This window comes from Mesoplodon densirostris, chromosome 4, assembly GCF_025265405.1.
Source record: "Mesoplodon densirostris isolate mMesDen1 chromosome 4, mMesDen1 primary haplotype, whole genome shotgun sequence".
Lineage (NCBI taxonomy): Eukaryota > Metazoa > Chordata > Mammalia > Artiodactyla > Ziphiidae > Mesoplodon > Mesoplodon densirostris.
The window spans coordinates 183,492,576-183,553,523 of NC_082664.1; the positions used below are offsets into that span (position 1 = coordinate 183,492,576).

At 47.4% G+C, this 60,948-nt stretch overlaps 1 protein-coding gene across 2 annotated transcripts; it reads right to left on the reverse strand.

The window, feature by feature from the left end:
- Positions 1 to 30,278: 30,278 nt before the first annotated feature.
- BAMBI (BMP and activin membrane bound inhibitor) lies at positions 30,279 to 36,321 on the reverse strand. Of its 2 annotated transcripts, XM_060095512.1 has the most exons (4): positions 36,152 to 36,228; positions 33,067 to 33,167; positions 32,684 to 32,971; positions 30,279 to 32,256 (listed from the first exon to the last, which is right to left on the reverse strand). In XM_060095512.1, exons 3-4 carry the CDS (start codon positions 32,919 to 32,921, stop codon positions 31,838 to 31,840), a joined length of 657 nt encoding a protein of 218 aa, XP_059951495.1. In that variant the 5' UTR covers positions 32,922 to 32,971; positions 33,067 to 33,167; positions 36,152 to 36,228; the 3' UTR covers positions 30,279 to 31,837. The 2 variants fall into 2 exon arrangements, with proteins under 2 accessions (XP_059951495.1, XP_059951494.1); XM_060095511.1 differs by lacking the exon at positions 33,067 to 33,167 and having other exon boundaries at positions 36,152 to 36,321.
- Between the last annotated feature and the right edge of the window lie 24,627 nt (positions 36,322 to 60,948).

Consider the following 60,948-nt stretch of genomic DNA (forward strand, 5'->3'; position numbering starts at 1 on the left):
ACTCAGAATGAAGCGAACCCATTAACTGAAAACACAGCCCCGAGCTGCTGCCGGCCTCCGGCGCCGGCAGACGCAGCCTGGCCCTGGGAAGCCCGGCCGGCTCCGGGGTGCTGGGCCCGTTTCGGGGGCTTGTCTGCACAGCTCCCAGCAGCGGCTCTCGTTACAGGGAGAGACCCACGCAGACAGACAACCCTTTCCCTTACACACGGCAATTTGGGAGCATCTGTTGCTCTCTGCTCCTTGTTTTAATCATTTGGACTGTAAAGTAATTAGAGGGAGAGACATTCCAAAAAGAAAAAGATCTGCAGCCGAGCTTTCTAATTCTAACGTAAGCACACATCTCATTTCAGGCTCTCCCAAGAACCCTGGGCAGGTACGATTTCAATCATCAAAGCGCTTTGCAGACCTTCTCTGAGGCTCACTCCGGCCCCCGGATTGTTGTTTTTGAACTTCAGAGCTCACCGGGGCCACAGAAGGTGGGCTCCATCCCCCTGCCACCTCCAGGCTGCTTCTCTTCTCGCTCACAGCCCTGGTGTGCTCTGACCCACCCCGTCCCATCCCCCAAAGCACTGCATGAGCAAAGAAAAACAGTGTTTTCGGGGGAAGAGTAAGGAGTGGTAATTATATTCCTAATCACATGTAATTTAGGAGAAAATGAGTAGCTGTGAGGGGCCTCAGTGTAATCCCACAGTCTGGGACCACAGGCACCCCACTGTCACTTGGGTCTTTCAAAGCCACCCTCAGCTCAGCAGCCAAACGGTTAATTACCAGAGAGGCGCTGCTCCCCAGCGTCTGCAGGCCTGACTGGGGAAACTGTCACTAGACAAGAAGGGTGACCTTTCCCCAGACCCCAGCCTTCCTCCCCAAGTGCGGAAGCCACCAGGGACGGAGGGAAGCACAAGAGTAACAAACACAGACGCAGCCCCCCGTTGGGCTAAGGGCCTGTTCTAAGGACTTAGCTGTGGAACACGAGTGGTTGGCACCATCCAGTCAATGAACAAATGGATAATGCACCAAGCACCTACTCACCCGGCAACATCCTACAGAGAAGTCATCTATGTTAGTTCACCTGGGAAGCAAGTGGAGTCCCTCGGCGGGGCTGCTGGAAGACCAGATGGGATGATGCAGGAAACCTGGACCACCGCCCACTCCTAAGAGCCCTAGTAAGCGTTCCATGTTAACACTTCAGGGTCAGTGAGTCTAGGTTGTGTGTCCAGTGTCTTCTACTTAGTATTTACAACAATATTATGAAGAAGATTCTATTCTTGTTCACATTTTACAGAAAAGAAAAGTGAGATTTAGAGAGATTTGAAAAGGTGCCAAGGTCCACTTAGAAGTGGGATTGGAACTCAGGAAGCTTGGCTCAGCGGCCTATTATGAAATCAAAACATTATTGCAAACTATTACATATAGGATGGATAAACAACAAGGTCCTCGTGTACAGCACAGGGGCTATATTCAATACCCTGGGATAAACCATAATGGAAAAGAATATGAAAAAGAATATATATATATATAAAACAATTACTTTGCTGTACAGCAGAAATTCACACAACTTTGTAAACAACTATACCTGAATAAAATAAATTTTTTTAGGGACTTCCCTGGTGGCGCAGTGGTTAAGAATCCACCTGCCGATGCAGGGGACACGGGTTTGAGCCCTGGTCCGGGAAGATCCCACATGCCGCGGAGCAACGAAGCCCGTGCGCCACAACTACTGAGCCTGCGCTCTAGAGCCCACGAGCCACAACGAGAGAAAGGCCGCGCGCAGCAACGAAGACCCAACGCAGCCAAAAATAAATAAATAAAATTTAAAAAATAAAATAAATGTTTTGAAAAATCAAAACATTACTTTCTTTCTCTCCCTCCCTGATCCTGCCTCTTTCTTATCTTCTACGTATAAATATACGTATAGGGCCTCCCTGGTGACGCAGTGGTTGAGAGTCCGCCTGCCGATGCAAGGGATACGGGTTCATGCCCTGGTCCGGGAGGATCCCATATGCCGCGGAACGGCTGGGCCCGTGAGCCATGGCCGCTGAGCCTGCGCATCCGGAGCCTGTGCTCCGCAACGGGAGAGGCCACAACAGTGAGAGGCCCGCGTACCGCAAAAAAAAATAAAAAAAATAAAAAAAAAAATATACGTATAATGTCAAACATCTTTAAATGAGAAACCTCACACAAAGAACCTTGTTGTCATTGGAACCTAAGGATGATTACTTTCCCTCAAAGAAATTCTCTTTTCTGAACTCACGGAGCATTTACTGTCTCTCACATTACGTATATATACGTGTGTGTGCGCGCGTATACATAGAGGTTTCTACAGCTACAAATCACCCATAGACGTTTGTGTTACGAATCACGGTTTATTTGTGTCTGAATCTCCAAGATCGGGTCTGACCCCAGGAGCAGTGGCATGTCTGTCCCTCTGGGTACACAGCCCCACACCTGGTGCTTCATGTGCAGCAGGCGTGTGCGTTCATTAAATTCAAAACAAATTGATAAATACACATTGAATGCCAGTGGAAGGCACGCTCACCATTTTCTTTTCATCCGAGGAATTGTAACAGACCCAGAAATAAAAAATAAAGAGAACCTCCTGGCATTTTTCGCACTTGGAACCAATGCCAGATGCCCTTAAATAAATATCATTCTTTACTTAAATGATGATAATCTTTTAGATATGGGGGGACATGTGATACGGAGGGGATCCAATAACTTCAGTCACAAGTATTTACCAAAACGTGCACCCATGGCCGTGCACTCTAAGCGAAATGCTAATAATCCATTGACTTCCATGGATAAAAAAGCAGAAAGAGGTGAAAGTGGAGAGCAGTAGGCATTTGCTGTTGCCCTTGTATTTTATGGTGATTGAAAATACAGGGAAACTATAAGGGTAAAAGGAAGGACCTATTTATTCAATATGGAAGTATCGATCATCAACTACATCTTCCACATCGAAGGGGAAGCAAAGACATTTAAGCCATGATTCTAGTGTTTGCAAAGCCCTTTCACATTTTATTATCTGACTTCAGTACCGGAGAGTAAGCTGACATTTCCATGGGCAGAATGAACATGGCAGCTTCCAGGGCTTTTCCTTCTTTCAATTCCAAGGAAGCTGTGAATCTGACCATGACAGTGGGGCTTTGCTCCTTGGCCATCTTCCGGCACAGAAGGCAAAACAGAGGCTGTGTGTTATTACTAGAGGCCAGTGGTCTGGAATCCTCCGCTTGAGCCCATAGATTGAAGGAAGCCTCATTCAATTAATCCTCCACGCATTAATTAAACAAACATTTCTTGAGCATCCACTAAGGCAGCTATGATATCAGAAGATGGGCACATACCATGAATAAGACACCATCCTCTGCTCAAGGAACTCAAAGTCCAATGGCAGAGACGAACAATGACGACACAAGTTAGTTGGTTGACAGAGACCGAACAGAAGGCCCTGAAAGTACAGGAGAGGGTCCCCTCTGCACCAAGAAGCTTGGCAGAGGAGGGGAAATTTTAATAGGGTCTTGAAGGCTCTATAAGAGCTGGCCTGGTAGAGCAGGAGAGAAGAGCATTCCAAACGGAGGCCACAGCATGAACACACAGGGGGAATCACACTGACGAAGCACTCTCACATTCGTCATTTCATTGGGCAACTGCCGCAGTCAGAAGGACAAACATTATTATGCCCCATTTTACAAAGTTGGAAGTTGAAGGCCATAGCACTTCACTTCCCTAAAAATTAGTAGTAGCAGCCATTGAACAGCAATGCAGTGTTCCTTTCTCTAAGATAGACATGAGCCTCTGATAAAAAGGAGGAAACGTTGTTCCTGAGAGGACCATCTTAAATGTTTTAAAGTTGGAATCTGTCAGTGCTGGAAGGGACAGAGAATGTTCATAATTTAATGGGGCTTAATCATGTTATGGCTGCAGGTAGCAGGGGCAGGGTCTCTGGCTGGATGTGACAGCTGCCTAACTCTATACCCAGGTGTCAGAAAGGAAGGGAGGACCCCTTCATCCGCTGTGCTTTCAGGATTCCCCAGAAGGGTCTACACTCTGAAACAAAAGGTGGTACTAAGTCCGTGCCTTTCTTGGTTTGGGCCTCAGTCCAGCCAATAACAAGGTGACGTTACCCATCCCTCGCTTCCTCCTCAGCATCTGCAGGCGCTTCTCCATTTCTTCATTAATCATCCTCATCCAATGCCTTCAAGAGCTGGATAGATAGATACAGTGCACATTTTTTATCAGTCAATGCAAAAATGAATTAAGTCCTTTATCACACGCCAGTGACACCGGAGTGGGTTTGATCTGGATTCCACTAAATCAAAAGTAACCTGATAAGATGATCCTTTGGCCGTCAAACAGTGATTCCTCATTCCAAAAAAAAAAACTAGCTCAAAAAAATGTTGTTCTTCTCAGTTGATACCTCAGGAGGAAAATTCCATCGCTCTTCCCCAAATCCCAAGACTTTTTGCTTAAAATTTTACTTTCTGGGCATCAGAAAATTATAGCAAGGGTTTCTTTCATTTTAGCTTTACTGAACTGTGAAACTTGCTCCAAAGCTAAGTTTTGCCATTAAAAGATGCCATTGTTGCTTTATGACTACCTAGAGGGGTGGGATAGGGAGGGTGGGAGGGAGGGAGACGCAAGAGGGAGGAGATATGGGGACATATGTATATGTATAACTGATTCATTTTGTTACAAAGCAGAAACTAACACACCATTGTAAAGCAATTAGACTCCAATAAAGATGTAAAAAAAAAAAAAAAAGAAGATGCCATTGTCACCTGCACACAGAGTAAACAGACCCTCCCGCATTGCTGGGAGGGAACCTGTCGTACAGATTTTACCTCTGTTCCAAACGTCTCCAGACGGGGTCTAAGAACTTGCTCCCAAGATTAGAGAATGAGTTGAAATAAAATTTTTAAATTGCTCATCCACCAGTGAACCCATTTTGCGATAGGCAAGGCCAATCCGCTTTTTTTCAGACGTAGAAAACCAGTATTGTGGTCCGCGTGCTTCCGAGTTGTACTTCCTGTCTTCGAATTAAAAAAAGCAATTCTTGTGTTCTTCTAGAGGAGGGTAACATCAACTTCATACAGCAGCTAGAAACGTGATAAATCCACCAGGGCCACAGCGATTCCTTCCTAAACTAACAATTCATTGCATTGCTACAGTTCGCTGCTGTTGTCATCACTTTCATGCCTCTAATTACCTTCCATCTGTTTCACGTTTGAAGTTTACAACACTTGCCCACTTTGGCTGTGCTAGTTTACCTCTAACGCCAAACACATGTTTATGTTTACCACATACCAGTTTTGCCTTCTTGGACTTAAAATTATGTCAAGTTATAATCCCATTAATGGAAAACTTATGAGAAGGATTCGGCTCCTTTAATAAAACTAGAAAGAACAACCATTTGGATGCTGTTAAGTACAAGTCCATACCAAAGGCCAAATGCTTCAATTAGATGTGCCCTGCTCAGATAAGTGGGCTTCTAGAAACACTATCTTGGCTGCTGTGTCCAGAGTCAGGCTGGAGAAGCCTGACGATCTTCCGTTTGCCGGGACTCCACGCTCAAGCCCCCGTCTTCTATGGCAAGATAAAGAATGATCAAAGTGAACCTGGGTGTGCTTTGTTCAAAATAGATCCCATGTGAGTTGGCATCCTTGACCTTGGCATTTGTAAGGTCAAGTTTGTGAACAAAAAAAGGTTTTCAACTTGGAGAATGAAAGGGGAGCCAGAGGAGTGGTGGGTGTTACCAGCTGGCAACAGCTTCCCCATATATGGCTCCCTAACATGGGGGGCGTACATGTCTGGACATCTATATCTACTGCTGAATGGTTTCCAAAGAAAACTACAGATAAGAACGTTATTTGGATCTCGGACCAGTTCTAAAGGGTTTCAGCTCTAATAAAAAATTTTGAAAAAAAAAAAACTTTGGGAACTCTAAGGGATTAAATTCTGCTTCCTTCCATTTAAAGGAGAAACTACACTTTCCCTTCAACCTACTTTGTGAATTTCAATCCTTTTGGTGAGGACCTGGCATCCTGCTGTCTTTTAAAGCCCCACATCTAGTAACAGGAAACCTGATCTTCAAAATCAGTAAATAAACAAGAGGTCTGATGACCTTTTGATGATCTTTCTGAAAAGCATTCCTTTAAAACAAAAAATAGCCTTCTGTCTAGAATAAACAAGTGGGTGACTGCTGGTCTAGAAGTCTGGATGATAAGAGCAGTAGAATCTTGAGGGAAATGCACTTTGCAGTCTTCTTCAGCCTGCAAAGAGGAATAAGTATTGCATCTTCTGTCACTGCCTCTCCTGGATGGGCAATGGGCCCCAGGGGCATAAGAATCTTACAATGAAAATCACAAACATCGAATGAGATCAGAGTTTGTCCACTCATATTATTCTAAGAAAGTACTGGCCGAAAAGCCACTCTGGGTCTGTTGGAATTTTATGGTCAAAAGCGTTTTCCTCTCGCCTCATGGCCCACTCCACCGACACAGAATCTGAGTAGCATCTCCACCCTGGGATGGAGGGTGGGCCTGCCCATCTCCCCGCTCCGAGAGGACTCTGCCATTCCTCTTATGTGGGAAGCACGCTTCTCTGGGTCCTGTTCACCTTGCCTACCTATGTAGAGCCAGCTCCCAGTCAGTCCCAAATAAAGACGTCCTGGGCAGCACAGTGCAAAAGACTGGAGGGGCGAGATGGAGGGGACAGGTCCCTCTTCATTGCACTTGGCGGCTTGGGCCATGGGAAGCGCACCCAGGCTCGTAATTCATGCTTGCAAAGCAGTATCATTTCCTTTCATCTGGGCTCCTTTCCTTACACCTTGGGGTTTTAAGTGGGAACCAGAAGATCCTTCAGGAGCCTGTAGCCCTCTTAGAAATTCTGCTTAGACCTGAGAGACTCTCTTGGGCTGTGGACTACTCAGCAGAATTCCAGTCCAGTGCAAGTTTGAGCCTCACAATACTTTATGAGACACCGTATAGCACTGGAACACCCTATAGCACCTCGAAAGCACCTTCTCCACCTTTCACTCTTAGTGAAGGTGCATTCACACACACACACACACACACACACACACACACACACACACATCATTCTTTAGAACCAGATCTCCCACCCAGCTACCTGCAGACTCCTGCCAGGGGGTGTAAACGGGTGAAGCTAGCCCTACGTCGCACTCCTCTCTTAGAATGGAAAGCTACGCCTCAGCTCCAGAGAACAGGGCCTTGCAAAATGGACCCAGAGATGGCAGGTCTTACACATTTCAAAGAAATGCTGGAAATATGAATTTGTACATGAAATCTCCTGAGTTTAAATGTTGGCTGAAAAATACCAAGCACTGTGCAAGGCAAACAAAAGGTATCAGTAAGCTGCCTCGGCTGGGCCTTGGCCTGTCAGTTTTTCACTTTTGCTTTCAAACCTGGAGGCATTTTCTGGGAGAATCACACCTTTCAATCTCTCTCGCTTTCTTAATAATAACTATTGCTGTTTATAACCTACTGATGTTGGATGTGATGCTTTCACACGTGTAATTTCATTTGAACCTGACAACAACCCTACAAGTCAGTTGTTTTCTTTATTATTGTCATTTTCAGATTAGAAAACTGTGGCCCTACAGGCACAGGACATAGTGGTGGCCCACAGCCTCAGCTGGGCCTCGGGCAGACTTACCAGTTACTAACTGGGTGACGGTGGCCAGTGTCCTCTGTGTCCTGATTTCTAACATGGGGCTATCATACAAACTAGGGATCATGTAAAAAAGAACTTAGCCAGGGGCCCAGCACAGCATGGTTCATAAATGATAATGAATGGTGGCTCTGATGATAGGGACCAACCCCAAGGTCACAGAGCGGGGTCTGGTGGACCTGGGACTCAGGACTAGGTCTTCTAGCATCAAAGCCTTACCCTTCAAACGCGGACCCACTGGCAGAGGCTGGAGAGGTGAGTAGCAACATTGCATTCTGCCAGGGCTGGTGCCAGCAGCTAACAAAATTCCTTAAGAGTGAAGAGTTGCCCACTACCTTACTGTCTTAGTCTATTCTGGCTGCTATAAGAAAAGACCATAAACTAGGTGGCTTAGAAACAACCAACATTTACCTCTCACGGTTCTAGAAGCTGAGAAGTCCGAGATCATGGTGTCAGCAGATTTGGTGTCTGCGGAGAGCTCACTTCCCAGACTCCAGCGGTCTTTTTGCTGTAACCTCATGTGGCAGAAAGGGGCAGGGGAGCTTTCTCGGGCCTCTTTTATGAGGGTATGAATTATGTCTGTGAGGACCGTGCCCTCATGACCTAATCACTTCCCAAAGGGCCCCCCCTCCTAATCACCTTGAAGGTTAGGATTTCAACATATGAATTGGGGGAGCACAAATCTCCTTTCCACATAATTACCAACTGTGTAAATTGAAATTTGTATCGATTTCTTCTAGATCTATTATATTTTACATAGAAAGATATGTATCATAACACACTGATCACTGAAAAACAGCTTTCCAAACAGCTTATACAACATGTAACCATGTTGCTTTTTTTAAGTGTGTGTGTGTGTACCAGTGTGTACATAAAAAAGATCTGGAAGGGGCTTCCCTGGTGGCGCAGTGGTTGAGAGTCTGCCTGCCGATGCAGGGGACGCAGGTTCGTGCCCCGGTCCGGGAAGATCCCACATGCCGCAGAGCGGCTAGGCCCGTGAGCCATGGCCGCTGGACCTGCGTGTCCGGAGCCTGCGCTCCGCAACGGGGAGGCCACAACAGTGAGAGGCCCGCGTACCGCAAAAAAAAAAAAAAAAAAGATCTGGAAGGACAAATATCAAAGCGTTAACAGCATTTGTCTCTAGGTATTGAGATTACAGTGTTTTTTTTTTCTAATTTTCTTCTTTTTATATATCTGTAATTCCTAATTTTGCTCAAATGCTCATGTAATACTTTTGTAGCAAGAAAAATGTTATTTTATCTATTGAGAAATGTCTCTAGCATGGAATTTCTGCCCAGCGAAATGCCTCAGGTTGGAGGTGTTTACAGGCACCGTGAAATTTTTAGAGTTTGCAAAAACTTCACTGTTGGTGCCCACCAAATCCCTACCCCATGACACTTAAAAGGAAGTGGAACACGGCACCCACTAGGCAGACTTAAAAATCCTCATTTGAGACTCCCCAAAAGATCCACTTCTAGAAACAGATTTTGTAATGGAGGGAGCTTCTCATAGAGAAGATCTGCCGCGAGCATCTTCGTGATCGCATCAAGCATGAAAGCAACCTGTCCACAAGACACGGCGGCCGCTCCCTTCCACGTCTGTCTCCGTGTCCCAAATGACAAAAACAGCCCCCGGAATCAGGGATCCGGTATGGAGCTTGGCTTCTTCTGTAAGGATTCACTCACTGGGGGCTCTGAGATTGCCTTCAGGGTGTCTTTCAATAAAAAGAACGTGTGACAACATTAGCGAAGACGTGTCCTGAGCCCCCAGCTCTAAGGTGATGGGCTTGGGGTCCCTTTGGGGAAGGAACCAAGCTTCTCTGAAGGTCTCCAGCTCAAGCTTGTTGCTCAGAGATTCCCACCCTCAGGGTAGCTCCTCCTGCTGGATAAAGGTCTCCAGAAAGAGGACCAAGTTCACCCGCTTTGCTCATCTGTCCACACGTCCAGCAAACCTCGTCACCTCTGGACACCTTCTGTCACTGCCGCCGGAGCCTTGACACCATCTCTGCCCTCCCCTCCCCGCTCTGCACACCCTAGATCTAGGGCTTCTTCTTGCCTTTTCTGAACGCCCCTGGGTCTCTTTGCCCTCATCAGAATTCCAGCCCTCAGCTGACTTTCAAAGAAGAAAGTAATGAACATGTGCATTCTGAAACCGCCAATGACCAATGCGGGTTTACTTGTTCTCGGGAAATTTGCTCTTAGAGGGAGAAAAAAATGGGAAACTAGAGAGAGCCAGGACTAACCCTAAGAAAGAGGGGCTGAGGTCGTGCCTGTGGGCATCTCGGGTGGGAGGAGGAAGCTTTTGCCCACCTGCATGGTCCAGGACCCCTGAACGCAAGCCACAGCGGGTGCTCGAGGTGCCCTGCCCTGGACCCGGCCACTTCACGCTCGTGCTGCAAAGCCAGCTGCCAAGAGGACGCTGAGGACCCTTCTCACTGCTAGGAGCTACAGCACACTTAGCAAGGCCTTTGCCGTCCACTCCGGGGGAGAGCACGATGCAGGAAAAGCCACCAGGCTGGAAGCAGAAGGCTGCCGCTGACCCGCCTCTGCACCAAGTCAGCGACCCCGCGGAAGCGCAGTGGTCTTGACCCTAGACCTCCACCGCAAGACGGAGGGATGACGCTAAAGGGTCCCCAGACTCTTGGCTTCTGTAGCAAAATTTTAAAAAGAAAGCTTTTTGGGAAAACTTTTGTGTCGAAAAAGATACTTAAAAAAAAATCATCTAGGGCTTCCCTGGTGGCGCAGTGGTTGAGAGTCCGCCTGCCGATGCAGGGGACACAGGTTCATGCCCCGGTCCGGGAAGATCCCACGTGCTGTGGAGTGGCTGGGCCCGTGAGCCATGGCCGCTGAGCCTGCGCGTCCGGAGCCTGTGCTCCGCAACGGGAGACGCCACAGCAGTGAGAGGCCCACGTACTGCAAAAAAAAAAAAAAATCATCTAATAAAAGAAGGTAGTTTACACCAAAAAGAGGGAAGAACAAAATCTCAGAGTCCAGATTGGTTCTTTGAATTGAATAAATGTAGTTGCTTGGGAAAACCCACTACGGCCTGAATTTTGCTCTTTAGTTGGGAAAGGTAGACACTGGCCCGGAAGGACCCCCGAGGGCCCTTCCAGCTTTGTACCCAAGAGAAAGGAAAATGAAAAAGAAAAAAGAGAACCTTTAGGGCAGAGTCAGAGCAGTGCCTTCAAAGCCCAGGAGGATGCTTTAGAGCTCGGGCAAATTTCAGGCTCTCCGTTTCAGCAAAGGCTCTGCAATCCAGTAAGACTTTGAGAGGAAGGATTTAAACATCCATCTGTTTGCCTTTGGGGGCTCAGAGCCAGAGCACAGTTTCAAGCTGATGGGCCCATGATATTATACCGTATTCATTAGGCAATAAAGGATAAGCTAGATGACTATATGTTTGAGGGTTACTCCAGCCTCTCATTTATACAGCTTCTAGGAAACTCACTTTATATGCCCTCAGCTGGAATGGCTCCTCCAAAGCCATCCCCCAGATTGAATAATTGTTTATTAAATGTCCGCAGGAAGGCTTCCATCTGTAGTCACGAATCACCCGCACATCTGTGGGAAAATAATCTCTGCTTTCATTACATCTAAAATGTGATCACCCGATATGAAAACACAAAGAATGGTTACATTTTAAAGGTGAACGACAAAAATAAATGGAGAGTTGACTTAATCCCATTTTTATGGGCTGATTAATGTCCCGAGTAACCAGGCTGGGGAAGAAAGTTAATGCCTATTTCCTTTCATGGAATGCACCAGGCTCCTTGGCTTTTATCATGACAGCACGTCGCTGCCACTGTGAATTTGATACAAACAAGATTCAAAGCCATTGTCAGAAATTTCCTTGTGCCAAATGGAGCCCGAATGAATCACTCACTAAAATTCCTACCCATCAAAGCTTCAATCCTTAAGGGAAAATAAAAAGTAAAATAAATCAGAGATTGGGACATCTTCGCAAGAGGCTGAAGAAGTATGTTGGCTAATGTGTATCTTTGTGAGAGCTTGAAATCTGAATTAACGGTGAAAAGACGAAGAAATTCTGCCTCCGTAGTAACAATAATAATTGCTTGTCCAGTAGCTATTCTGTTCAAGGAACTGGGCCAAGCGCTTTGTGCTTTTCCTCGTTCAACCTCCTGAGGTAGTGGGTACGAGCCCTGAGGAGGGTAAGCAACTTGTCCAGGGAGCACAGCTAAGCCTGCCAGGTGCACAAGGCCACGCGGGTCCCCTCCTGCTGGCCCCTGGGCTGTGTTGTCTCCACCTACCTGGGCCAGCTTAGCTTACCTGCCCTTGAGCAGCGGTTCAAAGAAGACATCCTTTCACTCCTTCATTGATTCGTCAGCCAAGAAGTAGAATTCTTCAGAGCTCCTTCCAGAGGCAACATGGCCAACAGCAACCTTCCTCTACACCCTTGTCCCCTGCCCCCAAAACTTGAAACATGGGGCTTTTTATTCCACCTTGAGGAAGCACGTCCACAACCAGCAGGCCACACTCATGCCCATTTTGAAAAGTATCAGGTATCACCGTGGTGTCACCAAAACTTCTTTATAGTCCTCTACATGTGGAAGAACTCTTTCTCATAAACTATTTCATTTGATAAATTCCCTTGAGCAGAGAGAGGGTGGAAGCAAGGCGATAAATTATTCGGGTGGGGATTGGTTTGGCTGAGTGGCCCTTATACAGAGTACCCAGGCACAGAGGGCATAGGAATGGCTCAGCCGGGTTGTTACGGAATTCAGTATGGTCACAGGTTACTGTCACTTGTATAGCATTTTGGTTTCCAGGAGCTCCTACATTAGGCTAAATTGGGAAGGAGGTACCTACCATCTTCCAACACACCAGCCTTTGAACTCTGACCTTGTTTCTCCCCAGGTCAGTATCTCCAATATCTATCCCACCCCAACTCCTTCCTCTACCTTCCAGTCCCCTTAAAACTCACTTTCAAGAAAGAAGAGAACCTATTTGCGCTAAAGTATAATAACTGGCAATAGACCAAAATGTTAGCTCTTGCCCCAGAATTTTTAATACGAGTTCAATGTCTTAATCTAGAGGAATAATTTCTAAAGATCAACAGCCCGTAGGGTAGGGGAACAGAGCGGAGAGAGCAGTAGAGCTTCTGCAATTACCAGACACACAGCTGCTGACAGCACGTCGCAGTACCAGCCGGCAATCTGCCTAGGGAAGCACACCTGGAGCCATGCAGAACCTCCAGGAGAGACCTAGCCAGGAGCCAGTCCACAGGCTCTGTCCACGTCTCCACCTGCCCTGGAACTGAAGGGACCAGAGAGCAGGGCTGCTTCAGGCTCACAGTGATCCAGCATCCCTGTTGACCAGGACTTGGGACAAAAAGGGACACAGACCAGTGATGCTACCTGCCATTTCCACCCCAATTGGTTGTTTTACAACAGTGGCAAATGAGAAGAGGTTACATCAACCTTTTTAAAATGAATGGTACCCTTAAAAAGAATAATAGTCCATAATGTCTAGCATGTAGTTAACATTTACTATGTGCCAGGCATTGTTCTAAGCATGTGTAATTCATTTAATCCTCTCAACAGCCCTTTGGTGTAGGTGTTATTATTGTCCACATTTTATAGATGATAAAATGGAAGCTCAGAGAGGTTAGGTGACTCTCCCAAAGACACACAGAAAGTGACAGCTGAGATTCAAAGGAAATGTAACTGAGTTCCAGTCCTAGCAATTCCACTAAGTAGCTGTGCAACCCTAGGCCAGTCACTCAACCTCTCTGGGCCTATGAGAAAAGGGCATTGGACTGGTTTACCTCTCGCCTTACTTAGCTCTACAATTTGATGAATCTAAGATCCTTTGAGAAGTCCCTCACACCACCCCTGAGAGCTGGAAGGTGATTCATTCTCTTGGTAGGAGGTGTGAACCAGATCCTCCTGTTTTAAAGCCCAGTGGAATCCCAGGCATGAAATGCATTCTATAAATGTCCAGTTGTTATCGCTATTACTACTGCTTTAATGGGAAACATCAGCACTAACTTCCCCTGCCCCCTGCAGGGCCCTGTCGTTTCCCTGGATCCTTTCTCATTCACCACTTAGATGATATCGAGGGCAAAGATGTTATTATTTGTGCGTCTGGCATTGGGCTGTCTCCCCTCGCCAAGTGACCTCCACCTGCCAGCCCCAGTGGTGGATGATTTATTCCCACACTGACTGCTCTTTCCATCCTAGGCTTGTAAAGAGGAAGACAGCTCCATGCCCTTCCAGCTCACACTCAACCATCTGATTCATTTTCTCTTTTCTAAGTTTTTCTTCTCACTTTTTCAAGCAGCATTTCTGCTTGAAGAGTTGTACCCTTTGGCCACCCATGAAGATCCCATGCCCAAATGCCTCTTTTATGACTTTTATATAATCCAGGTGAATTGGGGTCTAACTAAACTGAATGCGAAGCACACTGTGTCCCATGTCAGTCCTGCATTTGTCTCACTGGGGCTCTCTCTGCTGGCCTCCTGCCATTTCTTCACCAGGTCTGACCAGAATGAAGTCCCCCTTAGGAGCCCGATCCAGCAGCAGTTAGAATCTGGAATTTATTCTACCATAGTGATGGTTAATTGCATGTGTCAATTGACTGGGTCACAGGGTGTCCAGCTATTTGGTTGAACATTATTCCTGGATGTGTCTGTGAGGGTGTTTCCAGATGAGATTAGCATTTGAATTGGTGGACTGAGTAAAGTAGATCATCTTCCTCAATGTGGAAGGTGAATTTGCTCTCTCTCTGCCTGACTGCTGAGCTGGGACATTGGTCTTCTCCTGCCTTTGGACTGGGACTCACACCATCATTGCCCTTGGTTCTCCACCTTCTTGATTTGCATTTCCCTGTTGGTTAGTGACATCGAGCATCTTTTCATGCGCTCCTTGGCCATTGAACACTTCATTTCTCACTTACCTGAAGTGTTAAAGCACCCGAATTTGTCCTGAGAAGAAATTTTATTTTAAAGTTCAGAATTAGAATGAATTTAATATACCATTCTCCCTGGGCCTGCATTTTTAAGTCATAAATAACAATCATTAAGAAACAAAATAAGATATACAGCAGGACTGAGAAACTCCACAATGAGTCTTCCCTTGCCTTCAATCAATGAGATCCATGTATTCATTCAACAAATATTGATCTATTGAGAATTATGTGCCAGGTAATACTGTAGGTCATAGAATGATCACAAGTGTGATCAAACTGAATAAACATCTGTCCTCATGGAGCTTTTGTTGATGTAGACAAACAATAAAGATAAAGAAAAGCATGTTAGTGACCGAGAGTGGGAAGCTAATCCAAATGCTGTTTCCCCTTTTGTGGTATGCAGCCTCCAAGGTGGCCCCAGTGATCCCTGCCTCCTGAAATCCATATTCTTGTGGAATCCCCTCCCCTTGAGTGTAGACTGGACCTGGTGACTTGCTTCTAACAAACACAATACAACAAATACACAATACAACGTCCCTTAACCTATTTCACTTTTTCACTCTTTTTCTTTCTTTCTGCTCCTCTGATTAGATGAATCCTACTGTCCTGTCTTGAAATCCACTGATCCTTTATTCTGCCTGATCTAGTCTGCTGTTGAACCCTTCTATTGAATTTTTCAGTTCAGTTATTATACCCTTCAGCTCCGTGATTTCTATTTGGTACTTTCTTACATTTTCTATCTCTTTGTTGAAATTCTCACTTTGTTCATGAATTGTTCTCCTGTCCTCAGTGAGTGTCTTTATGACCATTATTTTGAAGTCTTTATCAGGTAAATCACTTATCACCATTTCATTAAGGTCTGTTTCTGGAGTTTTATCTCATCCTTTTTGGGGAACATATTCCTCCGTTTCTTCATTTGCCTTGCCTCTCTGTGTTGGTTTCTGCACATTAGATAAAGCAGCCATGTCTCCCTCTCTTGACAGGGTAATCTCATGTGGGAGATGAACCTTATTGTTCAGCCCAGCCTGAGCTCTTGGTTATCTCTCAAACCTTTGTGATTGTCCAACCTGCCTGCTTTGTTCCCCGTAGTTGGGGAAGTGCCAAGACCCATTTCATTGTGGGCCTTTTCTCATTCACCTGATGTGTGTGAATCACCTAGTTTCTGGACTTCTTTCAGAGGTAACTGTTCCATGGGTAGATGTAGATTCAGTGTGTCCATAGGAAGAAGTGAGTTCAGGAGCTTCCTATGTCATCATCTTGCATTTTTTCAAGTCCACACACACAACATTCACCAATATAGGACATATTCTGGGCCATAAAACAAATTTTAACAAATTTTTAAAATTGAAATTATACAAAATATGTTCTTAGACCATAATGGAATTAAATAAGAAATGAATTAAAATATATACTGGTAAAAATCCCCAAATATTTGGAAATTAAATAACACATTTCTGTATAACCTATGGATCAGTGAAGAAATCACAAGAAAAATTAGTAAATAGTCTTAATTAAATGGAAATGAAAACACAATATATAAAAATTCATGAGATACAGCTAAAGCAGTGTTTAGCATTAAATGCTTACATTAGAAAAAGAAGTCTTAAATCAATTACATAGGCTTCCACCTTAAGAAGACAGAAAAGGAGAGCAAACTAAATCCAACACAAGCAGAATGAAGGAAATAATAAAAGTTAGAGAATTAATGGAATGTAACATTTTAAATAATAGAGAAAACCAAGGAAGCCAAAGCCATTTTTATATCAAAAAAACTGATAAACCTCTAATCAAATTTAATGAGAGAAAAGAGAAGGAAGACACAAATTACTGATAGGAAGAATAAGAGAGAACTTTACTACATATATCCTACAAAAATTAATGGGATAGTAAGGTAATGTTACAAATAACCCTATGCCCATAAATTCAACTTGGATGAAATGGACAAATTCCTTGAAAGACATCAACTCCAAAGATTACTCAAGAAGAAATGGGTGATTTGAACAGTCCCATATCTATTTAAGCAATTGAATTCTTAGCCTTTCAATTAAAAAAACAAAAAACTAAAAACAAAAAACCTCCAAGTCCAAATTGCTTCACTGGAATATTTTACAGGACATTCTTAAGGAAGATAAACACCAATTCTACACAAACTCTTTCAAAGCAGCACTTCCCAACTCATTCCCATCTCCCAGCATTACCCAGATACCCAAACCAGACAAAAACATTGCACGGAAAAATAACTACATACCAATATACCAATATTATGAACATAAATGCAAAATCCCCAGCCAAATACTAGCAAATTTAATTCAGTAACATATAAAAATGACAACATATTTGAATAAGTGGAGTTTATCCTGAGCATGCAAAGCTGACTCGAAATTCAAAAAGCAGCGTAGTTCATCACATCAGCAGACTAAAGAAGAAAAACGACATGATTACCTCTACAGATGCAGAGAAAGCCTTGATAGAATTCAACATCCATTCAGGATAAAAACTTGCTGCAAATTAGGGATTGAAGGGACTTTCCTCGGTTTCATAAAGTACATTCTTCAAAACTACAGCTACTGGGCCTCCCTGGTGGTGCAAGTGGTTGAGAGTCCGCCTGCCCATGCAGGCGATACGGGTTCGTGCCCCGGTCTGGGAGGATCCCATATGCCGCGGAGCGGCTGGGCCCGTGAGCCATGGCCGCTGAGCCTGCGCGTCCGGAGCCTGCGCGTCCGGAGCCTGTGCTCTGCAACGGGGGAGGCCACAACAATGAGAGGCCTGCATACCGCAAAAAAAAAAAAAAAAAAAAAAAAAAAAAAAAAAACTACAGCTACTATCATACTTAATAGTGAAAAACTTAATGCTTTCCCCCTAAGATTGGGAACAGGGCGAGGATGTCTGCTTCCATCACACCTACCCAACATTATAATGGAGGCCTTAGGGAAATTAGGCAAGAAAAAGAAAAAAGGTAATACAGATTATAAAAGAAGAAATAAAACTGCCTTACTCTGGGGTGACATGACTATCGCTGTAGAAAGTCACAAGGAATCTATTAAAAAACTACTAGACCGAATACGTGAGGCTAATAAGGTCACAGAATACAAAGGTAACAATTTAAAAAAACAACTGTTTCCGTATATTTGTAATGAACAATTGGAAATTGCTTTTTTTTTTTTTTTTTTTTTTGCGGTACGCGGGCCTCTCACCGTTGTGGCCTCTCCCGTTGCGGAGCACAGGCTCCGGACGCGCAGGCTCAGCGGCCATGGCTCACGGGCCCAGCCGCTCCACGGCACGTGGGATCTTCCCGGACCGATGCACGAACCCATGTCCCCTGCATCGGCAGGCAGACTGTCAACCACTGCGCCAGCAGGGAAGCCCGGAAATTGCCTTTTTTAAGTGTATAGGAGTCCTAAAACGAATATGTTTGAGAATCCCTGCTCTGAAGAAGGCACTCACTAGAGGTCGTCGCTGCTAACTGCGCTCTTCAGGGTGAGAAATGTTTGACCCGCTTCCGCTTCATAAACTCCACCCACATTTGGGAGAGGTCGAAACCTTTTCCCAAAAAAATTAACTCCTGGTTCTCCAGAGCAGTGCCTCTCAAAGAATCTGTGATATAAAGCCATTGTTTCCCCAACTTATATCACAGACTGATATTTTGTAAAATATAATCAAAATAAATTACTGGCTGAAATTAAATTAAAACCAAAGATATACAAAATGAAGCCCCGTTTTTTTTTATTAGATTCAACAAACACAAAATGACTGCATCAAATTGTTAAAGAAGTTTCTAGACGCTTACTCCCATTCTGTGCTCATCTCATCATGAAGATGCAAAACATTTCACGGACCAGCTCCAGCCATGGACCACACTTCAAGTCACCTGGTTCTACAGTTTCGCCAGTGGAGCCAAGGAAAATGAAAGGAGCTATAAAAAATGGCGAGGAACCCAAGAGTCTAGAAGAGCCGGCGTCTAACTTTGCTGCAAATCAATACACACCCTGGGGAGAGAGTCTTTGTTGGCACCCCTGCATCTCTTTACACCGAAGTCTGATCTCTCAAAGCTCTAGACGCCAGATTTAATTGCTGCTTGGGAGCCCACGTGGGACCCTGGGGCTTGTTTTATTAAATGTTAATCTGTTCCTTTTGTTTCCTTTTTCCACGCCCAAGAAAAAAATTTAATTTCCTCCTAGTCTTCTAATATTCCTGCATGTTTTCCTCCTCCCCCCTCATTCTTTTTGTTTGTTTGTTTTCATTTCATCTCTCTCTCTCTCTTTCTCTCTCTCTCTCTCTCTGGATGTACATGCAACCATGGAATACAGAAAACCAAGACGAGGCAGGTCTGCGTACGGAGCACATGAAGTCCTTTTGAAAATGGTTCTTCTCATTCTCCATCCAGAGCACCTTTGAATGTGTCGAAATAACAAACCAATTTTCTCTCTTCCCTCTCTTATACATTTAATTTAAGCAAAACTTGGAAAAGTTAAACATTGACCTCTTCCATGCTAAGCATGCTGGTGACCCTTTGTCTGCTAGACTCCATGTAACCTAACAGCTTATCTTTCTGATGCTAGCATTTTCTCAGCACCTGACAACTCTCTTCACACTGCTTCACTTTAGTTCGGAAATATCAAATATTCATCTTTCTGTGAGAGGCTAAATGTCACTGGACTTTTTGATTATTCTGGCACGGAATGCTACTCTTCCACGAGATGAATTGTATAAAAAGTTTCCTATGTTGTGATCACTGACTGTAATCTGAAAGGAAATACTTTTCAGATAGTGTTATAAGTAAAGTGAATGAAGATGTCAAAGCACGACCATGAAGAAAGCTGTTTGAGTCTCTTGCTGAAAAAGACACTGTCCAGGTATAATTACAGTGTCTGAGTGCTACTGAGGCTTTAGAAATACAATTTACATGAAATCTGACATTATATGACTTTGCAAAATATATCCTGATACTATTCACTGAAATTGTACCAGGAACCCCCTGTTCTTAGCTAAGAATTAAAAATCAAGACTAGTAATAAAATCGACACATCATTTTTTTCCTACGAGTATGTCTATGTTTCCAAGGGGGAAAACAAATCTTTCAGGAAGGTTCACTAATATAAACTACAAAGGTCACTCAAATCAATAGGCTTCTACCTCTTTGGGCTAGAAGGGTGGTTTGTAAGAGGGAACCAGAAGAGAGAGAGGATGAGACTTCACTTTTACTGCCTCTCTCTGCTCCTCCCAAAGGCCAGAAAAAGGCAAGTTAAGAGGGGCCTCTCCTTATCTCCAGAGGGAGGGGGTCATCAGAGAGAAGAATGAAAATACTTTCCCCATTGCTGCCAGAACGACATATAAAACATGGGCTCTTCCCTCAAGGAATTAAACCTCGAAAGAAGAGAAGAAATTTCTCCTCATCCCCCAAACCCCAGAAATAAGCCAGGCAGACAATTCCTTCCTGGCTCCACTGAGAGGGATGAGGTGAGACTTGGCAGAAATAATGTGATTCGGGTTTAATGTGGTTTTTTGCCTTCCTGAAAGGTAGAGACCCTATTTCACACAGAGTGCCACTGTCCAGTTTCCATTCAGAAATAAAACTTTGTGAACCTGATTTTATTTTTCTCACAATCTCTCAGGACCTATCAGGAGCATGTGGCCCGGGAATGTAGTCCTAAGCAGAAATCCCTGTTCACGGCATTTGCCTTGGGCAAGCCATTTAGTCAGTTTCTTTCAACTGTGGGGTAGGCAGAAAAAGACACCAACTTGCAATATTTAAATATTAAACACTTAGGTGTAGGTGAAAAAGAAACATAAATATTTCTTGTTCTAACCATGACACAGTCTACTAATCTTAACATTTCAGCTAATTGTAGAAAATTTTCAAAAACAAAAGACAATTTCATCGCTATATAAGATTTGCCTTAAGTAGCGGAGAAGTACAAAGGTTAAGGTGATTTTTAAGCAGAATTCTAAGGTTTTTGTTTTGTTGTGTCATTTTCTTTTTCTTTCCTTCCTTCCTTTTTTTTTTTTTTTTGGTTGTTGTTGTTGCTCAACTTGATGTTTTGTTTTGTTTCATTTTTATTCAGGACGTTAAGAAAAGTCAGCATGTTTGGTTCAAACTATACTCAACAGTTCTGCTACCACTTTTGATAATTATACTGTTTGGACTTTTCTCTCTACCCACCTTGGCCCAAATTCTAAGCCTGAGGTTTTCTGTAAATGTAAATTCAATTAGAAACAATACTCCAAACAGGTAATGCTTGTATTGGTGGAAAAAAGGAAAGATGGCCCTAACCTTGTGACTGCTATGTAAGCCATGTTCTGTCTCCTTAAAGCAAATTTTATGGTTTCATTATAGGTATCAGAGAGAGGAGAAATGATTCAAAACTGATATTGAAAGAGTAATAGAACAAAAAGTATAAAAGAAATAAAGATACAGAAACACGAGAATCTTTCTCTTTATTTCAAAATAGTACCTTAACAGTGATTTTTATTTTATAGTGCCTTTCCCAAGGAGCTCAAAAGGCCTTGCGAGCCGTGCAGAATTCCCATAGCACACTTCCAAGGTGGGAAGGAAACAGTGTTATCGTGACTCTCATTTTACAAATGAAAAAAAAGAAGCTGAAAGATGGCATGATTGACTCAGTCTCACTAGTCAGTGTGGAATTTTTGAACAAATGGCTTCTTTTTCAAAAACTAAGAACCGACTTCATCATAGTTGCACCATAGTGAACAGGGGCCAAGAGAAAGGTGTTAGCAGAGAAACAGCTGTAGCTGTGGTAGCTTTTATCGATCCCTGCGCTGTGCAGGGCATCGTGCTACCTGAGGAACGGGCCAGAACACACAGGAAGGCTCTGCAGCCCCTCTCCACGGGCTGCCAAGGCTGCGGTGCGTCCTCAACCAGCCTGAGGCCAGCACTGCCCAGACCCCACCTTGGCACAGGGCATCAAGGAGCCTGCGGCAGAAGCCCGTGGGCTTTCTGGGGTGCACATCCCCACTAGGCCTGACCAGGGTGGGGTGCTCACCCCCTCTGACAGCCTGGGCTTGAACCACCCTGCCAGGGGAGCCAGGGGCTGACAGCCTGACCAGCTGCCTCTGTGGGCCAACAGTTTGGCCAGAAAACCTGTAACATCTCATCCGACCAGATCCAGCTGGTGGTTCCTGGGCCTATGAATTCAGGTAGCCTCCAGCCACGGGGAGCAGGCACTCGTGGGAAGGTGCAGGTCTCTTCCCTTCTCCCAGCTCTGCCAGGAGCGCGCCCCCTTGGCTCCTTAGAGAGGCCTCCCCGGTGGGTGTGGAGGAAGACTTATTCCTCCTTCTCATGGGCAGCTTAACAGGCTGGAGGGACTGGAAATGTCACCGCAGAGAACCAAAGAGTGGATGAGCCTAAATTGTTCTGCCTGCAGCCGTCAGACCAGGGCCTGGAAAAAACAGACATCCCCTTTTGTGATGAGCTCAGGGGCCACCAGAGAAACTTCCAGCGTGTCCTCACTCCCAATGGTGCGGGTCTCCTCCTTCAACCACTGTCTTGGCCATGAGGACTCCAGCTTACCTCTGACCCCCTAAGTCCACAGGGTCCAATCCTACATTATCATTGGGTAAGGAACGCCCACCAGGAAATGTAGGGTTAGATGTGTCTAGGTGAGGTTAATGAACATGTGATTCTTGAGTGTGAAGCCAAGTTTGTATCTAAGCAAGAGTCCAGTGTTTCCAGGCCCAGGCAGGCAGGGTGACTCAGGCCTGGTCCAGCGCTGGTTGGCCAGCTTGACATCATGGCACCAGGGCTGACACAGAGAGCATCCCAGTTAAAGCCGAAGTCAAAGGTCTGTGTCTAATCATATTACTGGAAGACAAACAGGCTAGGCAGAAAAGCCAAACCTAGAGACATGCTCACAGGAGAAACATGACATTAAGTCAGAGCAAAAGGTCTCGAAACCGGCCTGATGCAGAACCCAGAGAGATGGCCTGAGCTGTGGAGTGTCACAGACAAGACACCCCAAGCCTAGGGGGAGAGATGGGGGACTGATGTTAATCATTAACAATCCAAGCCACATCCAAGGGGGTCTGAAGAAATAAGGGGCAAGACCTAGGATGGGGGGAATGGTTCCAGAGCTAAAGAGAAACGTGTTGCTCCTGCCAGCCGCCTCTCACGCACAGGCGGTCCAGGAAGAGGCTGGCACTGCTTGAAGGCGCTGTGTCGACGGACATGGGACCCACAGACAGAGCCCTGGGCTGGGGAAGCCCCGCTGATCTGTCAGCTTCTTAAGTGACATGCCCATGAGGCTGGCCTACAGGAACACTCAGAGACACAGAACGACAGGTGTCACCACATTCCTCACAAGGAACAATAAATGACAAACTGGTGGATTTATGATTGGTTCTCCTATTATCAAAGCTGCAGCGTGGGGCCTCCCTGGTGGCGCAGTGGTTGAGAGTCCGCCTGCCGATGCAGGGGACACGGGTTCGTGCCCCGGTCTGGGAGGATCCCATATGCCGCGGAGCGGCTGGGCCCGTGAGCCATGGCCGCTGGGCCTGCGCATCCGGAGCCTGTGCTCCGCAACGGGAGAGGCCACAACAGTGAGAGGCCCACATACCGCAAAAAGGAAAAAAAAAAAAAAAAAAAAGCTGCAGCGTGTTTTTTTTTAATAAATTTATTTATTTTATTTATTTATTTTTGGCTGCGTTGGATCTTTGTTGCTGAGCGCAAGCTTTCTCTAGTTGCGGCAAGCAGGGGCTACTCTTCATTGCGGTGCGTGGGCTTCTCATTGCGGTGGCTTCTCTTGTTGTGGAGCATGGGCTCTAGGTGCGCGGGCTTCAGTAGTTGTGGCTCGTGGGCTCAGTAGTTGTGGCTCGTGGACTCTAGAGCTCAGGAGCAGTAGTTGTGGCGCACGGGCTTAGTTGCTTCACCGCATGTGGGATCTTCCCGGACCAGGGCTCGAACCCGTGTCCCCTGAACTGGCAGGCGGATTCTTAACCACTGCGCCACCAGGGAAGTCCCTGCAGTGTGGTTTTAGGCCAACAGATTTTGTAGAAGCACAAATTCTCATGAGAGCAGTACTCACTGAGCTTATGGAACCCAGGAAGGGTCCGGAACAAAATCTTCATATGCCTCTCGCCTTCCTGTGGAGGTGACTCTCACCAGCTCGGCACACGGACCCCCGAGTGGCAAAACAGGGGGCCAGGCCACGTGCTTGTGCTACCTGGGCTCGAAGCTGTGGACTGTGGCTGGCCCCTCTGTCACTAGGTCAGCCAGGCAAACTAGCACAGTCGAGAGGTGTGTATTCATTAACAGAATGTGCAAAAACAGGCATCTGTTGTCAGGGAGCAGATAACATGCCCTTCCTGGTTGTGGAGAGTGTTACACAGTCTGCCCTGTGCTGATGTAGACATCATAATGGTTCCTAATAAGTAAACTTCTCCTACAGGGGATACTGTAGTTTCCATATTTTTTTCAATTCAAATGAAGTACTTTCCTACTGTCTTGAGCAAACTATAAACATGGAAGGTTAACCTGGACAAATTAAAGACACACATATAAAAACGACGGCACGTCACTGGATCTTTGAATCTATCCAGTCTGTCTCTTGGTCTGTAAAGTGGGCATGTGGACCCCCGGGCACCTGTGCGTCTGTTCTAAGCATCGTGAGGGTTTATGAAGGAACAACATCTCGTCGTAACGGCTAACATTTACAACTTCGCAAAGGATTGAGCTAAACCTTTATTTTCACTGTCTTAGTTAACCCTCCCAACAGCCCAAAGTGCTGAGAATATCATTATCTTTGCGTGTCAGTGAGGAAACAGTGGTTAGTTAGGCTGAGGTCCCACCACAGGTAACAAGCCAAGTTGGGATGCAAACCCAGGTCCCTCACAAGCCAAAACCATACCACCATGGCCCCCGTAAAGAAGATTAAAACGTCAGGACGAGCACTTTGAACGACTGCTTTTGACTAAAGCAAGTTCCCACAAAGACCCACCTAGGGAGAGACTTCATGGCAGATCTTCTTCAAGCCCAGGAAGGAGGGGCCTTTTCCCAGAATAGGTGGGGAGAGGAAGCCAAAGGAAATGGTCACTTTATTTTTTTCCAGACACAGTATTTATGTGATGGATATTCTGAAGACAGGAGTTTTCCCCTTTCGGTTGCCCGCTGCTTTGGTGGCTCAGGCCCAGCTGGGAGCACGGAGAGAAGCTCCACCACCGGAGAGCCGGCGGCTCCCGGGGGTGCCTCTGTCCAGGTCAGTCCAGGGACCAGCGGCCGCTTGCACTCCCGAAGGCCAGCGTGAGCGAATGAAAACACCGAGGGTGTCGGTCACTGCTGGACTTCATTCACTGCTGAGGGCCACGAATAAGAGCCCCATAAATCTTCCCCCACCAAGAAAAGGCCGGGCTTCCCACGTTGGGATAAACAAACTGAACATTTCAAAGCCACCGGTTACACCCCAATTTGCATACAAATGCCAACCAACAGCCTCCTGTGGTTAAACAAGGTGGGTGAGGACCTCAGGGGTTTATGGTCCACCTCTAGTGCTTGTCACAAACCAGCGCCTGCAAAGACTGACCTCCTAACCTGCTTCACAGTCAAGCGTCAAGCCCGGGAAAGGACCCTTGGCATTTAGCATCCCGAAGGGACGGACAGCCCCCTTCAGACGGTCCCCGACAGCACTGCCACCTCCGTGCCTTGTCCTCCTGTGACATCGTGGTGGACACGAAGAGTCCCAGGGGAGACCCGCAGGCTCGCCGCCACGGCAGGCTTTGCAGAAAATTTGCCTTTGAAAACGTTGGCCGACAGCAGTGCTGCTTTTGCAGAAATGGCGTTCCTCTTTGCCACACTTCATTCGTATTTCTAACAACACTGCTGGAAGCGGGCTGACGTTGCTTTGAGCCAGGACTCATGGAAAATATAAATACAGGTACATATAAAATGGTTTTAAATAAATAAAAGGAATATGGGAAACTAGGAATAATATAAGGGTTGGAAAGGCATGAATGAACAACTTCTACACATACATTTTTAAATTTACTTTTGGTTATTTAAGTTATCTATGCATGACTAAGTTTCTTAAGAGAATAATATATATATAATAATAAAAATAATGAAATAATATAAAATATCAACCATATTATGTATTATATTAATTATAGTATATTAACTATTGATATATTTATATGATCTATTAATAAAACTAATGTTATTAATGCTATATTAATTATATCATATGTTATATTATATTGATAATATTAGTATAATATATAATAGTATAATAATTATATTAAAATAATAAAAACTATATAATACTGTAATAAAAGAAAGCTATACAAAGTCTAAATTATAAAACTGTAAATGGATGCACCAGAACCACTTGACTTTTGAAATAAAAGCATTTTCAGATGAAAATGCTACACGTTTGAAGGGGGCAGGTAATTTATTTATAACTTTTGGTGTGTCCTTGAATAAAAGACACAGCAGACTATTCTTTGCTTTTATGATAGCATCTGGTCAGAGGCTCATTTCCAGGAGAAGAGAAAGAATTTGCTAAAGTTGCCCCAGTGGGGCTGAGACAGGCCATTGAAGATGAAATAGTGTATCCGCCCGCAAGTTCCAGATCCCTGAGCTTTGTTATGAGCACAAGTCTCAGGCACTTATTCCTGGCTCCTTAGAGAAACCATATTTGATGAAAATCTTGGATATTTAAAAATACTAAGATGAAAGTACAGCTCTTGGTTTCATGGTGGGGGGAGGATATACTTTTTGGTGAGAATCAGTTTCCTTCAATTAACCTGGAGGCTGTCCTAACGTTAAAAGGTGGCTGAGCGGACTGGGCCACGCCTCAGTGGTTTCTCCCTTCACTAGCATCCTGCTTTCCTTTAGGCTTCCCAGAGAAAAAAATTACACACGTGGGAAACAGTAGTCTGTGGTAGAGAAACAAACAGAAAGACAATGTTTCTTTGTTTCCTGACAGTCTAAATTCAGATGCCTGTTGACAAGAAGCCTTGACTGTCCTTCATCTCACTCTGTCCTTGGACTGTGGAAACCTACGAAGGTGACTGATGCCACCTCCTCCCCACTAGCAGGTCACAGTTTAATCCCTAAATCCAGGTGAGAAATGCCCCATTTGCCAAGGCAACAGTGAGTTAAAGTCTATGGTATCAAAATTACATCCACTGCATTTAGTAGAAAAGGTTTCCACCTGAATGTCTAATGCTTGAAAAGGCAGAAATGGCTTGAAGTGTGGTGTTTCGCCACTGTCCTCATTAGTCCCCAGGGAAATGCCAAGGGGAAGAGACCAGGGGTAAGGAGTTTTCTGTATTCCTCTTGGTTTTGACTGCTAGCACAATTTTTGTCCCATTAGGTTTGTAACGTGAGACCTTTCAGAGTAAACCCACACGACAGCCTCTGACTTGATTAATTCATCACAACTAACATAGTCTTCAAGTGTCTAAAAACAAATTGCTGACAAATTCCAACATCTACTTACACGCCCCCCTGAAATTTGTTAAATGTAAAATCATTCCAGGATTACAAAGACCATTTGGCTGGCGTGGCCTGGGTGTATACATATGGTGTGTGATAAATAGTTATCGACTTGTCTTCCCAGGGTTCTGCTCAGGCTTAGTCCCATAGTAATCTAATCTGCAAGATACAGGCAACTAAATGCAATTTGAAATAGCCCCCAGAGGCCATCTGGCCACTGGCTACTAGGTAGACGGAATCTCCCTGAAGTCTTCAGGAATCTCCTTAAATGCCTTGAGATGTTACCTAACTGCTCACTCAAAGTATCTCCAAGATTGCTCATCAGTACCCACCTGGTTATCCCCATTCCTATTCACATAAAGGGGAAAGTGCAGCTGTAAGGTTGGTAGCCCTCCCCAAGTAACAACAACTTCGGAAGGTTACAAAGCAGAACCACTGGAAAATTGCTGCCTTGCTGCAAGTAAACCCTCCTATCTGGTTAAACTCAGCTCTGTGCCCCTGCCCAATTCTATCTCCAGATTTCTGGAATGGCAGACAAGTGAACGCTACCACCGCAGTGCAGAACCGTGCAGTGTTAGCAAATTAACAATCAGAGGCTCTAAGGTTGTGGTTAGTCTAAAACTGTACCTCAAATAAAGAGTTGTCAAAACTTGAAAAGGCACTTAATTTCATTGTTGCATTGGATCGCAAATTCTCAGATCGAGGGTCTGGTTTTTTTTGTCGGCAGAGTGAGGGCAACATGCACAGAATGAACTGGGTGGAAGGGAGGGAGGGAGTTGGTGTCGCAGCAGTTCTTTTTCTCATGATGACTGTGACCCCCAGAGTAATAACTAAATTAACTTCATCCAGGGAAATTAAGTAGATTGTTTACTAAGTAGGGCGCCCCCCCAAAACATTCACAAAGTCCTCCAAACCAGTGGAACCGCTGTATTTTGTCGGGAACGCCTATGGGGCAAATTGTAATTGATAGTAGCACTTGCTCAGAATGCATCAGACACAAACTGTTCAAGCAATTCTGACGCACTCTGTCACCTAACTTGGCTTTTGTGGGTTTCTCAATGGATTAAGCGCCTGGAGCAGCTGAAACTCTGAGAGAACTTCCTTCTGTCAAACATCCAACGGGCTAGGTGCACACAGTGAAAACGGTCCTGTCAGTGCCGTCCAGATTATCGCAAAATGAAACAATTACAAAACAACAGGATTTGTAGCTAGGAGAGGCTAAAAGCGGTCAGGTGAAAGTGAATATTTAAAAAGTTAAATCCAGTCTGCAGGCAACTGAAGAAGGGCTTGCAAACCTCAAATATGCAAAGATCTGAAATACTAAAGAGTCAAATACAAATACCCACTGTATACATAACAGGTACCAGTTCTCCAATTTTGAGGATTTGGTGGCGGTGGGGGGGACTTGAGTTCATCCAAGACTCATGTATTAGCAGGAATACCGCCTCCTACACCTCCTCACAAGAGTCACATAAAGTGTAATTACAGCCCCCATCGTGTGGGTAACCGAACTGAGTATCCAAAGAGCCTAAGTAACGTGCCCAAGTTGACACGTCTAGTGGGAATAGAGGAGTACAGGAACCCAGGCTGTGAGACCCCCAAGCGCCCTTGACTGCTACCTTGGACGAGTTCAACCTCATCACACCACGTAGCTTTTGTATGTTTAAAGTTATTTGGGCTAAGAGACACAGAGGAGGAACAATTAGAGGCTCTAAGGGAAAAAAGCTGTCCTGGCCCCAAAAAGGCTAGTTCCAGACTCATGATACTAGATGCCACTGCTTTCAAGCTTTTAGTCTATAATCAAGCCATATTGAAACCAGATTTACAAGCTCTTCAGAGGAGAGCTTTGTGATTTTCTAAAGCAGACATGTTTGGTATTTCAGGAGGGAGGTCAAACCCCCTATGGTGCAGTGTTTTTAATAAAATCAGTTCAGTAGAAATTAGAGACACACCAGTCAATTTCTAGGAAGCCTCTGAGCCATTCAAAATGAGGGAGGAAAAATCACATGAAAGATGTAACCACGGACAGATCAATTTTTTCAAAAGGGGCAGAAATGTTTAAGGGGTGTACGTACAGAAACATCATGGCAAATTTGGTCCCATTTGTCTCTGGTTTGGGCAAATTTCCACTCAGAAAGGGAAAATTACTTTTGGGGGGAGTTCTATGTCAATATTAAACAGAGACCGTTCCTGGTAAGCCCAGCCGGGTCCTGACACCTCAGAGTAACGGCAAACATCTCTATGAGGGAAAGACAAACAAATCCATCACCACCCTTACATCACCGAATCAGCTAGGTCATTATTTCACGAAGGGTCCTTTATCTCCGCTCTTGGTAACCTCTACACTCTCGTAGGGAACCAAAAGTAGACACTATAGTTAGTTCTTAGAAAAATCAAAGTGGAGAAACCTGCAATATTTTCGTCAAAAGTCCAAATTACGTGCAGATCCGACTTTAAAACTGGTGGCAGGAACGTGTACACATACTAAACAAGGAGATAAAAAAGGGACAGGGTTCGTTATTACGGAAGGAGACAGGTCCTGCCTATTACGTGGCTACAACTTGAGGACACCCTGAGCACAGAGCCACCGTCCCACCACCAGGGAGGTGTAAACAGCCTCCTTGACGCAAGAAAGAACAGGAAGCAGCTCAGCCCAAACAGAACGTGGAGACACTTTGTGTTCACCTGCCACTAAACTTCCGTGACCTTAGCACCAGCCCAGAGGCAGGCCTTCCTGGAGGATGGAATTCACTGATTTCAAAGTGTTTCCAAGAGTATAAATTTCAATCCTTCACTGTTCTATTTATTTCCTAATGAATTCCTGAGTTCCTAGTTAACTGGTATTTGGAAGAAATGGGGTGAATAAAGAATAAGAGGAGGGCAAGCAAGGGAACAGGCCACTTCAGAATCATGGGACTTGCACAACGCGCTCCCTGACATGAGAATGCAGAAGGGGCAAGAAGTCTTTCAACCTTCAGGCTACAAAATGACTGTCATTTGATCTAAAGCTTGGAAGAGGCGGTGAGGGTGGAAATTTCACCAACTGGCCATTTTGATCCATTCTCTTCTCTTAGGTTTGGAGAGTTAGGCCCCAAAATTCTTTGGCTCTCTCAAAAATGGACACACATAAAACTTAATACCTTTTACAAATTGTAAGTCATGCGTGCAAGAATTGTCAATCTCAAAAAGCACAATACGAATGCCATTTATTAAAACGCATATTTATTCCATAGCCTAATTTGTTTGGGGCTGTGGTCCACTAGTTACTAAATAACCTAGGTATTCATTTTTAGACTAGTCATTTCAACTCAGATTCTTCCATCAACTGGGCGACTGCACCTGTCTTCTTAAGGGACCCAAATTATACTGATCATAAAATATCCCAGAAAAAAATGCAAAAAATCCTTTAACATTCGTAAAAGAAAACCCCACATGTACTCAAATATGCAGGCTATAGGTTAATTTTTAAGCAAAAGTTTCAAATATACAAAAGTATTGAGCAAAGAACCTACAAATTATTCTCACATTTAAGATAGCAAAGACCCATCTGGGGGGGAAAAGTAAACAAATGTGGCATGGGCTTAAATTCAGGCTGGGCTATATTGCCGAAGTCCTGCAGGAGTGGAAACACTGTTATATAGTGTGTTAGTGGCTAAAATCAAGTCTATTTGATTATATTAATAAAAGAATCATTTGGGGAGGAAATTGTTATTTAAATCTCGATATATAACGTTCACTCTTGAAAATCTTTCTAAAGATTGAGAAGTAAAAAAAATAATAATAATAACACTGTGTGGAAGGAAGGCTTAAAAACTAGGAACATGGTGCAATCATGCTTGGCTAATTTGGGGTCCAAAATATTTAATTAGGTTTGAGACAGAATAAACTGATGAATTAAGAAGTAAAAATAGACAATGACTAACTTTACCAAACAAAAAGTTTCATTTAGTAAGCTTTTTTTCCTTTTTTGATTGGAGGTAGACACATTTAAAAACGTATTCCAGAGCACCTAGATCAAGTTGATAAATACCACTCTTTGCTAAGGCAACCTCAGAAATTGATCAGTGATATCTGACCTGGTATAAATAAGTTTCTGATTTCTATTAGATGAAAGTTAAAAAAAAACAGCATTATCCTAACAAAACATTGTGGGTAAGACACTGAATGATGGGCAATACACATTTAGAAACTCTCCACACTGTAAGAAAATGACACACGTGCCATGTAAGAAAAAACGAGATTTTGGTCTTGTTTAAAAAAAAAATAAAAATAAAAAAGTTAAGCCAAAATCTATAGTTGAGATCCTACTCTGGGCAATGATAGGTCTTCATTTGTATAATTAACATGTAGTTCCTTACCTTTCCTGCTTAGTTTTTAATTTATGACAAGACACCGCTAAATTTCAGACTATATATATATATATACATATATATATATATATATATTTTTAAATCTCTATGATAAATCAAGATGTAGGAGCTTACACAGAGCACACTTTCTTTTATTCAGGTACTTGATTCCAGCTCCCTCTGGATGCAAATAACCCTGGTAACAGTGTACAGAGTCTTCTCTTTGCTTTTTATACTTTTAAAGCAAATAATACATTTTGACTGTATTTAAGTCTGTGCAAATAATCCTTCAGAAGAAATATCCAAGATTCTGTTTGCAGAGGTCATTCTATCTCTCGAAGGTCATGACGCGAGTTTGTTTCTCTTCAGATAAAGTGCTCCTGTCCAGCAGAACTCAAAGGGTCCCAGAAGTCCAGTTCCGTGAGACCCCGTCATACGAACTCCAGCTTCCCGTGCCCACTGTACATGCCCCAGTGCACAAGCGACAGGATCCGGTCGTGGCTGAGATCAGCCTGTCTCGTCTTGTCGCAGGTCAGACAGCAGTTCTCATGGCCGGTCACGGGCACCATGCACTCCAAGTCTAGCTTTGCCACCTGCCCCTTTTTGGAGTGGTGCCCGTGAAAGCTGTAGTGCAAACGGGACAGCATCTGCTGCCGCTGGTCCTGTAGCCTCTTGCTCTCGCTCCGCAGCATCCTCAAGGCCAACATAATGAGCAACACGAGGATCAGCCCCCCAGCGATGGGAACGGCGATCACCGCCGCCCGGAACCACAGCTCTCGGGAGGATGTCAGCTCCTGCACTTTGGTGATGAGGTTTCTGCTCCCGTCATGCTGATACCTGTTCCCTTGTCCTAAAGGAACACAAGCAAAATGATCAAGCCCTCCTGGAGACCTTCGCGAGCAGCCCTCTGTTTTCAGCGTGGCACCCCATTAAAGAGAAGCTTACAGTTCAATCAATATTTAGAACAGAAATGTCGCCAGTGTGGCGGAGAAGCTTCCAAAAACATTTGTTTACAAACTGTCATTACTGATTAGTAATGGTCTCTTAGTGGCTTCAAAATGTTGGAAAAACAGGCAAAACCTATTATGCAGACAGACATCTAACGCTCACGCAGACACAAAAGCTACCCAGTAGAGATGCCCCTTTGCACCCAGCCGTGCTTCTCCCTCTGCTGTCCCTAATTACATTAACAGCAAACTCAGGAGCAGGCAGGCAAAGTCATGGCTGTCGCCAGCCTAGAGACCAGGCAAGGGCTGGGTCAGAGGGCTTCTCCGTACCTGAGGCCTCCCCCTTGGGAGGGGCGAGGACGGCCTGCAGCCCCCTGTAATTGCACATGTCCTCGTGACAGCACTCCAGCGTGGGCGCAGGGCTGCCAGAGTGGTTGTGGGCCTGTCTGGCTTGGCAGACATCTGCTGTGCTTGAGAGAGAGTCCAGGCAGCCATGCGTGAGAGGGGAATGTGTGTTCTGAGGATCAAGAAGTCTGGAGAAGCAGGCGCTCAGCTCCGATTTACACATATAACCAGTAGCCACGCAGTGGGCGGCATCGCAGTAGCATCTGATTTCACCTGAAAACAAGGGGAAACTGCATCAAACTGCTTCAGAGACCAGATAAGGCATCCACTTAAGCAACTGCTAAACCCCCAATCTCAAAGACACTCACTTTAGAGAATATTCAGCTGAGGGCTTCGAGGGCAGTCCACGTGGACAGGGAAAGCCCTTTGTGCAAGCCGGTGCTTGAATCCCAAGCCAGGGAAACATCATCTTAGAAATGTATTAATCCACGTAGCAGAGAAAAGTTCAATTTAGGATAAGTTAGCAAATAATGAAACATAACACTTTTGTTCTGAAGCAAAATAATCATCCCCATAATTTCTCCTACCGTAAGGTAAATTACATTATTTACTCATTTAATCCTACGTGACCGTGCAACATGAAATGCTACGCTTTTAGATTCTCTCAGTGTAAGTATTTGATCGCAGCTGCTGAATTGGTTACTACCTCAAAGGGCTGCACCTAGATGTAAGAGCTTTAGCTAACACCTCATAAAGCTACTAACTAGAAACACAGCAATCTAGAAGTTGCTCCGGTCAGGGGGTCTGAAAACTATGAAACTGGGTAGCTATTTGCAACCTCTCTAGAAAAGGCAAACTTTGCCTATAAAGATCTATGCATGCAGGGGAGCTTTTAGTCAGTATATTGTAAAATAGGAACTAGGCAGTTTACAATTAGTGGTTTGCTTGCCAAAGTCAATTTCTTTCAGCCCAAATGGAAAGTCATAAAACTGGGAGCAGGGAGGAGGGGGTAAAACTGCAAGGCTCACTCCCCCCCCAACCCCAGACTCCCCAGTTTTATGTGTAATTCAACATGGGATCTAAAAGGGGAAACATTGAAACTGAAAAGCCTCTGCTGGTTGAATGAAAAATCCTTAAGGAAACCTCAAATTCTTCTACAGGAAGTGATTAAAAGTTTCCTTTATAAAACTTAGTTTGTGAGTTGCAAGTCACAGCGCAAGATCTGAGGCTTCCACGTCAACTTCTCCTTGAAATTATCTGGCTCTGGGAGCGCTCGCTCACACGCTATGTGACCCGGTGGACCGCAGCCACTGTCACCTGCCACGGCTGAAGCTGCTGTGAACTGAACTCGGGTACACACCTCTCCCCAGCTTCCTCCTCTGAAGTTCGGCCCGGTTACAGAAACCGCCGCCCTGAAATTGAACACCAACAGCAACACGGGGCACGACCGCTTTACAAACCTCTTCCCAGCCTCGCCTTTCTTCCTCCCTCCTCCCGGGAATGCCTGAGTAAGAGGTCTAGTTTAACTATCTGTCCAAATTCCAGGCCACCGGAGCGAACGCTCAGCTTTCACCAGCATCTGCTAATGCTTCAGGTCTAAAAACCCAGCCAACTAAACACAGATCTTTAGCAACCTGAGTGCCACCACGCAAAGCCGGAGGTCTTGCTCCTGTCCTGTCTTGCTGCCGTCCTGGTCTGGGCCCAGGACCCTTCCCCAGTAAGTCGGACCTTCCAGTCAGAAGCCTGCTTCGCAGAAGCTCTTTACTCCTCTTTCCAAGCTTCTCGCTCTTTCGCATAAAGCTCACTGGTCCTAAGTGGTGATGACTGCAGATCCCTAAGTCTGACAATTTCCACATACAGATTGAAAGTAGACATAAAACAGATTAAAAGTCAGTTTTGATCCCAGTCACTTCAGACCTCGTGCAGAAAAAGAGCTGAACACAAGTAGAGTGCTGCTTCAATGTTTACGAGAGCCTATTTGAAAGACTACGTTTTCAGTGACCTAAAACAGTCTCATAAAATTTTGACAGGTAACTAGGAAAGCTCTAACAACTTTTTTAAAAAATTGGAGCCACATTTGAGCAAGTTGAATGGACTTTTGTGTTACTGTATTAAAACTCTATTTCTGCCGTTTCATAAAGTTTCTTCCTGTGGCACGTGGAAGGCCAGGAGGGGACTGGTATTTTGAAACAGGGAACAATGCTCTTCTGTCTGCCCCCCTTTCTAGTTACTGTATGTGGTGATTAAACAAAAATGTCTGCTTCAGTCAGGGCGGCTACAGGAGAGACTGCGGGCTTCTTCCAAAGCTTTTGAAGTCCGCAGCAGTCAGAAACCTCTGATCCCCTAATTATATCATTATCAGGCACATAGTTTCGGTATCTGCGACTTATGTCAGCCCCCGTCCGGCCCCGTTCGGCCGGCCTTTGATAGGGCCAGGAGGCTCCCCTCTGCACCCCGCGAGGGCTGTTATTTAGGGTTGATTACAGCCTTCCTTGCAAAGTAAATAAATACTGTAGCACATCATCCTCGCTGGCCTGGCTTATCCTTCAACCTCATGCCTGCTACATGGCAATTAGAGGAAAGGGGGCGTGGGATGCGGGGTGGAAAAAGCTAAAAATGCTTCCTATTTTCTAAAAAAGTATCTGTTCGCAGAGCAAACAGCAGGGAGAGTTCCTGGCGAGGGAGGCTGGGGGACCTTGAAACCCAGAGGCAGATGTTTGGGTTATTTCGACCTAAACGGCGAAAGCCTGCAGGGAAAAAAAGAAACTGACCACTGCTTTTTTTTTTTTTTTTTTTTTTGAGTAGCGTTTATAAAATATGAGGTGAGTGGGAAACACGACCGCTGACAGAGCCCACACCTCCTAACCCCTAAGAAGCAACACAGCCCACACTCCCGCACACACGCACACCCCTCGGACGGCACACACGCTCGCGGGCTCACAGGCACCCTTGCTCGGAGACACACACACACACACACACACTCACGGACAGAGAGACACTGCGATACAGACACGCACTCGCAGCAGAGACACACTCAAATACAGAGCGGCGCAGACCACCGAGACACACACTCACGACGGAGACGCGCACACGCGGGCACAGGGCGACGGGGGCGGGGTCCGCCGGCCCTCCCGGCCGCCTCCGCCCCACATTGGGGCCCCGCTCCCCGGTTGCAGCGCTCGGAAGTTCACGACGGGCCGACCTGCACAAACACTGACAACCACTCGCCCGCAGGCTGTCACTCCACCTCCGCGCGTCGGGCCCGGGACACCCGGGGGCGGCCGCGAAGCCACCGCCGCGACTTCTAAGGACGGGCAACTTGTCGCGACCAGCGGGCCCCGCGCGGGAGGCCACCTCTCCCGACGCTAACAAAGCCCTGGCGGCGGGCGCCCCGGGACCCCGCGGCCCTCCCCGGGGAGCGCGCGCCCCGCCGGCTGGCCGGCGGACACCCACCTTTGGTCAGCAGCACGGCCATGGCGCAGAGCTCGAGCTGCAGCCAGATGAAGATGTAGCTGGAGTGGCGATCCATGGACGCCCCCCACGGCCGCGGTGCCCCGAGCCGCGGCGCAGCTGCAGCCTACGGCTCCCGGCGCGCGCAGAGCATGGGTGCTGCCCGGGGCGCGGGGCCGGGCCGCGGCCGGAGCATGGAGCGCGGCTGGAGGGCGCGCGGGGCAGGGTCCGACTCCGCAGGGCGCGCTCCTCCGCTCCGCCCGCTCGGCGCGACGGTCGTGGTGGGCACCTGGCTCCGCTCCCCGCGTTCCGCCGGCCACTCGGCGAAGGCGCGAGCGCCGGAGAGCGAAGACACCCCCCGCCGCGAGCTGCCGCCTGCACCCGCCCGGATCAGGCCGGCTCCTCGCCGTAAATAGCGCCCCGCGCTGGGAGCCGGCCGGCACCGCCCCGCCCCGCCCCTCCCCGCCCCGGCCGCGCCGGCGCCATCCGATTGGTCGCCGGGCTCCAGCCGCTCCTCCCGCAGCCGGGGGGCGGGGCCGGGCGCGGGCTGAGGGCGCTGCCCCGCGGCTCCGAGGCGCGCCGGCGTCTGGGCTGCGGAGGGCGCCGGCCGTCTCCCGCGCTCCCCCTCGCGGAGGCCGCGCGCCCGTGACCTTCGGGAGCGGCGGGTTGAGCCAGGCCTCAGGCCCTGCCTCGGGCCCCCGCCTCCGTGACCCTCACCGCGCTGCCTCGGGCCGGCGTGCGCCAGTGCGTGGCTTCCTTTTCGTTCCCCGAAACTCGCGAGTGACCCGCGTGGCCGCCTTCGGACCCCTCCAGCCGCGCGGCGCGCCTCGGGCGCTCGGGGGAGCGGGGGCGGCCCCCGGCGTGGGCCCCGTGGGCCGGCGCGCGCCCGGGAGGGCGTCCGGGCGGCGGGGCGGGAAGGGGGCGCGTTCAGACCTCCCCCCGGCCTCTCCGCGCGTCCGCCCCGCCGAGTGATCAATAAGGCCCAGACAGACAGGCTGTCGATCTGCAGGGGCCGCCGAGTTCTCCCGGGTAGACGGGACGAGTAGCCAGCCACAGACACTTAACGAGAATTAGCAAATCCAAAAGCGCCCGGCGCCAGCGAGACGACACTGGCCGAGACTGACGCTCAATTAACCACCGCCCCCCGAATAGTCGCAGGCAAACACACCGGCTGACCCTGATCAGTACCAGCCCCGCGGGGAGCGCCCTTCTGAGATGCTAATTCACTTACTAGGACTTGGGGGACTGCCCGCCACAAAGTGCCCAAAGGCGGTCCTGGGAGGGTTGCTGTTGTTTTTCTATTTTTTGTGGAGAGGAAATTCAGTTTAAAACTCTTATCTGAGGGAAGCTCTTTTCTCCCCTCCCCGCCAAACCTGGGGTTAACAAAAGTCAACCATTTGCAAAATTTCCTTTTAGGATCAGCCAGCTTTTTGCGACCTGATAAAATGTCAAGGGGTGGGGCGAGGGGGAAAGGCGTATTTAATGCTAAGGCAGGAGAAGCAGTCAAACCCTTGAGGACTAAAGAGTGCAGAAATTAAGACCGAAAAGAAAAAAAATATATATATATATATAGTATACATATATTTTTGTGTGTGTATATGTATACACACACATACATATATATGTCTCGACTGAAAATCAAGGCCAACCTTGATTAAATTAAATTAAATGTTGTTAAGTCCACAGAGCTGCAGGATGTAGTTAATGAAATTGCCTTTGAAAAATAACGTGTATATGCAGAAAAAATAAAATAATTTCATAAACTGATGTTCTGCCCATTACCTCACTGGATCAAAATTGCATCTAAAAGGAGAGGAGCGCCAGCCCAGCAGAAGTTTTAAGAGGCAGTTAAACTGGTTAGGGCACCAGGTAAGCAGCAGCAGGCGTTTCTTAAGTGGGGGGCTGCCCAGCAGGTCCTGAGGGGAGGTTCGCTTGGTACTTCCTGACACGTGAGTATTTGACAAGTTAACAGCTCTAAGGGGTTTATGCAGACAATACTTGTGCTGTAATGACACTCTCTCTTTTAACTCTAGACAGTCCATTATTAGCCAACAGGAAACTTTTCGAGCATATTCATTCCACTATTTTGGAGCACCCACTGTAGGCCAGGCTCACAGCTTGCGGGGTCCAAAAGATTCCAGAACCCAAATAGTAAATCACAAACAAGGGATGATAGAGATTATGTGCACAGTTATGATGCATAAAGACAGCAGAGGTAACTAGCCGAGGAATGGAAACAAGTCCAGAAGGTCTGCTGGAAGCAGGGATATCCGCCATGACGCCTGAAGAATGAAAGAACTGGGAGGGGACCATTACAAGCACAGAGGACCACAGGAACTTAGGCGTGCAATTCATTGATCGCAAGGGGGCATATGGGTGCTAAGTAGGAGATGGGTAGTTCGGACTACAAGCAATTCTTTGTTGCTGGAGCATAGATGTGAAGCAAAGAGTGGGCAGAGATGCACCAGAAAATAACCATATCTACCTGTGATGCAGGTAAAAATGCCTGTTTAATGGAAGAGGGTCTAGGGGGATGCGTTGATGAAAGTCGGATTGTAGTAAACACTTTGAATGCCTTCCCAGCCCCCTTCAGAGAACATCCCCTTTCGTCCCCTAGGCACGTCCCCTAGGGCACTGTGCCCCTCTGGCCACAGCTAGTCACATGACCCCAGTTGGACCAATTAGGTTCTCTCTTCGGGGTCTTTAGACTGAGGTGCTGGTCAATCTCTAGAGGTCACTTCACGAGAGACAAACAAATTCAGAGTCCACCTGTCTGTAAAGCAAGAAAAGGACAGAGATGTGCAGGGTGGCAAAGATGTAAGTCCAGATGGATTCCCAGTCCTTGGCTTAACTTCCCGTCCTTAAGTTCCATCTCAGGGTTAACTCAGGCTCCTCGATAAGGTCCTCTTGTTACTTAAGGTTCTTTTACTTTTAACCCAAAGGGTTCATACTCTGATACTTACATTTTACTGAATTAACATCAGCTGTTGTTATTCCAGGATGTGTACTTTTTTTGTTCCAAATACAATTCAGAATAAGAACATCGTGATCAGACAGTGATTCCGCCTCTTTTGTTTTCATTATTAGTTTAATGGGCAGGCATTTTAAATGGCTAAAAATTCATTTTAAGAGAAACAAGTCTGCACTTTATCTAAGGGTTTTGGAGCAGACATGGACTTTTCAACTAAGTGAACAAGAGTGTTTGAATCAATATGGAAAATCAAAATTGGTTTAGGGATAATATGTCAACTATGAGGCCATATCAATAGTTGGAAGAATAAGCAACCATTTTAATTCAATTTAAGGCTCAAGGAAATTTGCTTCTCTACAGAATTTTACTTGTGTTTTGTATGTAATTTGGTTATTACTTTCCCACAGGTAGGTTGATAAGTAGAGGGGAAAATAGTAAAATCTAGTGGGATTTTTTAAAATTTAAATCAACAAATGAAATCAATGAACAACTTCTTTTTACTCTTATGAAGGAAATTGTGAAAATATAAGCTGGGAACCAGCTATCTATACCCAAGAACAGAAAGCTGATTTTAGACCTAAAACCCGAAATAATTAAACATTATAATAGTTTTATTTTATTACCTTTGAACAGTGTTCTAGATATGATGTATATGAACATATATATACTATATAATCACAACATGCCACTATGATGCATTTTCATGGTTGTCCTATACACAGAAAAACTCTAAATTTTATTTTTCTTATAAATAGGATAAAAAAATACCTCAAGGGTTTTTATGTCCCAAGTCATTTTGTTAACAAAGCTGTAAATACTCCAGCAATCTCTGCTTACCCAAATAATGACATTGTTCCCCAAAATGATATGTGATACCCCATTTCAGCAATTCCTCTCTCCACGACACAGATGAAAAATAACTCGGTACTTTTGTTCAGAAGCAGTTGTGTTCAAGTTCCCGGCTAGCATACAAACTATTGCAGTCTAGAGATAGAATCTAACATTTCTCCCTGTTATACAAATCTTCTACCAACCAACAATCCACAGAGGTTAGATAACACTTTGAATTCCCAGGAGCACTTTTGGTTTTTTTTTGGGGGGGGGGGTTGTTTTGTTTTGTTTTTGCGGTATGCGGGCCTCTCACTGTTGTGGCCTCTCCCATTGTGGAGCACAGGCTCCGGACGCGCAGGCTCAGCGGCCATGGCTCACGGGCCCAGCCGCTCCGCGGCACGCAGGACCCTCCCGGACCCGGGCACGAACCCGCGTCCCCTGCATCGGCAGGCAGACTCTCGACCACTGCGCCACCAGGGAAGCCCTGTTTTTGTTTTTTTTAAAGTCATTTGTTCTCAGAAGTTAGGAGTGCAGAGCTAAAATTTACTTTCTTTGGAATATGGTCAAAGGTGAGAGATTAGCCCAGCCCAAAGGAATGAGTGTCTAGTGAAGTTTTTTCTTTTCTTTTTTCCTCCAAAATGGAAAAGGAGATAAAGGACAGAGTGCAGAGTCCAGGACGTAGTGTGATAGGACCGAGAAAAAAAGGGGGAGACTGAAGCCCACATTCCCAAGTGCCCATCCTCCTACAGACCAGCAAAAATGCTACTGAGGGCCTCCCTGGTGGCGCAGTGGTTGAGAGTCCGCCTGCCGATGCAGGGGATACGGGTTCGTGCCCCGATCTGGGAGGATCCCATATGCCGCGGAGCGGCTGGGCCCGTGAGCCATGGCCGCTGGGCCTGCGCATCCGGAGCCTGTGCTCCGCAACGGGAGAGGCCACAACAGTGAGAGGCCCGCATACCGCAAAAAGGAAAAAAAAAAAAAAAATGCTACTGAGTTTTACAAATACCACAGAGTATCTGTTGTGTTGAGAATTTTTAAAGCAACTAAGTTTAGAATACAGTAAGAAATGGATTAAAAGAACATCATGAACTTAACAATGGACACTATTTATAATCAAATAGTATCAAATATATTCTGTGTGATCGTTGATATAGCCTTTGTTCTATTGATTTATGTTCATGTAACGTCCAATTAAGCCAGTAGAACTTTTAGAAATTATTCAATGATTTCTGCTAGTTTTGCCTATCTGATGTCAAATAACGAGGTTGATTCCTTTTGTTCTTTTAACTAAAATGGTAAATTAATCTTTTAAAGCAGAGAAATTACCTTAAATTCCTGCTTAAAGGAACATCCTTGACCCAGAATGCTGTTCAGATTCAAGCAACGAATAGTATTTGGCGTTCTATCTCCTTAGCTGGCAATACCTGTCTTTTTTTGGATTTTTTTTTTTAATGTTCATGTACAAACCATTAAAATTAAAAGTTTTGATATTTTCATTAGACAATCAAACATTTAGGCTCTTGCTTGACGCTGGCTGAAACCTTGCATCCTGGCCCACCGCCCAAAACCGGCCTGTGTTTCCACTGCTCTACCTTTATCCAGGCTTACCCGGGGGTTCTATGTTCCAAGACCTTCAGTGAATGCCCGAAACCTCAGGTAGCACTGAACCCAATATATACTATGGGTTTTCTTCCTATTCATACATACCTACAAAAAGGTTTAATGTATAATTTAGGCACCGTAAGAGAATATCCGAATTGCCAGGATCACTCTTCTTGCCCTTTGGGGCCATTATTAAGTAAAATAAGGGTCACTTGAACACAAGCACTGCGGCCGCAACAGCCCATCTGATAACTGAGAGGGCTACTAAGTAACTAAGGGATAGGACACAGGGAACAAGGGGATGATTCACATCCCGGGAGGGACGGCGCTGGACACCACGAGATTTCATCACACTGCTCAGAATGGCATGCAATGTAAAACTTATGAATTGTTTATTTCTGGAATTTTCCATTTAATATTTTTGGACAATTCACCAGGTAACTGAAACCTCAGATATCAGAATTGCAGAAAAGGGGGGCTGCTGTAATGACTTCTCCTCAATCCATTCTATTCTAACACTGGATCTTCCGAACTGAAATCTCATTAACGGAACAGAATGAGGGCTTTTGCAGTGGAACTTTGAAATTACTGATATTTGCCAGCATGTTGCTGTCCCTGCCACTGTTTTTATTTCGCAACAGTGTCTGAGGAAATAATTAGCTATACAGTATTTGTTTTGCCGTTTACAAAGTATCAAGATGCACATTCAATTTGATGTATGTGTTCAACCCATGAAATGAAATGCCATCCAAATGAGCATATCTTCTAATATTTAATGCACTTCAGTGAAATGTTTCCTGTGGGCAGAAGTCATGAAGAGAGCTGCAGGGCTGCACTGAGATCATCACTGAACAGTTCTTGTTTTTAGCCTTGATATTAAGGGAAGGACTTACATGCATTTTCCCCCATATTCGATAACCTTCCTTTGTTCCATTTGGTCACCTAACACATAAGCTCCTTTTCTGCTGTGAATTTGTTTAAACACAAGTAACCCTTCACTGGCCCATTCATAGTTTGGTGTCACTTACCTACATTTTTAGCCTATCATTTCAAAGATACCATTTAAAATACGCACATTTATAGCTCACTCAAACTTGTTTAATTAAAAGAATGAGAGACCCACTTGAGATGACTTAATTTAGGAGGCGTTTCTTGGGAAGATACAATAGGCTTATTGTAAGGATACAGCCAGTTGGTAATTTACAAGCATTACTTATCTTCCCGCGAAGCCAGTATCCCTGAAACCGGAAACTAGAACACTTGGGTCTCATTTTCCCAGGGTTCTCTTTGCTTCTCACCTCTCTACCAAACAGCTGGCACACTTTCCCTACTTCTAGTTTTTGCTCTTCATAACTTCTGCTTGCTTTTATACAATCATAAGCCCCCATTACACAGGTTGCTGTTCAGCTTAGGGAGAGATCATCTCAAAATGCTCAGTTTAGGGTCCGATCCGCTAGGGCAGGGTCCTGGCTGATATAAAACACGACTGCTGCCCGTCATCAAGGTCGTGGACCAGGAAGACCAGAAGGTGTGGGCAGGCCAGCACCATAAGGCATTTATATATATGGCATATATATGATACACACATAAAAACAAGGTTATCATTTAACTCGACTTTTTATTTTTTATCTTTATTTTTTGTTATTGTTAGAATTAGGCTTGAAATAAAGATTCACACATTGTAATTGATTGATATGTCCCTATAACTCTTTACATTTATCGGTTCCACCTCCCCTCTGTCTTTTCTTTTTTCTCTGCTGGTTACTTATGGAAACAATCAGATCATTTGTCCTATAGGGTTTTCTGTGGTCTAAAATGTGCTGATTGCATCTCCATGGTGTCACTTAACACGTTCCTCCTTCCTGCTATTATTTCCTGTGAATTGGTTGTTAGATCAAAAGTCTCCATCAGATTCAGACTCAGTTGGTAAGACTACCTCCCAGATGATGATTGTACCTCTCTCAGAAGTTCATTCTGTCTCTTTGCCTCTATTTGTGTGATGTGAAGTTATACATAATCATTGCCTACATCCATTATTTCAGTGGGGAATGCAAAACCGTGATATTCTATTATTTTATGTTCATTTATTAGCTGGAACACTTCTATAAAGAGAAACTTTCCCCTCATCATTAACTCGTCTTTTTAATCAGAAAAGTATGTGAGTGGAATTAAGATCATTCCTTTAAATTATCAATTTAGTGTGAGTTTATCACTTGAGTGTTTGCTGTCATCAGGATTTTAGTTCCCTGACCGGGGGCTGAACCCGGGCCCCGGCAGTGAAAGCACTGAGTCCTAACCACTGGACCACCAGGGAATTCCCTCATCAAAAATAAACTTAAGGGACTTGCCTGGCAGTCCAGTGGTTAAGACTCTGCACTGCCACTGCAGGCGGCATGGGTTTGATCCCTTGTCAGGGAACGAAGATCCCATACGCTGCACGGCACAAGACAAATTGGTGGGCTAACTTATCATTACACAAGAAACAGCTGCTCCCAGGAGCCACAATTCATGCCTCTGGTCTTCTGGGAAAGACAAGAAGAATCTTCCACCTTAGCATAGGACTCCTTTGGATTACCCGTCTCCAGTTCAACCGCATTTTTCAAAAAAGTCTGATGCTGCTTCCGCACTGTCAGAAGGAAGCATTTCCCAGTAAAACCCTGGTTGATTACGGATGTACTTGCCACGAACGACTCACGAGCCACACGCTCTTTTTTATGGATGATCAGTAAGATTACTGAAGAGCCTCCTGCCCTCAAAACGCTTTCAACCCTGCCATCCTTCTTTTAGGTGACTGTCTAACAAATGTTTGGAGAAACTACGGGGTGGGGGGAGAGGGGGTGCTGATATGTTGACGTTCCTTTTTCCCTAATCCTTCAAGTCATCCCCGGAAGTCCTGCAACTTTTCTGGAAATAGGTGAGTTCAGGCCCTTGATAGATGCAGATAATGCAGAGAAAAGAGCCTATGTTTTCATATTTTCGTCTCGAGATGTAACCAAAGCCCTTTCAGGTCTAAAATCTTTTCGTTTCCATCACGCAGCCAGGAGCCCAGCAAGACAAGGGAGATAAGGGGGCGGGGGGCGGGGGGCGGGTGGTAGCCGCGGAGGGGGCGGGGGGACATCTTCCATCTTGACAGATCCAGGAAGTTTCCGGAGCGTTAACCCAAGGCTCTGCTCACTTGTACTGGCTCCCGGTTTACCGGAAGCGGAGGAGTACCTGCAGATATCAGTGTGAGCAGAAAATAAATGCTCATGCAGGTTCCTCTGAGTTTCCGTTGCAAGTAGAAAAAAGTAGCAGCAGCATCGCCGTGTGCGCCCGTCGGTGGGACGCTAGTGTCTGTTCTAGGGAGGCCTCGGGCCGCAGGGGGTCGGACAAGAAAAGATGGACGAGGGGAGGGCGAGGCTGGGGAGGGCGGGTGGGCCCGGGGAGGGCGCGAGATCCCCGGGGGAAGCGAACGCGGAGAGCCCCGCATCCTCATCCAAGGTACCGGCGCCGAGGCCACGAGCAGTTCCGCAGCTTCGCGCGGCTCTGCAGGGACCCGGCGCCCCGCACCAGCACCGGTCCTCCCGCGGCCTCGAGCGCAGCGCCCCTGCGGCCCCGCGGCCGCTCGCCTGCCGGCTCCGGCCAGCTGTCCTCGGCCGCCCCGTCCCTCCCCGCCGCCTCCCCCCGGGCTCTTCCCGAAGTAAACAAGCGGCGGGCAGACTCTCCTGGTCTGGACAGATCCCCCCAGGCTAGAGTCTGCAGGGATGGGCGATGCGACCCTTGTGCCATGGCGCCCCATCAGGCTGGAGTTCTCAGTCCTGCCCGCACCAAAACCTCCTTCCCTGTCCCCTTTAACGCAGGGAACAGATGTGGGTCTTCAGAACAAGCCTGGTGCAGCGGGCGAGTGAGGAGGGTGGTGGATGGGATGGGAAAGGGCTGTGTTGTTGTCTAGCTCTTGGTCAAAATGGGATCCGGGAATCATTTAATTATTGCAAGCAGTGGAGGGTGATGGAATAGACATTCCTGCCTGGCACCTGCAGCTGTAGAGACGAGGCCAAGGGAGTTTACGTGTGTTTGGAAAAACCACTGTTTTATATAAATATAGTTATAAAATATATATTTTTTTCCTGATTGCAAAAGTTATGCATCATTGAAGGAAACTTGGAAAACACAAAAAAGAAGTGTGAAACTTCTGTGGCCAGGGCAGGTGGCGGGGCACTGTCCCTGGTCCACGTCCCTCAGGAGCTCCCAACTCAGAGAACAGGAGGAGGTGCTCCCTGCTCCTGGGGCTCTGCGTACACAGGGCTCCGGCCAGCAGTGTGTGGTTTGGGCCAAACGTGGACAAACCTCCCCAGGCCTGTTTTGTCATGCATCAGGTACGACCAGTAGAATGATCTCTAAGATCATTTCCAGATTCTGTGGAAGAGCCTCAAAAGTGAAATCAGGGTCCAAAACGGCGAGGGCCACCTTCTCTATCAAGTCAAATAAAGTGGAATTACTACTTTTCAAGAAATGCTTTACGAACGCCTCCAAAAAGCAGCCATCTGACCCTCTCTATCACTTAGGAGCTCTGTCCCTTAAAAACAGATGCAGATAATAGCACAGGTATTTGACAAGGCAACTTGGTGCCAGTGCCAGTTTAAAAAAGTCCACCGCCAAATTATGACTGTCCTACTGGAAGCTGCACTGATCAGACCATTCTAGAACATGAGCTTAATGCAGACGGAGCACCTTAAAAGGTCTCTGAGAAGTGATCAAGTTGGTAAAGGCACTCAGTGCCACGCTTAACAATAAATGTGAAGGGAAAACTTTCAATGATAAAAAAGGAGACTTGCTTGTATAACTGCAGAGGGCGCACCAAGGATCAGTGGGTGCCAGCAGTAAGCTGTCAGGAACACTTAAAAGTAAGGAAGACCTTGCTAGCATGATTGCTCTTGGGAGCCGGGAGGGGCTGTGGTTCCCCAGCGCTTCCCCAGAGGAAGTCCGGTGAAGGACATGTGAACCAGTGGTTGGAGCAAGAGACCCTTTAAAATCTCTTTCAACACTAAGATGCTAGAGTTACAGCCACAGGTTCTAGTTATAGATGAAACGCTGTGTCATTTTCCAGAAGTAGGGAAAATGCTGGGCCCTGGAACTCATGAAGGATTAAGAACTGAAGAGTCAACTCAGACTGTGCCAAGCTGCTCTAGACCAAGGACGTCCCGCTGAGGGGATGAGTGAGGGCTGAGGTTCAGCTCCCATCCCCAGAACCACCGTGCACCCTGGGGTTTGCCCTGACTGCCTGAGAGGAGGTGCCTTTTTCTAATTCACAAAAAAAGCATAGTACGACCCAGCCCTTACTAACCTGGCAGGTCTAGCTCATCGGCAGGGAATCATAGCGTGGGCTGCAAAGGGTAGGTGGCCCACAGGAAGACAGCTGATAACTGGGCTGTTAAGTCAAGTTTGGGATCCACACAAGACCAAGGAGAAAATCTCGAAACCATTTCAGACTCATAGACATTCTCCCAAACCTGCATTGTGTGTTACTGAAAGGCACTTCCTTTCTCTCTGTCCTGACAGAGTCCATCTTCTTTCACTTGACAAGTGGACAGATTTAACTTTCTATGGGGATAAAGACTCAGCAGACCTTAACAAGCTTCCTCCAAAATCATTTCATATCTATAGCATAATTCGAGACGCCCCCCAAAAGAAGGCAGAGGAGGGCGGAAGGAGAGGTGGGGGAAGAGGAGGTGAGTTGGGGATCCCACATCTTTCTTCACGGTGGTGCTGTATTTTATTTTCCCAGCTTTTGCTAACGCGTTATTTCTTCTTCCATTCTTTTTTTTAAATTGAAGTAGAGTTAATGTACAATGTTGTGTTAATTTCTGCTCTAGAGCATAGTGATTCACTTATACATATACACACATTCTTTTTCATCTTCTTTTCCATGATGGTTTATCACAGGATATTGACTATAGTTCCCTGTGCTCTACAGTAGGACCTCGCTGTTTATCCATTCTCTATATATACTAGTTTGCATCTGCTAACCCCAAGCTCCCACTCCATCCCTCCCCCACTCGCCCTCCCCCTTGGCAGCCACAAGTCTGTCCTCTATGTCTGTGAGTCTGATTATGTTCCCTAGACAGGTTCATTTGGAACATGTTATTTTAAATTCCTGATAAGTCTGCCTTGAGATGCTCCTGGGACCGGGCCCTGCAGAACCGGGAACAGAACCGCCAAGCCCAGGCTGTGCCCTTGCTGCTGTTGAAAGCCCTGACCTCCCATGCGTCACGGGCCCCTGAGGCCACAGTAGCAGCGCCGGGAACAGGGCCTCTGCCCCAAACCACCAGCTGCTCCCTTATCACACGTTTGGGTTCTTAACTGTGCATCATTCAAGCGATTTAATTGTGTTCACTCTCTAGAGAACGTAAAAAATGTTTAAAAATGAAAAGGGAAGTGGAAAACCCACCAAGGTAACCCCTTATTCCTAAGCCAACACTGGAACATACACAGCCATTATCAGTTTTATTTTCCAGAGAATAAAGACGCACTGTCTTTGCAGCCCAGAGCTTTCTCCTCTTGGAGGGGACACACACTCTGGCCAGAGGGGGCCGGCCTGGGCTTGGGTCTTTCTCGCCCTCTAGTGACCAGAGGGAAGCAGCACCCACCTGGGAGGACGGCCGGCTGCCCTTTGCTGTTGACACAGAAAGCGAGGTCCTTCTAGGGGAAACTGAGACTCAGTGTTTCAACGAACGTGTCTCGGTGTCATGCGGTGACCTCAGTAAGAGGCTGTGAGCCCTGTTCCCAGAAGCTTCCTAGGGCCTCGGACAGTAACGAATAAGCTCCTCTGGGCGTGAGGCCGGGGAAGCTGGTGGCAGCAGGTGAGGTGTGGCCCACGGCTGTGACCGCCGTTCTGAACAGAGCGCCCTTCCCCGTGAGGGTCTGTGTCACCCGCCGGCAGGCCAGCGCGCCTCCCAAGGAGGAGGTCATACCTGGGCCACCCTGGTTCATTCTTTGGTTTTTTTTGTATTTTTGATGGAAATGCGTTTACTGAACAGAACCCCTGAGAGGCATTGCCTCTGAGACCTCTGAGACCTAAACGTGTGCATTGTTCCTACAAATCCACAAACTCTTCTGGCCAATTTCAACTTTCAAAAGCAAACAGAAAACCTCCAAACACATGAATTAAACAGAGATCCCCTCCTGTCCTGATCCACGCAACACCGAAGGAAGGTGACTGACATTCCCCGGCCCTGAGGGTGGCAGTGCGCCTTGGACGCGCCCTGGGGCCCCACGGCCCGCCCTCACGTGACCCGAGAACCTGACTCTCATTTGGGTCGAGATCAAAGCCAAGCGGCTAACAGGATCATTCAGGCTCCAACTCCACATGAGTTGCCAGTCTAGACTGATCAAGTTAATCAAACAGTTCCTCTGGTGCTAAGTGAGAGCTACGTGAGGCCACGTGAGCCTCTTTTAAATTAAATCATGGAGATGATCGCGTCTGTCTCTGACTGTAGAGCTGAGGAAGCTGAGCGGAGGTTCACCCTCCACCCCGGGGGCTACAGCGGCTGAGGCTCCTAAGGAGACTCTAGGCTCAGGGCATCACTGTCTGGCCGTCTCAAAGGGAGAAGCTGTAACGGGCCACCACATTCCCTGTCCGTTTCTCTTTGAATCAGGGTATGGGGAGAAATTGTGAGCGTTTCTGAAAGTCCATAGCAACATTTTGGCGATACTGAAAGGCCAAATGACCTCTTGACAAAAGGAGTAATTTGAGGGAGAGGGGAAAAGGAGAAGAGAGAACTTTTGCTGCTCAGAATAGGGCTGTTTACAAGTTGATTGAATCACCGTCACACCCAGACCTCACTCACCTCCTACGAGCCTGAAGTGAGGATTTCTGGGAATGGGTTTGGGGTCGTTCCTGGATTTCAGCTTTCGTTGCAGGAACCAGCCTGCCTAGGTAGCTGTCAGTGACCGTTTTCCCTGATGCTTGATTCAATGTGCAATCTCCCTCTGCTCCGACCTTAGCCTTTTCCTGTAGAAAATGTTCCCTGACCCTGACCCTGACCTCGGCGTCATTAGGTACATAAACCAAAGCAACGAGAATCATAGCCTTCACACCAGCCAGGATGCCCGCGCCCACCAGGGAAGTGGTTTCCAGGGAAGGGACCCCTCAGGGCTCCTGACTGAGGCCCATACCTTATTTCCCTCTTGAGGAGGATGGTGGGAGCCCCACCAGTCACTCCTGGAGATGACATCTCTTCCAGGCCACCAGGAAGGTAGCCGCGACCTCCCCTGGGGCCCTGCCCTCAGGGGACCCAGCTTCCCACCTGACCTGCTGCTCCGCGAGGTCCTTCCTCCTCTGAGTAGCAAGTGCTTGGAACTTTGTGATCTGGATGCAAGAAAGGCAGTGGGAGAAGAGCCCGGGGCTGAGCGTCACCTTGACCCCAGCTCTGGGTTTGGATCAGCCCTCACTGAGCCCCTTGGGGTAGCAGAATCCTCAGCTACAAAATGAGCCAACCTGAAAACTGGCTTCTCGAGTCCCTTGAGGCTCTAGAATCCAGAGCCTCCCTTGTGATGCCCGCCCGTGTGGCGGAGGGTGAGTAACAGGCCGGCAAGGTGGGGTCCTTCAGGTGGAGAAAGACAGGTATCACGGGGTAGCGCTCACGCGTGCAGTCTAATTTAAAAATGATACAAATGAGCTTACTTACAAGACAGAAACAGACTCGCAGATTTTGAAAACAAAGTTACCAAAGGGGAAACTTGGCAGAGAGGGATAAATTAGGAGCTTGGGATGAACATACACGCACCACTATGTATAAGATAGATCACCAACAAGGACCTGCTATAGGGCACCGGGAACTCTACTCAATCATCTGTGATGACCGATATGAGAAAAGGACCTAAAAAAGAGTGGATATATGTGTATGTATAACTGAATCACTTTGCTGTACACCTGAAACTAATACAACATTGTAAATCAACTAGAGTCCAATAAAATTTTTAAAAAAAGAAAGAAAAAAGCGGGGCCCTTGTTCTTGGTCTCTGCAAAGCCTCCAAGACCTAGTTCACGGTTCTCAAATGTGAGCAAGTGTCGGAATCATCTGGAGGGCTTGTTAAAACAGACTGATTGGGGACTCACCTGGTGGCGCAGTGGTTAAGAATCCGCCTGCCAAGGAAGGAGACACAGGTTTGATCCCTGGTCCGGGAATATCCCACATGCCGCGGAGCAACTAAACCCGTGTGCCACAACTACTGAGACCACGCTCTGGAGCCTGTGAGCCACAACTGCTGAAGCTCACGTGCCACAACTACTGAAGCCCGCACACCTAGAGCCCATGCTCTGCAGCAAGAGAAGCCACCGCAATGAGAAGCCCGCGCACAGCAACGAAGACCCAACACAGCCAAAAATAAATAAATAAATTTATTTCTAAAACAATTAAAAAAAACAGATTGGTGGGCCCCAGGCCCAGGGCTTCTGTTCGGCGGGTCGGGAGTGGGGCCTGAGAACCCGCATCCTGACAAGCCCCCAGGCATTGCTGATGCTCCTGATGCTGCTACACTTGGAGGACCTTCGCCCTGAGCTTCACGGGAGGCACCAAGTACCACCCCCAGCCCCCAGCCCCAGAAGACGTGGCGAGAGACGGTTGAGGGCTTGTGCACCTGCTCCACCAGCAAGACGGAGGCTCCTCCAGATCCACACTGAGACCTACACCTGCTGCCAGGCTGCCAGATACCCTATGACCTGTCTCCTGGCGTTAGCCTCACGGAAAAGCATGTAGTGACAACTAATAGTTATGTAACGCTTTACGGTCTCTGAAGAGTTCTGCTTTACCTCATTTGTTCATCCTGACAATCCTATGATACAGAGAGGGGAGGTATTATTATCCCCATTTTCAGAAGAGGAAACTGCAGTTCCTAGTGGTCCCGTCTTTGATCTGCATCACAAAGCTAAAAGGCAATGGAGCAGGGACCCAGGACCCACCCAAGGCTTTAGAGTCACTTTACCAAGCCACCCTTCCAGATACTCTTCTGGGTAATTGGGGCACTATTTCTAACCAAATAATTATTTCTTTGAGTTGCTAACTTGGTATCACCTTAACACAGGCAAAGCATTATTATTCAGAAAGCCCTTTTCTCTGGCCCAACTGTCATAACCCAGTAGAAACCTGAGCGGGAAGCTTACTCTTGCATTAGAAGGTCAGCCACTCTAGTGAAATAGTAAATTAATTTAGATCATATTTCAATCATCATTAGTATCAAATAGTTTTTCTGTGTTGCCCCACGTGCTAGAGAAGTGCTCCCTGGATAAGACTGCCAGAGGGAAAATTTGATACTTAGTTCTCAGTTTTGATTTTTAAAATCTCTTATCGCTTTCTGGATTCCTTTCTGTGTTCACTTAACTTGGTTAACAGCAAGTCCTCGGAGACAGTTGGCAGACGGGTGGTATAAAGTGACAGCTGCAACTGGAGGGAATGGAGGCGCCCTCCCCTGTACACACCCTTCACCATCAGTGGCAATGAACTTCCCAAGCACGTCCATCGTCCCTTCCGGGAGCGCTGCCTGTGATGAGTCTTTCATGCTGAAAGCTCCAGTGCAGCCACAGGGAATGTGGGCCTCTTTATTAGGATAAAGGAACCACACCAAAAAAATCACCCATCATCTTAATTGTTTCTACTTGCGGACAAATGGACTGTCTTACAAGGACTCGACTGTGCTTGTTGTGTTATGAAACACTGACTTGGGATAGAGCTTTTGCGAAAAAGATTAAAAACTTTTCTCCTTCTTCCTGAGATTCTCATCCCATCACAGGGTCCTGCATCCCTCATTAGCAATGCGGCAAGGCTGGGTGGAGCCTAGGTTCTGACCAGTGGGATCTCCCAAGTCACACGGTACCGAGAGAGTTGAGCTTTCTGTCTTACGATCAAATCCCTGTCCAAGCAAGCCTGAGGCCCTGAGACAAGATTCTAAGCAGAGAGGGAAGGACAAATATCGTTGGCCTCCTGGCCGACATGAAGCTTGGATAGTCTCCAAGCACCAGTGGGAAAGAGATGGGCCTGGGAGAACGGCAGTGGCCGAGCAGAGGAGGGCAGAGGCTGGGTTGATGTGTGGACTGCGGTGTGAACAGTGCTAGCCATGGGGAAAGGAGCAAAAAAATTATTAAAATAAGTGTTTAGTAAAAGCTTATTAAAGAAGTTTCAGCAAAATGATTTCTAGCAAACTGGCTGAGAGCCACCCAGAGATGCCAGCTGGTCTCTCCCTTGACGTCTTCCTAGCCTGGGTTTTACAAACTCAACCAACTACCTTCTCACCTAAATTTGGTAGCAGTTATGCCTCTTCTTTAACTATTACCTTGGTTTAGAATACAAAGCGCTGGCTTCTGAGTTAACGGTTCAACAAGGATGCTTTCCTGCCTGTAAACCTCCCGGGCCTCACACGCCCCCTACGTGTTCCTCCCCCAGAGTTTAGGGGGCAGTGGACTGGGGCGAGGAAGGCACGCTTGGACCCCAAACGCCACCTGCACCCTGGCAACACCGTGACTAGGTCTGTGATTCCTCCAGTGTTTTGTTTTTCTTAATAAAGATGGATCTAATGGAGCTGTTTGTTTGTCATACACTTGGTGGCAGTCTTCACATCTTCCTAAGCCTTTATTTTTTCATTTTTAAAATGGGAATAAAATAACCATTTCATAAGGATACGGGGAGGAAAAACAAGACGTTACGTGCAACGCACGTAGCACAACGCCCGTCATGGAGGACGTGCTTCCTCGTTATCTGATTATCTGGTGCAGCAGCCCTAGGGTTCTGGCCAGGAGCCGTGTGCTGCACAGGTTATGTGATCTGAGAAGTGATGCCAGAAGGTGATTCCTGCTTCAATGTCTCCCTCCATTTTCTTGTTGACCAAGTGGAGGTCCCGGTGATAATTCCTGCCGCCTGGGAACATCGTGAGGTTTAACTAAAATACTACACGAGGGACTGTCTCCTAAGCTGCAAAGACTGGTTCCTAGTATTCTAAGGGGCTGACATGTGAGGAGGGACCGTGACCAGGAGGATGAGGACGAAGAAGGAAGAAGCAGGAAGACACTGAACACAGACTTTTCCCGCCCTCTATCACACCCAGAGGCTACCCCAGCTTCTCTGAGAAGTCCAGCTCCCCAAATACGGTTGTGCTGCTGCAAAGAACGGGCTTGTGCCAGAAGCAAACAGTTTACCATCACTCACTCTTTAGATTGAGAGGTTCCAGACTCACTGCTCATATTCCTGGGTCAATAGCACGCAGATAACGCCGGAAGCCACGGCTTCTGGAATGCAGGCCCCTGGGGCTACCGAGCACCTCCCTCACTCCCGCTACAGGATCACCCTTCCCTCCCCACGCCCGCCAGCGCTGGAGAGATGGGATGGCCAGGACGGCGTGGACTGCAGTCTCCCCTAAAGCACTTCTGTTCCACCAGCCAAGGCCCACCAAGCAAATGGCAAAGTATATGGACACTTGCTGTCCTGCCCAGACTGACCTTTGAACACATGAGAAAATGAATAACCACAAAAGAGTTAGGTTATCACAAGGTTCATTCTCTTCTGAAGTAACAAAAGTCACACCAGTGTGTTGAAGTCTGATACCCTCTCCCCCTCCCCCTGCTACAGCGTCCTCATAATAACATTACGAGCTCAGCCTGGAATGTCAACTTGAACTTCAGCATTTGTGGCACAACCAACCATAACTCCGTTTAAGCAGACTTTTTTTATTTGATTGAGCATTCCAATTTACTCTGCACTTCCTGAGGTCCTTGGGTTAAAACAACATGATCTAATGCAATGAAAACCAGCAAGAAAATATATTCCTTATTTCCAGTAGCACCAGGCCAATTGAATCCACCCAAGCACACTTCAACGGTGTTAATCAGCCTGGAGATGAAATGGTTTTCTCTCCTTTCTTTATGTCCACACATTCAACTCAGAAGCCCGCCCCCCATTCCACTCAGTCTTCTGATGGTATGTAAACTTTCACAGTTTCAGGAATAACCCAGCATCTCTTGGAGCTAAAAGCTAGTGTCACTGAATAGTTCTGAGGCATATTAGACCAAGAAGAAAAGAAGTTCAACCTTCAATAGTTAATTCTAATTCTATAACTCCTGCCGGGAGTGTGGGGTATAAGAACTTTATAATATTCTTTTTTTTGTTTTTAATATTTATTTATTTATTTATTTTGGATGCCTCGGGTCTTAGTTGTGGCATGCAGCATCTTTCGTTGCGGCACGCAGGCTGTTCAGTGTGGTGCACGGGCTTCTCTCTAGTTGTGGTGTTTAGCGGTTGTGGCGCATGGGCTTAGTTGCCCCGTGGCATGTGGGATCTTAGTTCCCCAATCAGGGATCAAACCGGTGTCCCCTGCATTGCAAGACAGATTCTTAACCACAGGGAAGTCCAAAACTTCATAATATTCTTGAGGACATAAAACAAGGAAAGGGATCAGGGAGAAGTTGGTACTGACTTGGGCTTTCAAGCAAAGATGGGACTTGGTAGATGAAAAGGAGAAAAGAGGATGAGCTGCCACACGGGGCCACACAGTGAAGGCAGGTACGCACAGGTAAGCCTGGCATGCGTGCCCTCAACAAGTGCTAACAGGGCATGTTCCGTGTGCCAGGAAGCGGGCCAGATCCGGGGGCCATCGACGAACGCAAATATCTCCTGGAATCTGCACTCTCGTGAAGGCAGACAGACAACAAGAAATAGGTGAGTAACATGTGGACATGGCGGATGGTAACAAGTGCTCAGGTGAAAGGCAGAGCCAGGAAGGGGGGAGCTGGAGTCACGGAGTCACTGTCCCACAGAGTGACCGAGGGACGCCTCTCTGAAAAGTGACCGTCTCAGTAAGACGTGGGGGAGGTGAGGGAGTGAGCTCGACAGCTCGATGGGGGAAGAGTGTTGTGCACAGAAGGTACAGTAGGTGCAAAGGCCCTGAGGTAGAACTACGTGCAAGGAGGGAAAGCACGCTTTCTCAACAGGGAGACGTCGTCCAAAGGGGCAGAAAGTTCACTCTTGGAGGATGAAAAAAACTTACTCTTTTAATGTGTAAAGCAGGGGTCCCCAACCTCCAGGCCATGGACTGGTCCTGGTCCGCGGCCTGTTAGGAACCAGGCCACACAGCAGGAGGTGAGTGGTGGGCAGGCGAGTGAAGCTTCATCTGCATTTACAGCCGCTCCCCGTCGCTCGCATGACCGCCTGGACCACCCCCCCCGACCCGTCCATGGAAACACCGTCTTCCACGAATCCGGTCCATGGTGCCAGAAAGGTTGGGGACCACTGGCGTAAAGCACAAACACAGAGATGGTAGATAATCAAATGTAGTATATTTATGGCATTAAGATTTCATGGGGGGTGGGCCTCCCTGGTGGCGCAAGTGGTTGAGAGTCCGCCTGCCGATGCAGGGGATACGGGTTCGTGCCCCGGTCTGGGAGGATCCCATATGCCACGGAGCGGCTGGGCCCGTGAGCCATGGCCGCTGAGCCTGTGCGTCCGGAGCCTGCGCGTCCGGAGCCTGTGCTCCGCAACGGGGGAGGCCACAACAGTGAGAGGCCCGCATACCGCAAAAAAAAAAAAAAAAAAAAAAAGATTTCATGGGGTGGTGTAAGAGGGTCAATAGGAAAAAAATATCTAAATAGGCATTTCCCTTCTGCTCCCGGCGGAGGCAATAACGAAAAAACGTCAAGAAACAGAGTTTGAGGAACAGTAAAGGGACCGAGATGGCTAGAACGGAGTGAGCAAGAGGCGTAGAAGAGAACAGAGCAGGTGCGGGAAATGGTCCGATAGGTCGTTGTAAACCCTCTGGCTTTTACTCTGAGGAAATGACAGACGTTGCATCACACAGGAGTGATGCGACTTAGCTTTTAAAAGAAGCCCTCTGGCTGCTGCATTGAGAGTAGACTGTGGGATGACCACCGCGGGTGGGCGCTGTGGCCCAGGTGCCAGGTGATGGTGCTCCGTCTAGGATGTCCAGGGGAGGTGGTGGGAAGCAGTGGGTTCTGCATCTGTTGAAGATGAGACAGACAGGAGACGCATGGATTGAATGTGAGGGTGAAAGAAGGAGAGTCGAGCATGACTCCAGGTTTTGGCTGGAAGGCCAGGAAGGAGGGGGCGAATGCCGAGCAGTAGAAGGGGGACGCGGGCGAAGCACCAGGAAGAATCGCCACTGTCCTCGAGGGGACCACTGAGAGAGGAGCAGGAGAGGCCGTCAGGAGGCTGGGCCTGGTATGAGTGTGAGACGCCTTTGTGCCCAAAGACAGACGTTGAGGAGAGACTTGAATCTCAAAGCCTGGGGTCCAGGGGAGGGGCCCGGGCTGCAGATATAAATCTGGTCCGAGAGGCCTGGCAGTGAGATCAAGAAGGCTGTGAGGTGGGGAAGAAAAAGGAACAAAAAGAGAGTAAACAAAGAGAAAACAAATTCAGTGGATCCACACGCAAGTATGCCAATAATTATGTTAGAGATTGATGGATTAAACACTCCAGTTGAAAGGCAGAGACGGTCAGAATAGAGATTCTATATATATGCTCTGTCCAGAAGAAATGCAGGTTAAATATAACAACACATGTAAGCAGAAAGTAAGCGGATGGAGAAGGATACATGAAGCAAAGAGCGGGCATGAGACGGCTCAGTGCTGTGTTACTACAGAGAAAACAGACCTTAAGACAGGAAGTACTTCCAGAGACGAAAGGGGACATTTCATTGAGATAAAATGATCAGCTCATCCAAAGTCATAACAACCATAAATGAGTGTGTGTCTAACTACAGAGATTCAAAACACATGAAGCAAATATTGCTATAATTAAAGGGAGAGGGAGACCTATCCTCAATTCTAGTGTGAGATTTTAACAGCCCCCTCTCAGCAATTGACAAGATTGCTAATAGAATAACTAGGCAGAAATCAAGAAACACAAGAAGATCTGAACACCACCGCCTACGTTTTTAGGTACCTGACAAGGGCGGAGCACCGTTCTTTTCACTCATGGTACCTCTAGCAGCATAAACTATATGCTGGGCTAGAAAAAAGCCTCTATAAACTTTAAAATATTGAAATCATATAAAGTATGCTCTCTGACTATAACGAAATTAAATTAGGAATCAATAATAAAAATATAACTAGGAAACCCCCAAATATCTGAAAATTAAACAACACACTTCTGAACAATCCACAGACTGAAGAAGAAGTTAAAAGGGACATTAGAAAAGGTTTCAACAGACTCACAGACACAGAAAACAAACTTATGGTTACCAAAGGGGAAAGGGAGTTTGGGATTAACAGATACACACTACTATCTATATATAAAATAGACAAGCAATAAGGACCTACTGTATAGCACAGGGAACTATATTCAGTATCTTGTAATAAACTATAGTGGAAAAGGATCTGAAAAAGAATATATATATGTAACTTAATATATTTATATATAACATATATATATATATAACTTAATCACTTTGCTGTACACCTGACACTAATACAACACTATAAATCAAGTAAACTTCAATAAAAAATAAAATAAAAATGAAAGCAAACAAAACAAAACAAAGAAGTTTTCGAACGGAAGGATAATAAAAATACAACATATCATAATTTGTGGAAGGCAGCCAAAGCAATACTTAAAGAGAAATACACAGACTGCAATCTTTTAATTTAGAATCTAGAAGTCCAGCACAGGTCACCCCATTCTAGAGTTTGAGTGCTTCTGACCTTTTAATCCTGCCTCAACAAGGGAGAAGCTCTCACTGAATGACTGAAGGTTTGCAAGCTTATCACAGGGTCCTACCCCCAACTCCCAAAAGCCCAAGTGTCTCCAAGAAAGATGCTTGGCCTACAGGAGAACTCAGAGCAGAAGGCAACCCTCCAACACCGTAAGTGCAGGCTTGCTTTGATACAGATTTCTGGGAGGTTGGTGAATGAAGGCCATGAAATACAGTAAGTTTCTGGAAAGTCCAAGAACTTGAAACATCACCATCCCAAAATAAACCGTAAATGAGGAGATGCCACCAGAAGGCTCTGAACACTGTGAGGATGTTTTCCCAGCTCTGGTCTAGATACGTCACAGTTTCTGGTTTTAGGTCCAAGCCTGATTCAGTTTTCTAGATAAATAAACCCTCCCCAGCCCTGATCCTGAAGCTTTGCCCGAGCAGAACTGGTCTGGCGTCGGTGGAAGGCATCCAGAGCAGGACTTCACAGCTGAGGCCGGAGCTCGTGTTTAATCAGGCGCCTACGAGCCTCTGGGAGAAAGATCAGGCCCCGTCAACAGGTCTGCTCAAGTGGCACCGGTGACGACGCTGGCCAGGGCACCGAGAGCGTCTAGTTACAGTGTGGCCACAAAACTCCTACTTCTCGCTCCTCCTCTGAATCAGAAAGCGTCGGCGCTGGACTCCCTGCCGCCCCTGTGCACACCTCGCACATGGCGCACACGCCCCTCTCAGCTGCCTGCTGGTCCGTACAGGCTCTTCTCCCTGAACCCATCTCTTCGTTAACTCAGATCCCAGCGCATCCCAGGCTGGAAGAGGCCTCCACACGCACCCCCGCCTGGCCCCTCGGGCTGCCCCAAGCAGACCCCGCCTCTTTCTGCAGCCCTCCTGGGGTTTAGAGACCCTCCTGCCTGCAAAGTCTTCCTTTGCGAGACCTACAGACTTGACAGGATTTTAAACATCACACGTCCCCTCGGAGCATCCTCAGCGGAGGCACCATCCCTGCGGCGACGCCCCTTCACCTGTCTGGGGACCACTGGACGTCACGGCCCAAACCTCTCCGGACGTGACCCGTTCCAGGTCTCTGCAGCTCTGACTCCTGCCGGGCAGGGCCCCGGCTTGCAGAGCCCAGGGCTGGGCCCCACGCGGGCTGCAGAGGGTGTGGCAGGGACGGGACACGGCAGACTCAGCTAGACCGCGGCCCCGCTCCCCCTCCCCTGGTCGCAGAGCTGGGGGTAGAGGTGGCAGGCGGCGGCGGCGGCGGCGGCGGCAGGGGGGGCGGTCTCCGGGTGACGGGCCACACGAAGCCGCTGCCGTTACTCCCTGGCGCCCCGGCGCGGAGAGGCCTCGCTGGCGGCCTCCGTGCCTCTACCAGGAGCCGCCGCCCAGGCCTGAATTCCCCCGCACAGCCCCCGGCCGCCCAGGGGCCGCTGTCCTGCCCGCAGGGCGGGTGAGCGGGCAGCTCCCCGGCTACACAGGCCGCGACCCCAGGCGTCCCGTGGCGCGTGCAGGGCGCTCGTGACCCCTGGGCAGTTGGGCCGGAGCCTGTGACCAGGCCCGCCTCTGCCAGCCTCCCTGAGGGCCACCTGGCCCCGAGGGAAAAGCGTTCCTCCCAAATGTTTACCTGGCACGTGGCAGGACAGCTAGAGCGGAGGGGTCAGGAGTTCCCCGCACGTCGAGAGTGCGGTCAGGCCTCTCGCCCTCGTGCGCGGCGGCAACGTCCCCCTCCTCAGGGACAGAGGCTTATTCACGCCGGGCAGCCGGCCGCGCGGGCGGGACGCCTCCCCGCCTCCCTACCTTCCGGCCTTTTTATTTTATTCTGTGTGACTTTAAATAGTATTTATTTGTTTGTCTGTTGGGCTGCGCCGGGTCTTAGTTGCAGCGAGTGAGATCTGGCTCCCCGGCCGCGGATGGAGCCCGGGTCCCTGCCCTGGAAGCGCGGACCCTTAGCCACCAGGCCCCCAGGGCAGTCCCCCTTCCTGCCTTTCGGGTGGACTTCTGGAGGCTTCCGTGCGCATGCCCCGTGTCCACGACCCCCCAGAAGAGGCCTTCCTTTCCCCCGGGCCCCGACCCTTCTGGAAAGGCGGGCTGGGTTCACGGCGGGAAGCACTCGGCTGCTCGGCCTCTGCCAAGTGGCTGCGGGCGGTGTGGACAACCAGGCCTTGACCTCGTCAGAGAGCCCTGAGCCCCGCTTCGTTCGGCTCTCCTTGCGGGCGGCGGGGCCCCTGGCTCTGGCAGCGTCGGGCTGGCGGCCCCACAGCCCGTCACCCACACGGGGGTGGTTCCGAGAGGGAAGGTCGCGGTCCCTGGAGGCGCCCGCGGCGGAGCTGAGCCGCGCTGCCCCGGGCGAGCCTTGGTCCTCGGCGCAGAGAAGGGCGCTGACTCCTGCTGCCGCCCCGAGCCGCCCCCGAGCCGCCAGCCCGGCCGGACGCTAAGGTCCCGCAGCCAGGGCCCAGCAGGGCCCACAGTGCCAAGGTGGGCTTTTACTCCCTCTGGCGTAACAAACCTCGCTGGGCCTGTTGGGCAGGTGTACGGGGTCCCTGCCTCCCCGAGGGCCTGGGGCCCTGATGAGGCAGCGCCGCGTGGTCCCGCCCCTGCCCCCACCTGCCCAAGGCAGGACCCCTCCCTGGCACACGCACACACGCACGCACACACCTACACACGCACACACGCACGTGCGTGCACACACGCACGCACGCAGCACAACACGCACACGCATGCAGCA

Bases quoted from the DNA above. Each gene is read 5' to 3' on its own strand.
- BAMBI (XM_060095511.1), bottom strand. From the start codon at position 36,227: ATGGATCGCCACTCCAGCTACATCTTCATCTGGCTGCAGCTCGAGCTC. The intron at 32,972-36,151 runs GTGGGTGTCCGC...CCTTGTTTTCAG, and splicing joins GGCCGTGCTGCTGACCAAAG to GTGAAATCAGATGCTACTGC. The intron at 32,257-32,683 runs GTACGGAGAAGC...GTGTTCCTTTAG, and splicing joins TCCCAAGGGGGAGGCCTCAG to GACAAGGGAACAGGTATCAG.